Consider the following 72089-nt stretch of genomic DNA (forward strand, 5'->3'; position numbering starts at 1 on the left):
ACATCGCCGATATCTGGGGTCCTCTAAAAACTGATTTCAACAGACAGACAGACAGACGGACAGACAGACAGACGGACATGGCTTAATCGACTCCGCTATCTATAAGGATCAAGAATATATATACTTTATAGGGTCGGAAAATTATATTATAGAAATTACAAACGGAATGACAAACTTATATATACCCTTCTCACGAAAGTGAAGGGTATAATAATCGATATTATGTTGCTTTCCAACGGTCTAATTCTTTTATAGTTCTTGGCTTTCTATTAAATTCACGTGGTATATGGGATTTAATATTTAATAATTCCGAATTTAAAATTGAAAGGTTCCCTGAAGATAACGAATAATTTTGTTTTCTGTCTTTACACCGCGCTCTTAATAGAGATCTCATTACTCCTAGACATGTTACATGCATGTAATCAAATGGAAATTTCCTTACAATGTCTATTGGGAGTGTTTCGAGAGCATTTGGACTTAATATTGTGTGGTGTTCTGGGAATGTTATATTTCGGAAATCAACATTACTTCTTTCTGGATACTTTTCGTTATCAAATATCATTTTATGGTTAACAACGTCACCTTTAATTTGACATTTGTGGCAGCAATAACATCCTGAATGCGATTTTATGTTCAGCACAAATGCCCTTGCAGGTGCGTCACAAACAAAATACCCCACAGAAATTTTGTAAACTATGTTTTCATAAGTGAATCCCCAATACACTAGGACTTTCATCTCCTCCACAAAAGGTTTGAGATATTCATCAGAATTTTTTTGGTTTGGAATAACCCTCGAAACATCCTACAATAAAAATAACTATTCTTATGCTGCCTAAATTTGGCCACACCTGTAAGCCCGAACTTTTGGAAACTGGAAGACCATCAATATTAAAATTGATAGTTATTTCCTCTTCACGACGTTTACTGTGAGAAAGATACTAATTCAAGAAATTACCTATTCCATAATGGATATATATTCCGCCTTCAATATTTTCTTTGTTGCAGGTTCTTGGAGTTTCTTTTAATGTTCTGCAGTCTTTTGGCGAATTAGGTATACTATCTCTAATTATTTTTATATAAGATGACTTACCGTTTATTTGTTATTCACCGTTGTTTAATCACAATTAATAATTGGTATTTATTGTTAAATGATGTGGTTTTTAAATTATCTTTTTTTAGTTCGAAAATTTTATGTTTTAAGCTTGAAGTTTTTTTCAAATATATTTGTATTTTCTTTATTTTATTGGAAACGAACAATTTTAAAACGATATTATAATAATATCGTTTTCAATAATAAAATATAATATCATAGTCGCATTAAAAAGTTTTTGCTATCATATCGTTCTTTGGTTTATTGGGATAGGAAAAAATCAAAATAAAGTGTTCGCTGATGTTCTTCATCAGCGAACACTTTATTTGATTCCAAAATTTGATTTCAAAATTTTACGTTCAAAATTCAATTTTTCTAGTTACTAATATAGGTCAAATAATATGATTTGTACAAAAGTTAATGAATAACTTTTATATATTAACGTTATAGCGTCGTTATGACATTGTCTTGATAATAAATGTCATTGTATTGTAAAATTTGTATAGAATTTTGTTTTTGTGCAATTAAAATTGATTTTTAGCATAAGTTTTATTAAAATTAGTGTTTATTTAGAAATGTTGCGTTTGATTTCAATTGTTTTTATAAAATATAGCATTATTTCAGTAAAATTATCTGTGAATTGTCGTGATAAAATTAGCATTTTCTTATCCCTATGCATTAACATAAATGAAAAACTGACAATTTTATATTTGTCTAATATAGACGTGAAAGTAATCAAAAACATAATTGTGAATGGAATGCATTTTTTGAAATTGGTCCGATGTTGTCGTCAGACTATCAATATAAAGTGCATTTACATGTATTTCAAAAGCTAACCTAAGATAACCTTAAATATTATTTCAATTTTAAAGATATTATCATAAATGTCATGCACATATTTGGCATAAACACAGATACAATCCTACCAAGAATGTGGGCGGTAAGATCATTGTCTGGCCCACTATATTTGCTAATTTTGATTTACATGGTTTGAGAATTACCTTTTGATTATTGTTTAAAGAAAACCCTTACTAAAATCAGCATTTTAATTAAAAATTATAACGTTATATTGACTATTAGGAAACAAAAATTAAAATTTCGACAAAATTTTAATAAATTAAAAAACATGAATGATGTTAATGTTATATTTTAATATCTAATTTTTCATTATAATAAAAACTTTACAAGAAATGTTTAGAAAAAATTAAATCTTCATAAATGAAAAAAAGTAAGTGTAAACGGTCTAGATTTTAAATGAAATCTACTAGAGTTCGTGTATTTGTAAATGGGGTATTACATGCATACCTTTTCTATAAAAAAGTAGGCGTGTCCTACTTATTTAAAGCATTCTAATCTTATAAAGGTTTATTTAGTTTTTCTGATTTGAAGTTAGTGATTTTTATTGTACTCAAGAATACTAAAATTGGCACTAACATAAGAAGTATCATGGACATGATACAACCGCCTGGTGAAATTGTTCAAATTCTTATTGTGAACTTATAAACATAATAAAATTAGGCTTTTGCCGTACCAGAATATACTAAAAGGGCATTCAGACGATCACACTTTACGTACGACAAGTCTAATGAAAAAGTAAAATGAAATTCCATCCGTATATCAAAAAAGAGAATAAAAGTCGTATGATTTATATATTTTGTGTTTACACGATTGGTATAAAACAATAAAAAAGTTAGATGGAAACAGCTGTTTCACTTCTTTTATATGTGTTTACATAAAAATACATCCCTGATCTAATGCGACCTGCTTGTTTTTTTAATCATTTCAAAAACTGAAGAGAGCCATACGACTGTCAAATCTGTATTCTTTCTCAATGTGTGATGGTTTCATTACATATTGTGTTTAGACGATCCCATCCGTACTCTTCTACACAAAATATTGACAGATCATATTACTTGTGTGATCGTGTAAAGCCGGCTTAAATGTGGTACTGTGCAGCGTATGAATTTGTAGGTTGTGATATGGCTGTAAATTAATCGGTTATTTTATTGTCAATTTTCGTTTTTATTCTTTTGCCAATAATTCCAATTTCTAATCGAAAATTTTCGGGATTTAGCGCTTTAATCACACATAATTTAACATCAGGATACAAAACTGAGGCTGTGATAGCAATACGTGTAAACGTTTTATTAAACTTTTCTCCACTGCATTTACAATTCTTTCATTACATTATTCATTAAAAAACATATAATATATTTGTTTGCTGTTGCGAAAAGTCTATTTGTTTCATCAATGGATTAATGTAAAGAAATATATTTTGAAATATAAAGCAAATCGCTTTAAGTAAAATGTGCAAAATTACTAAAATATTTTTAAGTTTCTTTTTTATTTCTAAAACTTGTACAAAAGCATTGAAAGGGGAACTCCATCAGATTATTGCAGTGCATTTTAAAATGACCCTGAACACATTTTATGACTTTCGCAGGCTTTGGACATATTACATTGTTTTACAACAATAACATTTCCTTCTCTTTACAGACCTGTTGTGTGTAAATTCGACACATTTGTGAGAACTTATTTCTCTCACATTACTTCACAACTTTTTCGCGAAAATACCTGGACAATAGGACTTGCATGATATTTTTTCACAGACACGAACATTTTGAATTTTTGTACACACTTTTACTGTATTTTACAACTCGAAATCTTTTTTTTACAAACGAAAAAATTTTCTATACAATTTTTATTACAATTATTTTGTCATAATAAGTTGAAATTAAAACTGAAAAAAATGTTGTAAATTTTAGTATTAAAAAATAATTTTTTTATCAACAACAAGAAATCAATGCAATTAACACTTAGTTTCTGAAACAAAGGTTTCTATGTGTGGACATTAAGGAAACTTTAATAGAGAATTTAGAAAAAGTTTCCCAGTGTGGACCGGGTCTAAGGAAACTTCAAATGAGAATTAAGAAAAAGTTTCTCAACAAAAGTTTCCTAGCGTCAACCAGATCTAACAAAACAAGTTTCCGAGTATGAGAAACTCCGTACGGATTGAAAGATGAATGATATTCATTCTCTCTCACGCAAAGTCTCCCAAAAAAATTTTCCTAGTATGGACCGGGACTTAGTTTATAAAAGCTTTTCACTACACATTAAATACCCACAAAAAAAAATTGGTCGAAATAATAGTTCCATGTTTTTATTCAATAATTTTCTAAAGTTAACACATTTAAAATTGTAAATAGCATTTATAAAAACATGTTAATATTTCTCATGCACCTTCAATACGAAATTAGAAAAAGACCGGACGTATACAAAGCAGGAACCATAGATAAAACACATAGATGTCCATCTCAAGCTTTACAACGTAAAAAGACCTTTCTATCTTCACAGTTAAATATTCTGTGTGATTTTAACACAAAACTACAACAAAATTCGCACACACCTAATATCTAAGTTTGAATCAGTACTATACAAATTTTCAATATCCTTCCAACTTGTAGTCTTCAAAATATATATTTTTAGGATTTACTAAACAATTCCTAGTACTCTTCATTAATTGGGAAACTAACAAAGTTCCTTCCTTGATCACTTACAAAATTAACATATAGTAGTACATATAGGCGAAACTGAAGCGGTTGTCAAACAAAAAATTTTATTCTTTTCACACAGACGATCCAATATTATTTTAATGTTTATTATTTTTTGTGACACTTTTAAACTATTTGAAAATCCGAAAATAATTTATATTTTACAAGCAAAAAATATATTTTTTTATTTTTTGACATTTCATTTCAATTAAAATTAAAAAAAAAATGTACATTTTCGTATTGAAAATTAAAAAAATATTTTACATACTTTTTTCATCTTGCATTAGTGCAGCAAAAAATAACAAAAAGACGTGTTTATAACATGACACTGTCATGTATTCTTGTTCGTCAGTTAAATAATCTGTAATAACTGAAGATGGGATTATTTCGGTCCAAGGAATTTTGGCCATTAAGACGTAAAACAATGTACTAATGTCCGGCCAGTCCAAGTCCGATTTTAAATATCGGTATGTCATTTGGGATAAGAAATAAGTCCCTAAAGCTATTATTTCCTCGCATGTGCACTTTTCCCAGCATTTATAATAATTTGTAAATTATTACTACAACTTTTTAATTTTTCTTCAAAAGTAGTTTAATTTTTTTCACTTGTTCAATTTTTAGTATGTTTCTTTTAATATTTATTTCCTCATCTTTTTCTACTAGCAAATTTGATTTTTAACAATCTTACATATACGAAAGATCTACAATTACATTCTACATTATTATTAATTATATTATTATTTGTATTTTTTAAACTAAAACATATTTTGATGATGATGCAATATTTAAAGTTTGATCTCTGGTACAGCTGGTTTTGACAAATATTTATTAAAAACATTAATCCAAAGAAATGGTTTAAACAAACATAAAATGTTGCATTTAAATTTGTAATATATAAAATTTCAATCCATTGAACAATTACCTATTTTTTTAAATTTTGAAGTTAGTCCTTTAGGTACCAACTGAAAAGTTCTAATTTCTTATTATTCTGTGGTTTATAGCATCTATTAGAAAGTCTCAATTCCATACTTATGAAATTCGAGGCATTGTCTGTCACTGTAACAACTATTTTTCTGTTATTGAGGTCATAAGCATTGTGTATCTTTTTAATAATTTAATTTTTCATAGATATGGGAACCTGTAAATCTTATATGGGTTAATGCTACAGATATTCAGACAGAGATTCTTTTATAAAATGGCACGTATAACCAAAGATTGACCGCGAGTTGGTTGATCAAGTGTCTGCTGTTGTACATACATTACCCGCTTTTGCTGTTGGGTAGCTGGGCAATGTGTAATTTAAATTTAATAACGCCAAAAAATGCTTAAAATTTTAGCTTTCTTCTAAGGAAACTAATATCTTGCAATTTGCAATTGTTGCTATTAATGGCTTGTCTAATTTAGTAATTTCACCTTCCTTTCACCTTAAATTCGTTTTTTTTCTTTTTTATCTTCGTGTTTCATTAAATGCTTGGTTTTTTATTTCTTTGGCCAAATTTCATAACTTTGATCTTAAATTTAATCATCGGATGAAAATCACATTCACTCAATTTTAGAAGAAGAAAATAAATTCCGGTTAAATTTTTAATTAAATATGAATTTTTGAACAGTAATTATTATTTTGTAGTTTTTTTTATTGACATTACTTATTTATGCAAAATATACACTGAAAATAATCCATGCTCAACTTTACGAAAAAAAAATTTCGTAACTTCTATTTTCGTAATATTTACAAAAATTTCGTGTATAATACGAAATATTATTTAATAAAACCCTTTTGTATTTTTACGAAAGTATGAAAAACTTACGTAATATTTTTTTCTTAGATTTTAGCGAAATTATACATAATGATAATAATTATATTATGGTTAAATAAAACTACAACATTTTTATAAAATTTAAGAAAAAGTATAATATTATTCTCGAATTATTTTCATAAAAAAATTGAAAATTCGTGTGGAGAATAATTTTGAACTAAAATTAGAAAATTTATTTTAAAATGAACAAAAATGTTTGAATAAATTAATATTTCGTAAATTTTATCATATTTATTCAAAATTCCCTTTTTTCAATTTATGTAAATTAATAATATACTCATTTATACTATGAACATAATCCGCTCGTTTCTGTTTGTTTTCGACGGTATTCATCGTTACAGGTTGGCAATGTAGAGATTTTACAGAAAAAAGTTTCATATCCAAAAAATTTTAAGCTGTTTTTGTACACACATTTTTATTAAAGGTACTAAAAACTTTTTGTTTAATTTCCTTTAAAGAAATTGTAGAGTTGGCTTCTATCCAGCTTAAAATAGATTAACTATCTTCCTCTGTTAGGATTTTAGGCCACCTTTCTTAAAAAGTCCCCTTTTACATCACTTTCTTCGGGCTCAACATGCATAAAGAAAATTAAAAAAGTAACTTTCAAGAACGAAAAAAGTACCAAAAAGTTCACTTTTTCCGGTTCTCAACTAATTCCGACTCTACATACTTAATTTCATGTTTCTACATTCAATATTATAGAAAATTCAAAAAGTACCTTTTGTAGAACGAAAAAGTACAAAAAATCCCCTTCAATGTGTCTTGTATAATCCGGGCTCTACATACTTAATTTAATGGTTCTCAGTTCATTGTTATATAAAACTCAAAAAGAACCTTTTGAAAGAAGAAAAAGTACCAAAAATTTCCCTTTTATGGGTTCTCATAGCGATCTTCTCGTAAGCATGTCTAACAGAATTATTGAAGATTCTTAATATACTCCGCTACCTATAAGGATCCAGAATATATGTACTTTATGGGGTCGGAAAATTATATTATAGAAATTACAAACGGAATGAAATACATATAAAAAAATAACACATTTAACTATCAAATTTTTAGATAACTTGCCTTATATGAGGGCTATGGCCAATAATGGAACGATCCGAAAAAATTTGATAGAATGATTTGTATTTACACAATTTGCTCGAATTTTATCACAATACCTTTATTTATGAATGTAATATGTTTGTTAAGGTCGTTATATGGAAGCTATGGCCAATTGTGGATCGACCGAAATTTACGTTGGTGGTATGATTTCTGTTTGTATTGTATTTGCATGTACAAAATTTTGTGTTGATACAGATATATTTGAGGGAGTTATTAACGATAAACTAATTTCCGGGAATATACACTATTATTTGAGGGCATTGGGAAGTATTAGATCAATTGTCATGAGTTTGAACATACTTGATCTCTGATGGCACTGGATAAAAAATCAAAAGGTTTAAATGAATTTTCAAACAGCCAAAAATGCAACATACTGTTAGGCATACTAAAAATAAAAAAAAAAACTAAAAGATGGTTGACTGTTTTTGTCATGCGTTTTAATGGAAGTATTTTGTAATTTTGTTTTGAGAATATTCATATAAATATTCACTATACTTTCTGTTATTTAATACAAAATTACAATATTACCGGTTGTCTGCATTGCCATTATATTAGAACTACCTTGCCGACAAAACACCGCATTATCTACATAAGAGAAGTATTTTTTATCAAATAAGTAAAAATCACACCACTCGTGAGTTGAGATACAAGCGACGGCGCTGGTAATATTTAGCAGGCCGCGGCAACGCTGACTTATTTCGGCTAAAAGCCTAATACCCCGTTCACACTATGCAATTATTCAATATTCACGATCTAATACGTTATTCAACACCCAATTACACAAATTTATAATAATCAGCTGTTTTTTTATTTTTTTGAGATAAAAAACAGTGAGCAGAACACTTATCTAAATTGAGATATAAAAATATAATAACAAATAAATAGAAAATAAATGTTCTTAGAAACCGGTTAGACCTGGTCCACACTAGGAAACTTTTGTTAAGAAACTTTTTCTTAATTCTCTTTTGAAGTTTCCTTAATGTCCACACATAGAAACGTTTGTTTCAGAAACTACGTATTAATTGCATTGATTTGTTGTTGTACGAATGAAAAGAATAACAAAACAAAACAAGTTTCCTAGTACGAGAAACCCCGTACCGCGAGAGAGATGAATGATATTCTTTCTCTCTCATGCAAAATCAAAAGATTCCCAAAAAAAGTTTCCTAGTGTGGACCGGCAGTTAGCTTTTGTAGTCCGAAGCCAAATGATAATAAAATTCAACTTGGCGATGAACTGTCAAAAGGAATTACGAATGTTCTTAGAAACCGGTTAGACCTGGTCCACACTAGGAAACTTTTGTTAAGAAACTTTTTCTTAATTCTCTTTTGAAGTTTCCTTAATGTCCACACATAGAAACTTTTGTTTCAGAAACTACGTATTAATTGCATTGATTTGTTGTTGTACGAATGAAAAGAATAACAAAACAAAACAAGTTTCCTAGTACGAGAAACCCCGTACCGAGAGAGATGAATGATATTCTTTCTCTCTCATGCAAAATCAAAAGATTCCCAAAAAAAAATTTCCTAGTGTGGACCGGCAGTTAGCTTTTGTAGTCCGAAGCCGAATAAAACAATCTGTCCATGTGATGCTAAGTCATCCAGAAATTTCATAATTTGTTTTTGAAACAGTTTTTAGCATATAAAGAGTTTTACGACTTTTTTATTTAAAATGCAATATTTAGCTTCAATTTGTTTCATTTTAATCTTTTCAACCAAAAATTTTCACTAACAAATTAAAAATTATTATAGATTAAAATTTTCATAATTATATAACAGACAATTATACAAATATTAAAGTTCCTGCCTGAATAAAGCTAAAATAATTATAAATATGCACATATATAAATATAAATATTATTATTCAGCTAATTTATGATTTAAAAATTTGAAACCTTATCAAAGGCAATTGTTGGAAAGCCTCTGAATAAAGATAAAAATTTGTTAAAATAATGTAACAAACACACACAAATATTGTAAAAAATTACAAAATAATAAATGAAAAACAACATGGTGATGAACTGTCAAAACGAATGTGTCTTAAAAACGGGAAATTGGCTTTTACGATGGCTTTATACGATGTTTTATTATTATAATTATATATATTATTGTATCTTATGAAAAAATACCAAACAAATTTAGTTCCAAATACAGAGTCACGTGTCTTTATTCATAAATTTGAATGTGATACGATATATAGATCTCGAGATATATCACTTCAAAAATGAAAAACATACGCGGGTATTGACATAACGGTTAAAAATAAAAATTTTTATAGAATTTTTTTCGTGCATATACAATTAAATGTTTAACAAAAGTTATAGTGAAATTAGTGTTTATTTACAAAATTTGCACAAAATTTTAGTTGTTTTTATAAAATATAGATCTATTTCAGTAAAATTATCTGTGAGTTGTCGTGATAAATCAACACTTTGTTACCCCAAAAAACTGACAATTTTTCTGCGTACGTTTTATCAAGAGCCGTGATAAATATTTGTCTAATATAGACATGGGGTTAAATTCCAAACACATACAATACTTTACATGACATAATATGCCATATGCATATGATGTACTTACCCGGCCGGCAGCAGGTGTGTTATGGTAATATTTTAAAAATTACTCCGACGGAATAGAATTATTCATTCGCAACAAAGATTCATTTGTAATATAATTTTTCAAAAAAATTGTACTTCTTTATGTTTGTTTTTCACAAAAAAATTAAGTATTGCAAATAAATCTGCCGGAATAGTATTTTTCGTTTGAAATAGCCCGATTTGAATTCAATTTCTTTCGAAATTTTAATGTTATAATCGAAAAAAAAAATAATTTTAAATATATATGTATGTACAGCCTGTGGTTTTTGAAAAATTGTTTGTGAATTTGAAAATAATTAAAATTGCGAGATATTAAAATTTAAAAACAAATTGGTAAAATTTAAATTTGTTTGAATTTTCTTGGTTTGTGTTCAAACTAAAATGAAATAGTTAACAAATTATTTCATGCTTGAAAGGTTTTTAAAAAGTCTCTTTTTTTAATAATCTTGTGAAACAAATGTAAAAAAAAACATAAAAAATGTTGTTGTTACCAAACTAACACCACCTTATGTGAATTCGCCTTCGTCTAAAACTGAACATTTTCACCGTCAGCGTCTTTAAAATGTTTTCGGCGGCTAGGCTTCGTCGCTTTAGGCCGAACCGGCGCAGGTTTTTGCTGATTGCGATTATTCATTCTGCTGCATTCGTGAACGACTGACTTTCTGGGAAGTTTGGAAAATAAATAAGTGTTTTTATAAAGAAAATTAATTTCCTATAATTTTTTCAAGTGTTTGTTAATTAAGGATATTTTAAGGAAGGAATTAAGCAAATAATTAAAAAAAATGAAACAATTTAATAATGGCCTTTGTGCCATCGTAGCTGCATTTGCAGTTATTGGTAAGTAAGAAGATAATATGAATTTGTAATAAAAGAAAGAAGCCAACAATAAAATAATTATAATTATAAAATAGGAAAGAAATATAAATGTTTGTGTGTGTGTGTTTGTTTTTGCAATTTATTGTGTGTTAACAGAAAAATAATACAAATGGCAATTTGCGTTTTAACAAAAAAAAAAAAAACGAAAAACAGAAAAATATAAATTTAAAATTTAATAAAGAAAGTAAATAAGATTTCTTTTGTTAAAATTGTTTCTTTTAGGTTTGGGTATTGTTGATTCATCACCCCTTAACCAAAATCGTATGCTAGGTGCTGAAAAATGCACTTGGGGTCCCTCCTATTGGTGCAGCAATATAACGTAAGTAACAACTACATCTTGGATTAATTTGCACTTATTTGTAGTCTATTAAGGAATATAAACAAACTAATATAAGTAATTTAAAACAAACTTATTAAATTTATTTTCTTTTAAATTATTTGTTAAAATATTTAATAGCCTCCTAAAAAAACAAAAAGAAAAGTAAAAAAATGCTTTGTCATTTTTGCAGTTAGTAGTGTAGTGCCCCCGACCGTTTCGTATGGTCAGTGGCTACAATTTCTATATTTCTTGTGCAACAGCATTTTTCTTGGTCGTTTCTTGTGTGTGGCTAAAAAAAAGTTTCAATGATTTTCCAGAAAATGTTCGTTGCACTAAGAACCAACAAACACAAATAATTGTAAGTCAGACTGCAAACACTTGTTGAAAATTTTGCGAGTTATTGCCACAAATTATAAAAACTTAAGTAAAACAGATTTTATGTTTGCACATAACGTACAGTTGTTTTGTTAAAAACATTTTATTATTTGTGTTGTTAAAAAGTCGTATTTTCTTTGTTTGGACTTAACTATTAAGTAAAAACAGCAACAATAGTATGAATTTGTTGATAAGCAGCAGCGGCTCGTCATCGATTCATAATCGTTCAATTTGTTTTTGTTTCCATTTCTACAAATACAAACCGAAAACAATAATATTCAAATAGGCACATACTCTCGGAAAAATTTTATAAACAAAAAACGAACACATAAACAATCTAGTGGTGCCAGATGTGTGTTCGCTGCTTGTGTTAACGGTTTTACGCGACTGCATTTTATATTTGAATAAGTGTTTTGGATAAAAATATCAAAAAAGTTAAATATGTACTACAAATATTTATACCTATTCGAACTTAGAAAAGCTAATAAAGTTAGTGACCAATTAGAAGATTTAAAAGGGGAACATGTTTAAGGATTCAACTTATAAAAATATTGTCAATAACATGTTGTAGGCACTACTCAGATTTGTCAATTTTACTGCACTGATTGGTGGCACTTCAATTCTTTTTTATTTTAAAATTTGTCATATTATTAAACCTTTTTGATTGCGACAAAAATAATATTTTATAAATTTATCTGGTGGTGCGTGAACTAATCTCTTCATTATGTTGCATCGTTTTACAATCTATCTACTGTCCATTTTCAGTATTTTAGACAATTTAAAAATTAAAATTGTCAAATTAAAAAACAAAAATATTCTGTCCATTTTATTCCCCCGGGGGCATGATACCTTGGTGAAGCCTTCAACTTGGTGTTATTGTTATCTGGGTGAAGCCTTCAACTTGGTGTTATTGGTTACAGTCTACTGACTGGCTTAGTCCTTTCATAGATTGAAAAGAGCTCAAACCTGTTCGTATCAGAATTGCCACAGTGTGTCCCTGTGAGTAAGAACAAAGTCCTCGGCTTATTCGATAGATTCGTACTTCGGTTCACCGGTTACCTCTCTAGGTGCTGTTGCCGAATCAACAGAAGCCATGCCTTCTGCGTTGTTGTAAACGGAAGTGATGTCTTACATCTCGTAAATTATGCAATGGTCAGAGATTAGACAGCTCAAGTACTTCAGCAAAATTCTGTACATGGAACGGCCCAATCCATGTACAAAAATTGAAGGATTCAGGGGCGATGGTAGACTGTTCAAGTCAATCCCATCAATTAACTTTCACTACAAAAACTATACCTCCAATTAAAAAAATTCATTCTTTACGCTTCTTTGGAAGTCAATAAACATTACTTCCACAGAAGGTAAAGAAAAAATTCACTTAGTGCTGGGAGACTGACTACCTGGGAATAATATTACCCTTGAACACTAACATCTTAAAAACGTTTTTTTTTTTTGAGCAAATGGGATTGTTGGTAGCTTTCTACTAGTTATTATTGAAAATACCAGGTTTTAGCAATGATTGATAAATATTGTGTTTTTTGGACCTCTTGTCGATTTGTGCTTCTACCATTAATTTGTCTCTAAGAACTGTGTCCTTTTTTTCGACACCTGAAACGTATAAGGGCATAATAACCAAACAAAATTTAAATCGCCTTTCTGATTGGAAATGGTCCACTGCATCAAAATACATGTTGTCGCAAAGTTATATCTATTCTATTAAGTTTACTACTCTCCAGTAATGTTTTTTAAAGTGTTATGCCTTTTAGCAATTCAGGCGACGATGAACAATTGTTATGAATTTTTTTCTAAATTCAAATGCTCATGTATTTGAATCGAACCGGTTGGTTCAACTCTGGAAGTAGTGAAATATAGGAAAATACTCCTATGACCAATAGGGCATCACAACGGGACTGAAATAAGACGGTCCCGTCTTAGCCACTTAAACATGTTTGAGTGGCTACCCTTTCTACAAAACCTAAATGATCTAGTTAGGCTGATGATTACAAATTTGTGGGTTCCATATTATTTTATTGTAATTATTTTACAAATAAATTGATAATTATAATTTTTGCGTAAACATAAATATCTCATTAATTACATCTCATACGTGACCAAAAACTAATTCCCTTATCAAATAGTGATTACATTTTAAAATCTAAAACTATTTATATATACTTACATAGTTATTTTTTACCTTCTTCTACCATATTTAACTGCTTGGAACTTCTTTAAAATAGATTTGTGTCTCGCATACATAATTGATTTCTTTTAATCTTTGTAGCCAGACAGATTATGTTGGAAGTAATTTTTGTAAATATTGTAACCGTTTAAATCTAAACTATAAACGCATTATATGTTACTACTTAGCATATTTTTGTTTTTGCAAAAAAAAAAAACTAAAAAATAATAGACATGGTTCTTTTTAATACCTGATCAAGCAGATTATTGTTGATGTTTAATATTTAACCAACAAAACAATAGCAACAAAAATTAGCACAATTGGGATTAATGGCTTTTCTGATAACCTCCATAATGATTTAACTATAATAGTGTTTATATTTTTATATATATGTTGTTTTTTGTATTAGAAAAATACCATTATTCTTCTTAAGCCGCTATATAAAAATATTGTTGATGTAAAACCATTTTTAGAATAATATGAAATAATATAAGTTGGACCATGGTTAGTCTGTCGGTTCATTGTTTTTTAGTTTATTTAATTTAATAATATAATAAATTTAATAATTTTTTTGCTTTATTTTAATGTTTAAAGTTAGTTTGTACTTTACTCATGCTCATGACTAATAAAGTTCAAATTAAATTGTCGAGACAAAAGGGGGTGATTTGTTTTGTTTGTTTTTTTAATTTTATGATAATTTTTCCTAAAACAAATGCAATTTTTGGTTGCTGCGGGTGCATTTTATCGTTTGTTTTAAATCATTAGTGTTTTTTATTTATTTTTCATTAGTTTTGCTTTGTTTTTTATTTTTTTTTTTTGAGTCACAAAGAAAACTACGAATTGTAATTGTGTTGTGTGTTTAATAATATACCCGGCTTAATTCTGAGAAGGGTGTAACCCACACCAGGCTTATTGCTAAATACATATTTTGTGATAGCAACAATACTTAACATGTTTGTGGCTTTTAAATGTATTTGTTAAACATTTTAAAATATTTCGTATTCGTGTATGTTTATTTACATGACCTTTGTGTGTTTGAAACCCAATTCTAAACAGATTTTAAATATTTCTATTTCTTTGTGGGAATATTTTTCTAATACAAAGTGTGAATATAAATGCAAATTTTGTTTTTAGTTATTATATATAAGGGAATTTGCTTTAATATGGCTTTAGAGCCCTGGTCGTCAAAGAGCTTTGTTTAGAGTTTTCTTGCACTCTTAATTTCAGACGCATGTTTGCTTACACATTTATAACAAACGGTAAAACCAGTAAGAGAACTTATTTTTTAGTATCTGCCAATGTAGGCTTTAGAGAATAAAAAAAAAAAAACATAATTAATAGGTATAATAATTAAATTACAATTTTCACAACTTTTTATTATGAACTATTTAATTTAATAAAGAATAGAGGGACTATTTTTTTAAGATGTGGGACTTATTTTTAGTTGTTTATATAAATATAAAATTATTCCTAAAAATGTCTTCTGAAATCTTTAATGATTCTTAAATCATCACAAAGATTTTGTATGCAAATTTATAACGACTTAATAAAAAGTTTCCGTTAAGTTAATATAAAAAAATGTCTGATTAAAAACAAGTTTAGGTCAAAGTTTTATGAATAATGTACAAATTATGTATGTTTATTGATAAAATTTAACAATTAAATCCAAATTAAAACTGTACAAAAGTTGAAGGCGTGGGCAATGCATGTCTTTGATAAAAATAATTTACAAAGAATTTAACTTTAAACTGATAACATTTTGCAATAATGAGAAAACTTAAAAAGTCGTACAGTTTAACTCAACTTAAAACTTAGACACAATTTTATTTTATCATTAATATTTCAAGAAATTTGTATATTACTATATTATCATGGGACGGCAGTATTTTTCAACATTAAAGTCAAAAGTTTTCTTTGCTTTTAAAGAAATAAATAAAAAAGAAACTTAAATAATGCTTTCATATGCATAATTGTTTGAACAAATCAAAGTCCACAGAGGATTTAATTACAAGGCAATTAAATGTTAAGAAGAATGCACTAAATTAATGGCATGAACAAAATAACTACATAGTTTTTTAAATATTGATGACTAAATATTTTATTATTATTTGTTCATATTTTCTTTAAAGTTTTCAAGTTTAAAGTAATTGTAGTATTTGCTGATTAATTATTTTGAAAAAATATGCATGTTAAATAGATTGTTTGTTGACATTTAATAGTTTAATTTTTTTTCAGAAAAAATGATCATTTTCATTCATATTTAAAAAAAAAAAAATACTTGACAACATTTCTAAGGAATTAATGTATTGTCTGTCAGTCTGTTCAAATGCGGGTCATTTGAGCTTTGTTTTATTTTGATTAAACATAAAACAATATTATTCACTATTTTGTTTATCATAAAAGCATTTTGTACTTTGATTTGTTTTTATATTAAATAGACTTTCTATAATTGTAATATTATGCCTTATTAACACTTATGAGTGTATTGAAGTTGAGATATTCAATTTGTTTGTTTAGAACTTTGATTTTAAAAGAAATTTAATGCTATAAAATACTATAATAAACTTAAAATTTATACATACACAGAACAAAATAATTCATATCTGAAATGAATTTGGTAAAAATATTATGAAATGTGTGAACATAACGAAATTTTTTTGGAATTTATACATTTTTTCTACGATATTTATGAAAAAATTCCATAATTTACTAAACAATTTTCATATTCAATAGATAGTAATCCTTTATTAGTGATTTTTGTATAATTAAGAACAGAAATTGAAATGTTGAAAAACAAATTCTAAAATATCAGCAAACATAGTAAAACTTCATAAAATCCGTTTCGCGACCATTTCATTGATTTTAATCTAAAAATAAAAGAAAAATTCTAAAGAAAATTTCAAACAAAAAGAAAAATATAAATTAAATTAATTTTGAAATATTTTAAGTCAAGTCTTCTAGATTTTGTTTAAAAAAATTAATATGAAAAAATTCATATTATTTAGGAACTAATTGTATGTTAGGAAAACTCTAAAACCTGATCCCAGATAGATGGTTAAGCGGAACATTAGAGCGAATACCAGTAGGAATCCGGATGGCTCAAAATTGTGGGATAAAGTGGGGCTGTGAAGATCCAGAAGCAGAAATAGACCACCGTTTACTAAATCATAACATCAGCTTCTAGGCAGAAGTACGAGCAATAACGACATACGTAAATTGGATTAGAATAAATGTGGCGCCCACAGCGCGAACTAAATCTAAGACCGTATTGGATTGTAAAAAAGCTTTAACTAAATACTCTCCCAGAGCTAATGTTCACATCATAAGGGTACCAGCCCACTCGGGAGTAGTCGGTAATGAAGCGAAGAGCATTTAACATGAAAAACGCAAAACCATTCGAAGTTAGATCTAAGCAGCTTGGAAGTGATGTTATTCCTGAAATAACTAACGCCGATTGGAAGATTCTTAGAAATTACGTTAAGGAAACTGAGTTTCTGTACACTGAAAAATCATTTATTCAGTTCCCTTTTTTTTCTCATGATAAGGAACGGACAACTGGCCCGATTGCAGCCTTGGTTTATTTCTTCGGATTAGATGTAGTATACATTCTCCTATCAACCTAACTTAACCTAGAAACTTATTTTTAAATATTTTTAATTTTTATCAGTGAATGTAGTTCATATGATGAACATTTTTTTTATGTAGTTAAAAATAATTGTTCTTCGAATTAAAATAACATTTTGTTATGTATACATAATTTTACACAACAAACTTCTCTATTACAAATCCAAAACCTTAGATTTATATGTAAAATACTTTTGAATGATAAAAAAATATACTTTGTATAAAACATTCTAGGAATTTAATAAAGAACATCAAATAACTTGATACAAATTTTAACAATTTGTGACAAAAAAAAATATTCAATAGATAAAGTTTTTGATACAAATTTATACATAACTAAACTATGTACTTAATAATTATCACTGAGCAAAATGTTAAATCTCTCTGTATATTAAAGATTTAAGAAGTTTAGGTTATAAATTAATATGTATACAAAAAACCCTGATATTTCAAGATTTGGGTGAAGATATCTTGAAGAGTAAAGAAGATGTGTCAGATGTTAGACTTTGTTTTAAATTTGACAGAATAGACTTTAGGATGGCATACAACATTTTATAAATACGTCACAAAACTGTCCAAAAATGGCTCTTTTTAAAAAGCCATACGATGTCTCAAATACCAGATATGATGGAGAAAATCATATTCTTATTAAGCACGGCACAATTTTTCAAAAACATATAACATGCTTTTTGTTTTTCCAAATTTATTCAGTCTTTGTCATTCATAGCATCGCCTTAAAAAATATTGACATTTCATTATATCTTTGCAAAACATAACGATGTATGGCCACAATTTATTAAAATTTTCAACTGCGTATAACTCCTAAGCTACGAAAGATACACAATTAATAGCTACTACGAGTTTTTTAAAGTGCTCTATAAGGGGATACGTTTAATTGGTGTTAATACACTTGTAACTACTCAACAATTTTTTTTCAGAATTCTTCTTTGTTATTAAAACAATTAATTGTTAAAGTTTACTTTTATTACTCGATTTTTATAAATTACAAATAATTTTTGTTTCTAGAGATAAAAAATACGCATTATTACAGTGTTAATATTGCAAATTCTTATCAATTTATCAAATCAATTTTGTATTTTTTAAATGTTTTCTTTCTAAAGTAACAAAATACTTTCTTTGTTATTTTCTTTTAAAATAAAAACAAATATTTATCTAATCATCATTTGTGTTTTTACTTGTTTTATTTTTTATTAATCTTATCATCCATGTTTACCTTCTTTGTAATATATATTTTTATAAATCTAATTTTAGTTTTAATAACAAAAACTTATTTTAAAATATTTTTAATTTTTCTTTATTTTTTTTGCAGCAATGCTAAAGGTTGTAATGCTGTACGTCATTGCATACAAACCGTTTGGGAAAATCATCAAGTGCCCGTTGATAATGATTCGATTTGTCAAATTTGCAAAGATATGGTCACACAGGCTCGCGATCAATTGCGCAGCAATGAAACTATGGAAGAATTAAGAGAAGTATTTGAGGGTTCCTGCAATCTAATTCCAATTAAGGTTGTAAAAAAGGAATGCTGCAAATTGGCTGATAATTTTATACCTGAATTAGTGGAGGCTTTGTCATCACAAATGAATCCAGATGTAAGTGTTAATAGATTTTATAATTTATAAAAATTAAAAAAACTGAAAATATTGCGCTTTAAGTTAATTTTTAATCACAAAATTATTTTAATTTTTTAACAAATTTTAGCAAGTTTGTTCCGTTGCTGGTCTTTGTAACAATGCTGAAATCGATAGATTACTATCCAAACATTATGCTTCCGCCTTGGCTGGTACCCTTAAGGAGGAAGATGATGTTAGTGATGAGGAAATTATTGTACCCACACATGAAAAACAAGTGGCAGTTGAAGATCCCAAAAAGCCTCTCCTAAGCTGTGGCAATTGTTTCAACATGGCCACCTTAATGACCAACAAATTCCAGTCAACCAATCGTGATGATGTTCTAGAGAATATTCTTCATATTTGCGGTGAAATGTCTTCATTTTCGGATGCTTGTGCTAATATTGCTCTCACCTATTTCAATGATATTTACGATCACATTAAAGAAAATCTACAGCCAGCTGGTGTGTGTCATATTTCTGGTGTATGTGCAGCTAAATATCATCAACATCCCGAAGATCCTAAAGAGGAAGAACCTGTTGATTTAATGGCAGCCGGTAATGATGATATACCTTGCGAGTTGTGTCAACAATTGGTGCGTCATTTGCGTGATGTTTTAGTTGCCAATACCACAGAGGCCGAATTCAAACAAGTAATGGAAGGTTTGTGCAACCAAACTAAAGGCTTCCGTACCGAATGTTTGAGTATTGTTGATCAATACTATGACTTGATTTATCAAAGTTTGGTCAACAATTTGGATGCCAATGGCGCTTGTTTCCTAATTGGTGTGTGTCCCAAGGGTTCTGATACCATGTTCAAAGGTGATATTATGCCACTTTTGTCTGTACTTCCACCAGCTGAAATCAAAGTAACCATACGCAAGAAGTTGGGTGCAAGTGAACCTAAATTTACCCAAGAAGATCTTAAAGCCATGACTTTACCCATTGACCATTTAATGGGTGCTGCTAATCCTGGTCAGCTTGTAGAGGGTGGCGAACTTTGCACTATCTGTGAATATTTGTTGCATTTCATTCAAGAATCCTTGGCTACTCCTTCAACTGAAGATGAAATCAAACGTGCTGTCAATAATATTTGCGATAAATTCCCCAACAGTGTTAAGGGTCAATGTCACAATTTCATTGATATGTATGGTGATGCGGTCATTGCTCTTTTGATCCAAGGTTTAGATCCTCGTGAAGTTTGCCCCAAAATGCAAATGTGTCCTCCTAACCATGAAAATCATAACGATATGGAAGTATTTGATCCTCAACCATCTGATGAACAAGATAAACCCACATGTCCCTTATGTTTATTTGCCGTCGAACAGGCCCAGGAGAAAATCAAAAATGATAAATCAAAGGTATTTATTAATAATAATTAAAAATTTATATTTTGTGGTTTTTAAATTTTTTTATATTCCAGAAAAATATTGAGAACGTCTTGAGTCACTTATGCAATCATTTACCACAAAAACTACAAACCGAATGTGTGGACTTTGTCCAAACCTATTCATCCGAATTAATCGATATGTTAATAACCGACTTCAAAGCCCAAGAAATTTGTGTTGCTTTGAAATTGTGCCCCAAGTCTAAAAACTATTTAGATGATATGGGCATTAGTTTGGAAAATGAAAGCGATGAAGTTGAAGATTTAGGTTTGTTTTATTTTTTTGTGTATTACTTTTCTTGATATATTTTAATTGTTGTTGTTGTTCTCTTTAGCTTTTAACGAAATCGGCGATAGCGAAGAAGAAATGCCTGTTGAAATTGTATTCCAACAACATAACGAGGGCAGTTCACCAAATTGTATTTTGTGCATCGAAATTGTCAAGTTGGCAGAGAAACGTTTAAACAAACATACCACCAAAGTGAGTATTATTGTTTTGTATGTAGACATTTGTTAATAATTTTAAAATTGAAAAAAGTTTAATTGAAATAAATAAAAGGCAGAGTTTTAGGTTAAACAAATTTTTCTAAAGACGGGCGAAGCCATAGGTTGGAATTAATATGCTGAAAGACCTAGACATTTTATTTAGTATACTTGCACCATCAAAATGGGCTTGTAAATAACCCTCTCAATACATAGTAATAATAGGTTATCGGATTGTATGACGTGTAGATATTAAGGTCATTTATAGATATCTTCAATAGTCTTTTTCTGTATAATTCATGTGGTGTTAGCTAGAGTTTTAAGGAACTTATTCCATAAACAGAAAGGTTATGGTTTATGTAGTTTGCGCGAACTGAGAAACGAGGTGTATTAGATTTTCGTAAAAATTGCACCGTCGAAATAATGCAAACTATGATTGTTATGATAAAACAAAACAATACCATAGAGTGTTCAGGAAAATTAGCAAGATATAGGTATCGATTCGATTCCACTCCTCCTTGTTACACGTAACATTTTTTATTCATTTTAAAAACTGGGTAATTTAATATTCTAATATTTTATTACTATTTTTCCTACGAATTTTGCAGGACGACATCAAGAAAGCTTTAGAACAATCATGCCTTAAGTTACGCAAAAATTTGCAGCCAAAATGTCATCAATATGTTGATAAATACGGTGATAAAATTGCCGAATTACTATTGAAAGAAATGGAACCAAAATTGATTTGTGCTGAACTAGGCTTGTGTCTATTTAGCGAACAAGAAGATTGTAAGTAGTAGAAACATTGACCAATGATTACAAAGTGAATACATTTTCAAATATTTTTACAATTGCAGTGGAAATTGATGAAGCTTTGAAATACGATGTTATAGCCATGCCAAACGATAATGCTGTATGGATTAAAAAAGATCGTTTTGTGGGCATGGATGAAGCCATGACCCTACAGGAACCACCCACTTGTGTTTTGTGCGAATTTGTAATGACTAAAATGGAAATGGAATTGAAAAATAAAACCGAACAAGAAGAAATTAAACGTACCATAAAGAATATTTGTAATCACATGCCCAAGACAGTGGCTAAAAGTTGTGACAAATTTGTGGAACAATATGCCAATGCCATTATCACTTTAGTCGGCAGTGTACCACCCAAGGAAATTTGCCAGAAATTGCAATTGTGCTTTTCTGGTTTAAGTGAAGTGATTAATGGTGAGTAAAATGTCAACTAAAAAAATATATAAAAGGAATATTTAATTAATTACTTTGTCACTTTAGATGAAGTAATCGAATGTGGTGTTTGCCATGGAGCTACAATGGCCTTGTTGCCTTATTTAAGAAAACACACCGAACACGATACAATTGGTGCCATTGATATGATTGATGTGGGTTGTGATAATTTGCCTGCTAAATATTATCAAATTGTAAGTTATTTTTTATTCAGTAATCATATGCACATTTAAATTATTTTAATTTTTCTCTTTGTTCTAGTGCTCTGAAATGATACGCATTTATGGCAAGAGTATTATGCATTTGTCTGAACGCATTGTTGTAGACGAGTCTCACATTTGCAGCGATATTGGCAAATGTTTTGAAAATGAAAAATCTAATTTGGCTTTTGCCAGAATTTCAGGTATTTATTTTTTTTAACAATTACCTAATATGTTAATATTAATAATGCTTTCGTTTTTTTAATTGCAGTTTAATTTCAAACTTAAATTTTAAACATCGAAGGAGTAGAGTGATTGTGAAGTGAGTTTTAATAGGAGATATAAGAAAAGGCGGGTGAATTCTCTTAATTTTATTGTGATGCGTATTGATAAATATTAATTTCTTTTTTATACACTTTCATCTATTTGAAAGAAAAAAAAAAATATACTTAAAACACGAAAAAAGCCTTTGAAGTATGTAATTACAAACATTACCAAATACAAACAAAAAAATATATCAAAATATCACAAGATTTAAATTAATAAACAAAATACAAGTTGATAATGGGAATAAATGAATTTTGATGTAATAATACAAATTATAATCTTTATATTCTAAATAATATTTTTATAAAATTGTTTGTTAGTTGATCTTCAATCACATAAAATGCGTTTCTTTTATTTTTCTTCTTCTTTTTTTTAAATCCTTATAGTTTTAGTTCTGCAAACACTTGTATTTTATTTTTTTCTAGTTAACTAAGATACTGTGTGAAAAATATTTTAAATAAATAAAAAAAAAATATTAAAAAAAATCATGTTCCAGGATACATTGTTAATTATTAAACCTGATTATTTGGCAAAACGTAAAGCTCTTCTATTACATTTGTTGCAACAAGGATTCTTTATAAAGGGTCAGCGTAAAGTATGTTTCTCTCCGGAATTGGCTGCAGAGTTTTATCAAGATCTGGCTGAAGGTTGTGGTTTTATGATTCAAGTGATTTTATTGTCCAAGGGAAAAGCGGAAGCGTTTATTTTAGCTAAAGAATGTGCGGTAGAGGATTTGATCAATGATATGGTGTGTTATTTGTAAGTAAGATTTTCATTATACTTTAAAAATTGTTTTAAAGAATAGAATCAAAACACAAAAGAAATTTTGACTCTGACATAAAAATATATTCCCGGAGAAAGTGAAACTTTTCAGATTAAGAGCAAAGCGATATTTTTTGGAATAAAAATTCTTTTGGTTTTTGAAGATTTCACGGTCAAATTTCTTGTCCTTTTCTTTTTTGTTCGGCTTCTATTATTAAATGGCCCTATTCTGCATTTCATTTCAATTCGAATCGAAACTTTCTCCGTTTGGAAACATTGGTATTCTGCAATGCGATTCGACTCAACGCCACTTAGGGCGGGTTTCTTACTCATCAGTTAAACTAGGCTTAACTTGCTGTTAGATTAAACCCGGAACAAATTTAGGTGGACTTTAACCGATAATTGTGTTTTTCAGTTTTAGATTTAAGCTCAGTTAACTTTGTTAGTATTGCCAAGTTTCCTCTCAAAAACATAAACAATGAACAGCTGTTTTTTGCAAACAACACTTTTTTAATGAAACTAAACAAATCAGAAAATTGCAATTTACTTAAAATATTATGTTTCTGTTCTTCCGAAATCATTGTTTTATTGTTTTATTGTTTTTGTTAATTGTGTTTTCTCACTTATAACTTGATTGGCCAATTACACACAGTTAAACTAAGATAATATGTAACTTTACTGATAACTGAAAAACACGAAACATATATTAAACCTGGTTTAACCAAAGAATGAAGATTATCTTTATCAGAGACACTCACCCTTAAACAACAACTTACTCAAAGCATTGAAACGAAACGGAATTGTTTATACTTTTTCTTACGATTCAGTTTTTTGTTGGAATACCTTTTTTCGAACGTTGAGTAACAGAATGCGTAAACGTAATCGAAATTCAGAATAGGGGTAAAATAAATGATGTCTAAGCAGAGAGGTAGAGTTGTGATACATCAGAATGCTGAGCCATATTCTGATTAGTGTTAGAGGATAGTTTCAGAAGACCATCTACGTCCAGTTTTTCATGTTGCATAAGACCGAAATGAATGATAAATACACCCGTCTTGTCCATCGTCTCTGAAAGCAAAAGAGCCAACCGTTACTTTTACTGCTACAACAACCCTTTCTTTAAGCTTCCATTAATAATCCTGTCAGTTCTGTCTCTCCCTGGTTCAGTCTATGTTCTTAATTTACGCTAAATCTTTTATCCAAGGAGTGTGTTCTGTTATTTGCGTCGAAACTCATAAGCAAAAAACAGATCACAGAGTGTATTTAAGAAAATTTACAACAAATATTTCATCTTTTTTTGACCAATTTTTAATTGGAGAAATAAACAGATATATTTACCTTTCAAATTGTTAATATGTTGATTTTTCCAGTAATACTTCAACAGAAATGGAACAAAACATCCATGTTACCAAATGTCTTGCCAACGTCCAGAGAGAAATTAGTTTTATTTTTCCCAATTGTAAGTTTTATAATTGAAGGTGTCGTATTCATAAGTAACTTTTTAATATCTCAGACATTCACGAACCAATTTACTGTCCAGAACAAATTAAATTCTGCGCTAATAATCCTCTTGTTGAGTCCACAATAAATACACTATATGATATTGTAGTTAATCCCGCAAAAGATCCACACAAAAGTTGGAAAGAGAAATTAGCGGAATCTTTAATTTCAACAAATACAACTATACCACATATTTCCAATCAATGTTGCCACAATTTAAACCTAAATGCACAAGATACAGCACAACAAACTAAAATCACTTGCTTTAAACATGAAAAGGTCCAGTTAAGAGGGTCTCTGTCATCTGATTTGGACATGAGTAGAGATTGTAGCTCACTTACAACAAGTTCTTGCGTTTCATGTTCGGCATTTGATAGTGATGCAGATTGTATACAACAGACTTTTGAACAGCCATTTACAGAAATTATTAAGGCTCGAACAGCACCCTTGGAAGTGCAAGAAACGTCTAGCAGTTCTACATTAAAGTCGGAACAAGAAGGTGCTTTAGAAGATTGGTTAACGGAAGAACATGCAGTTGGTTTAAGTGCTAATGACATAGGCGAAGATAAAATTGTAGATGAAGATTTTAAGGATGGAGCTGACAAAGATAAATTTGTTGCATTAGATTTTCCAACAATTGAACATATGAAGGTTAATGAATTGCCTGAAATGGAATCACTTCAATCAACTACAACTAAGACTGTTATTGATGATATTCCAGCCAAATCTGAAGAAAACGCAATTCATATTGCAAATAAAGATAAAAACAAGCAGACTGAAGAAGACAACTTGCAATCGCCCAAGGGAAACATTGTGTCTGCTGCAGAAGAAAAACAATCTAGTGAAGTTATCTCCAAGTTAGTTCCAATTAAGGGAAATAATAATGATGTTGCAGAAGATATTATTCCATCAACTGCATAAAATATTATGCTCTGGACTCGGGAATATTTAATCATATACATAATATATTTTGGAAGTTTTTTGTTTTCATAAAAATCAAAAACAATACCATACTTTTTTAAAAATGTATTTCTCTTAAATGATGATGTGAAATATTTTTTAGTTGGTAAGGTGAAGTAAGGTAAGAACTGTATTCTAATGCTCTTCCAGGGGTGTTTTATAGGCACAATTTTACAAAAATCTACTAACGGATTCAGACAAATGTAGTGCATATTGAGAGGAGTGTGAAGCGCAGAAACATTTTCTTCCTCATTGTTAAGTTTATGAATATCTGACTATTATAATTACTTTCATAGGTCCACTTTTCTATCTATCTATCTATCTATCTATCTATCTATCTATCTATCTATCTATCTATCTATCTATCTATCTATCTATCTATCTATCTATCTATCTATCTATCTATCTATCTATCTATCTATCTATCTATCTATCTATCTATCTATCTATCTATCTATCTATCTATCTATCTATCTATCTATCTATCTATCTATCTATCTATCTATCTATCTATCTATCTATATCTATCTATCTATCTATCTATCTATCTATCTATCTATCTATCTATCTATCTATCTATCTATCTATCTATCTATCTATCTATCTATCTATCTATCTATCTATCTATCTATCTATCTATCTATCTATCTATCTATCTATCTATCTATCTATCTATCTATCTATCTATCTATCTATCTATCTATCTATCTATCTATCTATCTATTATTGGTTCATTATATTCTTGTTATTTTCATTATTGAATTTGGGTATCTCTTGCTTGCTTGCTACTTAAAACGACAACCTGTTGGTTCGTTAATTAACATTAACTGCAGAGTGCAACTTTTAAAAAAATTGCGTTAATCTATCTAAATACATATAAATCTAAAATTTATATTTTAAGATTAATAGTTTATGATACTAATGTTGTTGTTGTAATTATTATTTAATATAATATTTTGGAGGTATTTGAAATCAAAAACAAAAACTTCCTGTATTTTTGGGAAAGCGCATATGCGGAAATCAAGAGAATTGAAAATAGATGCACACACAAGAAAGAGACTCTACCGGAAAAATGTATGAAAACTGACGAACGTGTATGGGATCGTGTGTTTGTGTGGTCATTAGAGGTTTGCAACATGTGTAAAGCTGCATGAGGTGTAAAAGAACAACACCAACAACAAGCGCATGGGATATGACGAAGAAAAAATGCAATACCAACAGTTATAGTTGTTGTTGCATAGTTGCAATGCCAGTAGTGACAGCAGCAGTAGCTGTGGTAGTAGTAGTTGTGGTAGTGTTGCATGGTGTAACGCAGTCAAGTATTGGCCAATAACGGTAGTAGTGAACTTCGGTCGTGCTGTATGGGTCATACAGTTTTTATTTTCGTTTTATTCCGATACAGAAAAAATCACAAATTGAAAATTGAAATAAAAATTAATGTGTGGTGGGCATTATAGAAAAAATATGTGCCATCAAAATAGACAAATTCCCATACACAATCGGGCACACAAACAAATACTTAGACACACACACAGATACACACATTTTGGTGCATATAATTGCGGTTAAATGTGAAGTGAATAATTGCAATGTAATTTATTATTAATCGAATGGAAAAAAATGAAGATTATTTTATTGTCACAATTGCAAGTACTTTTTTCTAAGAAAAAAAAAATACATTTTAGTTTTTTGAGTGTTTTTAATCTAGTTTTAATTTAATTATAAAAGGAAAATTCTATAGAAAGAAGAAGGGAGAATAACATTTGTCTTATATAGTTTTTATATAACAGAGATTAATAGTTTTTGTAAATATTCAATTGTTTAAACAATTATTAAAAATTTATTTAATTTTATTAATTCTTGTTGGTATTGGTTGCAGTATCGATTTTTCCCAAGGTTAGTGGGTGGTCAGTTTAATGCAAACAGTCTTCGCTTGTTTTGCTATTATTTTCCGCGAAAATACAGATTTTCCATTTTCCGGAAAACTGTTGTTTTCCTTTTTGCATTCGACTTTATTTTTCTCTTCGTTACGACTAACACACTCTCATAGTCATTTAAATGCAAATTGCTTTTTGAGTTGCCATTCATACACTTTAAATAATTTTAATCGGATAAGACTTTCTGAGAAAATTTTTAAGATAATACGATAAAATGTGTTATATTGAAAAAATCAGTTATTATTACTCTTGGCAAACATAGTTTTAGCTAACACATGGAGTATGATTAGTTTTAAATTTTAAACAAGTAGGATAATAAAGTCAAACAGGCCGTCATGATGCTTTACACCGGATTAACCCGCAAAATATGAGTAATTATTTCAGCCATCAAAACGTTATTAGCCGTCTCGCTCCGAACTCTCATTTAGCCGTCTCATTTAAATGTCTTGCAGCGAGTTGGTGATCACTTCGCACTTTGGATTTAACTCCTCCGGGAAACCTGAAGTGACTATTGATGCAGTGGGTATTATTGATGGCATTGCGGTGTCCTTTTTTAATCGACAACTTCTCAATTTTTGGAAAGCATTGCTATTCTGTCTTCTGGCGAGTGCCTAATTCTTTCTCACTTTTAGGATTTGATTCCTCAGCTTTACAAGTACTGACTAATGATGCTTTGGGTACTGTCTTAGCGTGTATGTGCCATTGTTTTAGCCTGTTTTGACAGCCCTTTCCCTCCTCGTTTTTAGCTAACACATTAGAGATAAAAATCACGAGATACCATTACTTCAAGGTTGATTTCGCCGGCTTGACGTTGTCACCCTTACCCGCAGGATTTAGACTTGGGGATCTTTTGAGCTTCGACTGTATATTAGAAGACGGGAGCTCTTTTTCTTTTTAGGTTTCTTCTTTATCCTCTATACCTTAGATATTGTGAGAGAGTCCGATTTATCCTTTTTGACTACTTTAATTTCCTGAAGCATATTTTTCAACTTCCTCCTCCACTATGATGGTCTAGAATATAAAATCCATTTTTCAGATTTTAAAATGTATTTATTATACCGAAAATGAACTTTATCCTTATTATACAAATTATAGACTATATCCCTCCCAGCAAATTTTAGTTTAATTTTGGATACATGAACTAAATAGTCACTATAAAGGCTCAATATTATGTTTTCCAGTGCTAAGTTAAAAAATTTACAAAAACAAAATACACAACTTTCTAATATTGATCATAATTTTGTTAAATTTTAGTGCGTTTAAATATACCAAACGGAAAATTAAATGATAATAAGTAGCAATTTCATGTAATAAAAAAGTGACTTGAAACTAAAACGAAATCGTCACATCAAGTATTAAAAAGGCGGAATAGTTTCTTCCGAACGGGGTCACTTTTTATTCACTAAGATTATATCAAATTAGATTGTTTTAAACAAAGAATAAATAAGAAGTGAAACGCTGTCAAAAAGTACCTAAGTCTACTGTCAGTCGCTACCTAACTCAACTTTAAGCTGTAACGTTATGGTTACAATTTGGATAGACATTGTTGGCAGGGATTTTATTAATAAAGTTAGAAGACAGTCAAAACACAATTACACATCAAATCAAAGTTCACGTTACGAAAATTCTATCGACTAGTGTAATTACTTATAATTTTTTTTTCACCAAACATCGGGACAAAATATGATAGTTATTATGGCAACACCGTTGGTAATATGTATTCCAAAATTTATTTCCTCTCTCACCCCGAATATTGCAATTTTTACGATGTCGTTGTTATTATTTTGACGAATGTTTATTATTTACACTTGTTCTTTCTCTCTTCAAGTGTGAGAAAATTTGAATGCACAATTGTTAACTCATTATTTGTCTATTTACTATTTATATGAGTGCTTATTTGTTTGACAATTGAATTTAAAATGTTAACGAACTTTTAATTAAAATATATTTTAAAGTTTATTGAAATAATAAGTATCACGATAATATGATTTGTATAATTTTTCGTTTCCTCTGTAAGGTGTTTTGCTTTATTTCGTTTTCCAAGAAATGTTATTATATTAAAAACGGTAGGAAATTAGATGAATATGATTCTATTTTGGACACAAATATGATATACCTGATCAAATTAATTTTTTTTCAATTTGACCACAGGATATAGACACTTGTTTATTACTTAAATTGAACATTAAACGATTGCATGCATAAAATATTTATCTTTACATAAATAATAATTCCATTTCCTGTTGAATGTAGCATTAAATTTTCTTATTAATTTGAAACTTTCTACTATTTATTCAAAATTTTAGTTAAACAATTATGTGGTATAATTCAATTTATTATAGGACTAAATCAATGAAAGTCCATGTAATAATTTATAAAAAAAAGTTTGTAAATCTTAAATTAAATAAATTAAAAACCGATACAAAACAAAATCAAAAAGACTGTGATTCAAAACTAGTTAAATTTTTTATAACAATTAAACAACAAGTTTTAAACGTTAGTTAATGCCGGAAAAATAGTGTAATAAATTTTGAAATCAAAATTAAAGAAACGAATTAGTTATGTTGAATACCGGTAATCAACAGCATCAACAACAACAACAGCAGCAGCATCATACACAACAACAACAGCAACATCAGACACAACAGCAGCAGCAACATCAAACTCAACAGCAACAACACCATCATCAACAGCAGCAGCAGCAACAGTCACAACAACAGACCAACAACACACAATCTTTAACACACCTTCTCAATCTCAATACTAATCATTGTGATGCAAATTTAAATTTCACTTCATTTGCCGAATTATGCCGTCTTTGTTCGATACGTAATGGTCCCACCAAAATTCATTTGTTCGAAAAGGAAGCTGAACAACGTAATCTTATCTACAAATTACGTTCTCTAATGCCGGTTAATGTAAGTGCAGAAGATTGTCAATATATATTATTTACATATGATAACAATTACACTGTATTACAAAATATAACGTAATAATATTAATAATATATATCTATAACAAAATACTAACAAATCCAATAATAACATAGGCCAACAAAAAAAGTTTGTAAAAGCTTCTGCGACCAATTCGACTGATTATAGTGTGTTTTTATCTGTTGAAGCCGAATCTGATATCTGTTTCTTTCTATCGCGCACAATTTTCTCGCAATATAGCTTTGTATATTTTTACTTTTAAGGGTTAATTCAAATTTTTCGACAAGATTATGTTTCAATATGGTTTAAAGAAAATTATCCAATATTGTATGGAATGAGTTTAATGATATAAGCAAAATTGGGGCGAATGATGAATTTCGTATAGCACGACGAAATAGTCGATAACAATTCGTTGCGTAAATTCGTCGAATGAAACACAATAAAATTATTCGTACTGCGAAATCGTTTCAAAATTTGTTTGTTAGAAATTGGAAAAAGTAAGAAAAAGGAACAAAAATTATATTTTTTTGAATCTTCACGATTTTTAGATTATTTTAACAGCTTCATTTTTCCAACATTACTTCGAATTTTCGAACTTAATTTTTAATATTTCAACATAGCATTGTAGTGTCATCAAGTGTACTCCAAACTGCCAAATTTGGCTTTCAAAATTTTTTGAACTTAAGTTTGAAATTTCGAATATTCGAATATAATATTGTATTGTCATACGCTGTACTCACAACCGCCAAATTTTAAAAAATTCGGGCTACCGGAATTGGTATTAAAACAATTTTCCCCAATTAATTCGTCGTTCGTCTGCGTAAAAAATAGATTTTTTTTTGAAAACGCAATAAATTCTTTACAGTTTTCGATATTTACTCCATATTTTTAATATACCCAGCAAAAACTTGGTAATGGGTTGTTCATCCATAACCACTTACTTTTCAATGATTATTTACTTACCGTCTGTATTGCTTTGAAGTACTCGAGTAATGACCATCTTTTAATCTGATATAGAAGTACTATATTTTCGGCTTTGTCATTTTGTTTGCACATTATATTTATTTGCATGTTAAGAATTGTGTTTTATAAAAAAGAACATTTTTAACTTTGTATCTGAAAACCATTATTTGACGCGCAGTAAAATAGCTAGGCAGTGGTGCAGTGAGTAAACATTTAACTAACAAACCGAAGTCCCTCGTTTGTATTCTTACTTGCTCCTTTTTATAATGATAACAAAACAACTTCTTTGTAAGCAAAATATACTTCGTTAACTCCCTTTTTGTAAACGAGCGTAGAAGTACTTGCCTCCGATGACATCAATGTGTTAATAAGTTAAAATGCTAATCAAGAAGTAGAGAAAAGGGGTTTAATTAGCATTTTAACTCATTACTTTTCAATGTAAGTTTTTCCTACAAAATTGGAAATTTCATCCTCCAAATTTAATACCCAAATATGAAGATTAAATAATAAAATTATATTCCGCGGAAGATTTTTGCATCAAATCGTCTTAAAAAAATAGCTACCACGTAGTTTTAGGGCTAATTTTTTCTTATAAATCATATTTACCTTAAATTTTATTGTGATATTAGCACCATTAAGCCAGTTATTAACGTTAATTGAATTTTCTGACAGGGAGATTATAAGGGACCGATCCTCATACAATTCGTCAGATTTATAAAGCATATTTAATTGGATAATAATCGCTCTACTCGTTTTATAGAGCAGTAATGAGCATTAAAGTAATTTTCGGAAAGGGAAATTATATGAGGGTTAAGAACTATCCCCATACAATATTGTCGTGAAAAAATATAATGTCGACTTTTATTGCTGTTATAGGCAATTATGGACCTATTGTTATAAATTTTGAACATTGTATTTTTAATGTAAATGTAATGAGCGTTTAAATAATTTTCTAAAGAGTACCTTTTATAGTGTGTAGGGTCAGTTATGGTCCGATCCTTTTAATAAATTGTTATTAGTGTTTAAAAGTGAATTTTGACCTTCAAGTCATTTTCTGAAGGGGAGTTTGTATGAAGGCGATGGTCAGAAGAGGACCGATCATTACAAAAATCGGTAGTGTCATTTAAAGTTCTTTTAAATTAAGTATTAAGTTGAGAACATTTAAGGTAATTATGAGCCCAAAAGCCCTATTCGGGAGGTACGGTTGTAGAAAAGCTAGACGAAATTAAGGTCCGATTTCAAATATTTTCAATAGCGTTTGTTCTTGGAACAAAATAAGAGTATGTGTCAAATGTCTGAGGAATATGTGCTAATCTCTGTATGCCCATGTGTCCTGTAGCGTGCAAAAATGATTCTGAGCCGGTTGGAATACTTTAAGCTGTGTGTAGGAACAATATGTTTGAGTGTTAAAAACATTGGGAAAAACCCATAATACCCTCCCCACTATAATGGTGTAGGGTAAAATATAGTTTATAAAAGGAAATGTAATGACATTTAATATAAATTGAAATATCTTCTGAATGTCTTGATATGGTCCCAGATTTTCGAAGTTGAAGCTAAAAGTAATATACTATGTGTTTTTGTTTACAGATTGCTAAAGAGGATTTTTTGCCTAAAAATATTTGCGAAAATTGTGTCCAAAAGGTTGAGGGTTTATACGAGTGGCGTCAGTCGAGCTTACAAAACGAACATATTCTACGAAATTATGCCGAATCAATGAGAGCCGTTACAGCAACTATAAATTTTGAGGTAAGTAAGTTACTATTTAAAATAAATTAATGAAACTGTTTTAACAACAAACAAACAAAAAAAAAGAAATATATATAATGATTTAGATATTTAAAATAATAACGTCAATTAATGATTAATAGTTTTAATTAATTTTGAACCAAAGAACATTATGACATTTTCATATTAATCATGACATTTTCATATAGTGTTTGATCTCAAGTGCCAGTTGTTTACTTAATGACATGAATATAAATTTTTGACATTCAACTATTTACCTTTTAATGTTTCCTTTTCACATTGTTCCTCTTTATTTGCTTTGTTTACAAACATTGTACTTTGACATCTAAAAATGAAAGACAATCCATTTGATAAAAAACAGTATATACTCAAAGTGAGAATGTTTAATTCTGCTACAAATGCTAAAACCAACAATGAAGAAAACTACTCCAAAGTAAAATGACTTAACTTTTAGTACACAAATGACAACAAAATTGAAAGGACTTTCTAGCGTAATGTTCTCTCTAGTTTTTCGTTTTTGCTAACCATTTTTTACTTCCGATTTAATTTGTTGTGCTCACGCATATGTGGGTACATCAAGTAGACATGAGTGTGTGAGAATAAACAGTGGGATAGCGTTTGTGTGATTTACTTTAAATCGATTGTCATATGAATTAAAAATTAATTGAAAAATTTTAAAATGTGTAATAATACCAAATGTGCTTTTACTTTAATTAAATCTTTTTAAAATTCGTGAAGTGTAGGAATAATGGAACACCTTGTAAGTATGTACCTAATGCAAACGTATTTTCATATAAGGCAATGTTATGGAAATATGAAAATTATATGATAATAAAAACATTTTTATAAAGTTTCACTGTGTAAAACTACTTAGTATCTGTGTGTCTGAATGCCGAATTTACACAAAGTACTACCACACTACGATTTATGTTTGGCATCCAGCAAGGGTATGGGCACGAGTGTTCTGTAATGTTTAATTCTAATTTGTTCCATCCTTTTTAAAATTCCAATGCCAACAAGTTATATTAGTTTGGGTGAGTGTTTGTGTGAGAGAAAGTGTATGAATAGAATTGGAACACCCCCATCAACAAATCAAATATAAATTCAATACAATTGTGTTCGCAGTCCATCATAACAACAACAACAGCAAATACAGTTTGTCGACGCCGTTTAGTCGTTTTTTACTTGGGGACTCGGGCAACAACAAAAAAAGAACCCCCTGTTATACAATTACAGACATTCAAACAAACTAACTGATATTAATTTCTCAAATGTAAAATAAAAATCAAGCGCAGTTGAAATTAAAACACATACAATTCATACCAGGAATGGCAGAAATGTACTTTTTTTGGCACTATTTAAATTTATTAACTAGTCTAATTTTCGTTTTGGATTTGACTTTATGACATTGATGACAAAATTCTTGGAGTACTTACCTTGTCGTTCTAAGCTGACGATGGTCTTGTTCTACCATAGGATGAGTTCTGTAACTCGCAAAATTACAGATCAAAAAAAAAATATTGAAAATTGTTTTGTGAAGAAATTAAAATTTTATAATTTGAATAAAAAAAGATTGCAAAACCAATAAATATAAAGAACAGGATCCAGAAGTGCAGAATGCTGTTTGCGAGTGTCGTTCAAGAATCATTTCATGTTATTTTTCGTGCTTTTTCATTTAAAGATTTTGAAGTTTTATTCTTTTTAGTTCCTTTTTATTTGACTTTACAAGGGCAGATGATTGACAACTCTCCCTACTTATTCTTCCTTTCTATGGTTGTACCATGGAAAAATGTAAGTTCAGACGATTGTCTACTGACAACGTTGTAAGATCTGATAACCGTGTATCGCGGCTTTATGCTTTTACTATTGCAGTCCAGTTGTGCGATATCTCTATCTAGTAATGTTCACACCATATATAAAGACTTCATCGTAAACATACTTAGAGACATAGTTCATAGTATGGTAAGTCAAAGATTCCAATATATCGCTTTCTTACACTAGGGAAATCACTGCGATAGGTCAGGTTTTCACAAAGGTAAACCATCTATATATCCGAACACAAAATTTTACCTCGAGAAATAATAATGTCAAAGGAAGACAGTATAACAGGGTATTTAGTAGGGTTGTCAATTGTTCATGTTTAAAATTATTCAAATATAAACTTACATTTTTTTATTCGTGTAGTCGTCTCAATTTTAAAAATTATTAAATTATTCGAACGAATAACGAATAAATATTTTTATTCGAATAATTTAATAATATATAAATAAAAAATGACAACTTCAAAATCTTGGGTTACGAATAAAAAACGGGCTTGCGCATGCACTTAGACGTCAGTAACATAGTTCAATCTCAACATATTTTAAATTTATCTGTAGATTTTAATTTAGAAACTGAGTCTTTTATAATGATATATGTAATAGGATGTTAAACTTAAGTATTTCATCAGCAATCATATGCACCATCAAACAAGATGAGGGGTGTATTGTATTTGTCATTCCGTTTGTAATACATCGAAATATTGGGTCCTTATAAGATTCTAAAACGATCAGAAAATTACTATAACGCAGATAACTAACTGGCTTATATTATAAAAGCGCGGATGGTAATGAAATTTAAAAAGCACAAATTTTTAAGGAACCAATTATTATTTTTGTAAAATATTATGAGGATTGGTTAATAATCGATCCTACCTCCCATATAAAGATCTCATCAGAAAATTATTTTACTCTTTATTCAATATTATAATAATTATGAGTAAATAGTAACATTAAAATTTTATTTGAATATTCGATTATTCGACAATTTTTGAATTATTCTTTATTCTAAATTGGAAATTTTTTATTCGTTCGAAGAAAAACAAAACACTTTCCTCAGTTAATCGAATAATTTTTACTCGAATGACAACCCTAGCATTTACATACATATATTATCGTAGGTTTGGTATGTACAATTATATACAATTTCAACGCATACATCGGAGCAATATTACCTTAGAATTTCATTTATGATGGGAAATCAAAAAACTTTTGTCTGCTAAGTTAAGGACAGCTGGATGGTGTGCTTTCGGTTTGGTATTCAAATAACTTTTATGGAGATGTTTTATAGTTTTACAGTGACCACCCCGCAAAGAGGGAACAAAAAAGACTGCAATCTAAAATCGCGACTACCTATGCCGTATTCAAGAATCAAACCTGTAAGAGATCGGCAAGGAGCCGTTCATTATTCTTACCGCTGAATATGGGAAAATCTGAGCGAGCCTTAAAAACCTATCTCCCTGAAAAGAGGGAACAAAAAAGACTAACAATCTAAAATCGCGACTACCTTCGCCGTATTCAAGAATCAAACCTGTAAGAGATTGGCAAGGAGTTGTTCATTATTCTTACCGCTGAATGTTGGAAAATCTGAGCGAGCTTTTAAAACCTATCACCCCGTGAGGAGGGAAAGAAAAAGAATGACGAACTAAAATCGTGAGATCAGATACTAATTATTTCTTCCTTGTTCGGATATGTTAAGCGTTTATACCGTTTTAACCAGATTAAAAACAGTGTGTTATCTATGTGTAAGATCAAGTCCTTGGACTATTTTATGGGTCGAATTTCTCTAGGCACTTCTGCCGAATCAACAGACGCCATTCGAACCTATGCTTTAGCATATCGAAAGTTAAGCAAAGGCAAAAGTCTCATATTAAATAGCTCGTGTATTAGAGCAAAGTGCTTTAACATGTATAGGAATGATCGTTTATAGAAATTTCAACCGGCAATTTTCGTTAAAGAAAATGTAGTAGTCTGTTCCTCTGGACCAGATCCCATGACCTTTGACCTGCACACAGGATAAATAATAACACAAGCCGATATGATTCAGATTTTTTCCATCACATCGGGAATTTGATTTTTGTCCCTTTTTTGAGACATAATAATAACGCCAAGAACATCTTCGAGATATCTTCTGAGTTAAAAATATGTCGTCCTATGTAATTAATACCTTTAAAAAAGCGACAAAAAAGGTAAAAAATGTTTGTGAGATTTTGGACTGTTAATGTTAATAAAGTACATAAATTGATACATTAGGAGTCAAAAAAGGACGTTTTATAAGTGTACTTTTATAAGCTTAATTTCGTGTAACGTCCCAGATTTATTAAAATATTATTTGTTTTTGTTGCTGTTGTTATTTGCGATTATTGTTGTGCTGGTAATGTTGCTGTTGTTGTAATACAATAAAAACGAAATACAACAAAAGCAACAACAGAACGATAGAATAGAAAAAAGCAACATCGTCGTCTGACTAACGACAGACAGACGAAACGATATGAGTAGCAAATCAGTTTCGCAATACATACACAAACAAAAGGTGCTGAAAATTTTCAAACGTAGCATACTTTGCGGTGCATTTAAAGAGTAAAAATAAAGTCTAACAATAAAAAATTAATTAAAAAAAAATAATTTATTTTCAAACACAAATTATTATTTAATAACTCCAACTAAAATAATATAATTAAAAATGTCATGAATTTATCGATGACTTAAATCGTTCTTTAACAACATCAAGTATATATAATATATATTGGATTATATCATATAGAAATCGTTCCTAGATTACACCATTAAATTTTTTTCATACAGTAAATGTCTGTGGACGTGCGTGTGCTTGTAAGTGTTTGTGTGTGAGTGTATTCGAATGTTTAATATAAAATGTTTAATACAGCGCGAAAAATCGATTAAAAGTGTGTGTAAATTGAATATAAAGAAAGCGAAAAAAATATTACAAATATTATCGAAAGACTTTTAAAGGACTGTTGTATAAACGGAAAATATTTAATAAAATAAATAGTATTAAAAAGTTTGTATTCAAATGAAATGAAAAATACCAAAATTGGTTTAAAGTGTCCATTTTCAAATGTGTATTAAATGTTAAACAATGTCTCTTTAAATGTCTACAGTGGATTATTACTTTAAGGATATTGTGGTAAAAATAAATTATTTAAAAGATATTGCTGAACCTTCTTTATTAAAAAAAATATTTTTAACTGGAAATTGTTTAAAGTTATATCTAGAAATAATATGACAATCACGCAACAATAAATTAGAAAAAATATAAAGTTTTTTTTATTTTAAACCATGTATAAATTGAAACAAATGACGATTTTTTTGTCATAAATTTTTATAATAATGCACAGTAGAACATGCATTAAGGAATTGGATATGCTGATTAAAACTTATTTTTAACAAACTTAATCGTTATATCTACAGCATCGAAAAATTAATGAGGATCAATTATTTGTCCATTTAAATTTCTAAAATGAATCCTGAAGGATATAATACGATTCTATAACCGATGTTCTAAAAGGTATTTGGTCTAGAGATAGGAAGTTTACATTTAGGTTGGGTCAAAGTTTCGTTCTTGAAGTCTTTGTTGTCATATCAAATGAAATCTTAGTAAGGTCGACTGGGACCTTATCCAGCTTCAAGGGCTAAACACACGATATACTTATCATATTAATAGGATAGTCCGAAACGTATGTAAGATATAAAGTTGTGCAGTCAATCGACTACTTGAAAAAAATTGTGCAATTTAATGTGTTGTTTTAAGACTGAATTAGACTGTAAGAAAATACTAACCGAACTTTCTTCTAGTTTATTTATTTAAAGACAAACTGTAACACTAAGGTTTTTAAAATTAGGAGTTTAAATGGTTTGTAGGATATATTCTGTATTTCACATACAGAAATACAATCATAAGTACACTGGTTTGGCTGGACGGGATTGCAGATCATGCGCCATATTCGATTACTTTTTCAGCCATTGCCAAACAATTGCCTTATATAACATGTCTTAAAGATATTGGTTTTAAAATTTTACGAAATTGCTTTATTTTCTGGATCATGAGGCGATAACTCCACTTCTAGCGATAAGTACACCATAGAAAAGTACCGAAATTGAGACAATCCGTTGTTATAAGTGGGCTTAAAACGTTTATTTACGTATAGATAACGGATTTGTATACAATTTAAATAACACCCAGTTATCATTTTGAAACCACCGTTGTATTTTGACAACGTGTCGTTGACATTGCAACAAAACACTGTTGTCATTTTGATTATGTTTAGGTTATTTCGGCTATGCATCGTTTTTGTTTCAACAATGCAACATTGTAATTTCGACAACAAAACATTGTCACTTCGATAACACATCGTTTTCATCGAATGTTATTAAAAGTTATAAATACTTAGGTGTCAATTTTGTTTTTTTAGCTCTTTGTTGCTGCCTATGCATTCATGATGTCTAAAGATTATATTTTGATAACATATTCAAATTATTGATTCGGTTTGAAATTTCTTGTGTTTAAAATTTCTAAATTGCAATTAAAAACATTTATATTAATAAGTGTGTATGTATTTTTGTTGTAATTTATTGTATAGATCATTCATAGTTTTCTAGATTTTATGAAATATTTTACTTTTTTTCCACTGTGACTAATTCGCCATAAAATACATACTTGAACCTCAAACCATGCACATTGAAACCGGCACATACACTTTCAAAAACACAGCACAGACACAAACGCACACATGTGTTTTTTTAATACAATATAAAAAACAAAAAGAAAAGTAAAATTTTGTATTTGCAAAAATGTTTAATGAATTTGCGCGTAAAGGACAACTTTAAATAAGAAACAACAATTTTTGCAAAAGGGACTGAAAATATTTCAAATGTGTGAGAAAGTCAATGAGATATTGAATGAAACATTTGCCGCTTAAAATTAAACAAAAGACATGTACTCTCTTGCTCTCTACAGGAATTTCAATGAAAGAGAATTGAAATTTAGCGGTAAATGTACTCATAGAAAGAATGAAACATTTAAATAAAATGGTTCTTTCATACCACAAAGTTTCACGAAAATAAACGAAAGGAAAAACGGAAATGTAGGAATGAGAGCGGAATGAAACAAACAAACAAAAAAAAAATCTTCAACATTTAATTGGGGTTGTTATGGGCCCATAACAGTAGACGTCTTGTTCTTACTTCTTTTTGGTTTTAAACGTTTGTTTACATTTTGTACAGATTTTTATTGTAATTTTCAATTATTAATTTTTTGTGTTTCATTTTTTTTTAAAGGACGGCACAGTGAATATGGATAAAATGACGGTGGCCCAAAAGAATGCATATCTCGAGGCACACATGGCAGTACAACAACAAATGGCACAGGCAGCTATACAATTTAAGCAACAACAACAGCAGCAGCAACAACAACAGCAAACGTCCAATAATAATCAAACACAACAACAGCAGCAACAACAACAAAATTCACCCAATAGCAACAATAACAATAGTAGTAATAATAACAATAACACAAATCAACAATTACAACAGCAGCAGCAACAGCAACAACAACAACAGCAGCAACATTATGCCAGCACCATAAAGGTGCCACAAATAAGTTCCTCTAGTTCAGCCGGCAACGAAAGTACTTTCACCGTTCCGGACGATGTAGGCATGGGATTTGAGGGCGGCGTTCGAGTGCTACAAAGTTTGGGCACATGGTCGTCTGATAATATAACGTACAATATACCGAAACCGAATTTGATACCATTTACCGAGCCCTATGTCGAGGGTGGTTCCATGCATCCAGCCAGTCGCCTAAAAGCTTTGCAACAAGTTCAGCAGGCTTCGTCTGGTGTACGCAAAACCAACCCTTCAAAACGTGAGTTGTTATTTAAATATTTATTAGAATTCATTGAACAAGATCTCTCATAATCTATATTTCTTAAACTTCAGCCACCAATAAAGCATTTGAGTGCAGCGTGTGCGGCAAAGGTTTGGCCCGCAAAGATAAACTAACCATTCACATGCGTATTCACACGGGAGAGAAGCCTTATATTTGTGAAGTATAATTTTATAGCAGTTTTCCATTGGGAAAGCGTCTGCATTTTATTAATTGTCTTAATTCTTTTCCAACAGGTGTGTAATAAAGCTTTCGCCCGTCGTGATAAATTAGTCATACATATGAACAAGTTTAAACATGTTACGCCCACAAACATAGCACCGCTTGGGAAACGTCTTAACAATCTGGTGAAGAAAAAAGAACCCGAACCTGAAGACAATAAACAGAATCTTGAGTTACAACTACAACAGCAAGCAGTACAAGTAGCCACTCAAAATATTATTGTTCAGACGTCGAGTGCCCAGCATACTGGTGGCCAGAGTACAGCTATACCGGGTATTATTATTCCACATCATCATGCTCAACAGCAGTTGTCGTGGACTTGTGAACTTTGTGGTCGTATGTTTTCCAACCGGGATGAATGGACATTGCATGCCAAAAGCCATTTGGAGGTGAGAAAAATGTCGGTAGTGTGTATTTTTTTGTAGTAATTTTCCATGAAACTTGCTATGACATGTTAGAGTTACAAAGATTTTCCAATTTCCATTTTGTATGATATATTTATGTACAGAATATATCATGAAAATTTTGCTTTAATAATTTCCACTAATGATGTTGTTGTTTTGATAGAAAAATTAAATTTCTTTCTATTAATAAACGACGTTCAGTGGTCAAAATATGTTCGCCATGGATCAAAATGCCAACAAAATGGCAACTTTTGAAAACTTCATCACATTTTACTTTTTGTAACAGGTGTAGGGTATTTTATGGTCCTCGCCCGATTTAATTTCTTACTTGTTTTCAATATATATTTTTCCTAAGTCATTGATCATGTTTGCCATGTCACATTTGACCCGGTGACAAAAATTACTTAGTTTGTGATTAATCTAATACTTAACAAATCTCTTGAATTTAAAATTGTTCGCTGAATTATTATTTTTCAATATTCAGAGATTCAGTTTTCTGGACGTAATTCATAAGATTTTCAAATCGATGTTAGTCAGGAATGTTATTTCCGAAATATTATATATTCCAAGATACTTGGATCCATTTTCGATGGATGCCTGGCAGTGCTCCAGTGTTGCACTGTTTTCTCTACATGCTTTACATTCGTCTGAATCCGCACGGCAAATTTTGTATAGATGTACTCATACTAATCTCAGACTTGCTCACTTTAAGGAGATTTCTCGAATTGCTCTCTTCAGAGTCACCTCATAGGATATTTGCGATTCTTTCCATCGTTTCATTATACCAATTTGTCATATAAGAATCTCTCACCCATAGTTGTAATTCAGCTTTAGTTGCGTTAAATGGTTTTGTGTTCATCAGGTTAACTACTACTACGAGCTTCCTTCCCTTTTCAAGCAATTAAATTCACACTTTCGTAAATGGTGGTTTCAATAGGTGGAATAAATAGCAACATTAGCATTGGTTGAATTTTTAAAGCCAATTTGACATCGTTGGACTTAGACTCCTATTATGTAAAGGTCACTTTCCCAGGAAGAAGAGTTCAGTATACGTAGACATTTTTGTCTTCATTGTGAAAAGACAGATTTCTGTGTTGAGCCCAGCCCTATCCACACGCAGAGATGAAAATGGTTGTGGTAACCATGTTCTAATAGAGATATTATGGTTAAAATCATATAGTAGTACATATAGGCGAAACTAAAGGGGTTTTCAAAGAAACATTTTTATCTCTTCACACAGACGAGCTCTGAGAGAATAAAACAAACTTGTGAGAACTAAACGCACTCACTAAACATCAAATTTTCTTTACAAAATTGCGAGGATATTACCACTTATTAGTTTTTCTTATCACTTAAACTTAATGTTTATTATTTTTTCAACACTTTTCATTTATTTAAAACCCCGAAAATAATTTATATTTTACAAACGAAAAAAAAATATTTTTTATTCTTAGACATTTTATTTTAATTAAAATTGAAAAATGAAAAGATGTACATTTTAGTATTGAAAATTAAAAAACTATTTTGCATACTTTTTTTAATTCAACAAAAAATAACAAAAAGACGTTTTTATAATACGTTTTGAGATAAAATATCTTTTCAAAACAATAAATAACTAATATTTTCATTCACTGCCATATAAATTTTCATTAATTACACACAAAGAATAACGTCCAAAAATACATTTTTTATTTAGTACCTTTTGAACAACTGTGTTTATTTTTGTGCTTCTACTAATACATTCTCGCCAGTTAGGTCTTTGACAGGGGACTTAGGTTCTTGACAATTAGTTTCGCCTATATGGTTAAAATCATGGTATAAAGAAAACAATGTTCTCCGTTCTCTCTCAATGAAAAGTTTTTTAACGTAAATAAGAATTATTGAAATTTATTTTTTCTAAACAAATAAAGAAAAACGTTGCCACACATGTATTAGGGGAAATCATATTTAGGAAATTAGAAATAAAAAATGTGTATAACTCATAAACGGATTTTGTTGAATTTTATCTTCATATGTTTGACAGCGCAAGATATGTTCATCCGAGAAATTTGAGAACTGTGAACAATCTTAGCGGACACATCTTGGCACTAAAACAAAATATCAGCAGAACACATCACTCATAAAAAACTTCTGCAATTGGACACAAGATGAAGTAATGAAATTATGTTTTTAGGGAGAATGGCCCGCACTACTTACAAGCAAACTTGAAACCAGCGAGGACCTTTTAACTTTTTTTTATTATTTTCTTTGCTATTAGAATTTTATTTTGATTAATATTTCAATTTAGTTTGAAAAATATTTTCCATTTTATATTTTTAAATTGGAAAAAATAAAAGGTAAACAAAAACCTCGGATTTATAAAGTAAATACGGTAGCATATGGAATATATGTAAATAAATCGGAAAAGTGAAACAGATAAATATCTGGTTTTCATTGAAAATATGTATTCTCTAAAATTAAAAATCTTTTTAAGTGTTAATATATCTATATTATTTGTTATATAATTGGAACAAATCGTATTCGAGTGTAACTCATTGTACCAAGATTCGTTCAATAATTTACACATGTAGGACCTATTTCCATTCGAATGGCAAACAAACTAACAAATGTTTCAAATATTTTAAACAAAAATGTATTATTAAAAGATAAACTATATTTGGAATGAAAATTTTTTTATCTGATGTTAATATTTTTCACTGGTATCATTTGCAGTATTGACATCAGGAACAGGAAACAACGGAAATTGTTAAAACAGCCAAAATGGTTGCAAATACAAATCAACGTAACTATCAAATGGAAACAAATACGAACATTAGCAACAACAACAACAACAACAATAATAATAACAATAATGGCAATGTCAGCATGGATGAAATGTCACAGCGTAAAGAAAAGATAATCATACAAAATCAAATGTTTATCAATGTGCAACAGCAGCAACAACAATCGCAACAGCAACATGTGGTTAAGAGAGCACCAAAAAAACTAACACAACCACCAGCCATATTTAGTACGACAACTACAACAGCTGCTGCAACAGCGACAAATGATAATAACGATGGCAACAATCACACTAATAACAGCAATAATCAAGATGTAAATATGACAAAATAAAATAAACTAAAAAAACACAAACATATAAACAAGCAAACATTAAACAATTACAGGAAAGAACACGCCAACGTAACTTTTATGTAATTTTTCCATTACACTCTTACTTGCAACACTTTTGTTTTTCGTTAATGAATTTAATTTTCAACAAGCTTATTTTTACAGTTATTTTATTTTATCAAAATACAAAGACTAATGAACATTCCCTTGTTTAGATTGCCAACTTTATTGCGAATTCTCCTACGGCTGCCAGTTATGTACAGGCCCAACTAAACAACATTAATGGCCTCAATATAACAACGACTGCAACTGCAGATCAGCAACACCATCAACAACAGCAGCAACAACAACAGCACCATCATCAGTTAACAGCAAATGTTGTGGCAGCATCTGCTGCTCCAACAGCCACGGCCACTGTGAGTGGTTTGCCAATAGTCACCTACAATGGGAATCAATATTGTGTCATAACGCATACGGGGGATATCACGTCATCGGCAACTGGCGAAAAACCTGATTTGTTGCAAGTAACCACCGATAAAGAGGGAAAAACCAATTTTATTTTAATGCAGTCTTCATCATCCATACAACCGAATGCTGGTGACATAGTGAATAATTGAAACTCATCGTTAATGTTTGGATTTTAAGTTGTGTTGCAAACAGTTTTCAATTGTGTGTTTCTCTTGAGAATCTTTTCTGTTTTAGTATTTTTTAAATTAAATAACGAGTTGCAACATGCGGTTTCTTGTTTTTTGGGTTTTTGTTGATGATTTTTTACGTTTTATTTTTTTATTTTTATGAGAGACAAGTTTTGACGTTGGCAGTAATATCCTAAGAATAAAAAATTCCATGGGAAAAGCTATTTTCTCCCTGATCAGAGTTTAAATGGGTAAGTGAAAACTGCTTAGAGTGATCTTTGATATCTTGATATTTTGTTTTCTAACAAAGAAGTCATAGATTAGTATTTGTAATAAAATCCTTCTCGATTTAATTATTAATCAATTATATTTTTTAAATCGCTTCCAAAAGAGGATTAAGGGAGCACTGTTTATCGATATTTTGATTTTATGAATTACTTAAAATGAGGTGACTTATCTCGAAATGTTTAAGAAACTATTAAAATTTCTAATATATTTGGTCTTGCCAGACTTTGAAAAATGTTAGTTAAAGAATGTTACAAGATCTTTAATAAAGGTTGTCAAAATAATGTTCGAAAACTTTATATAAAATGGATCTTTATATAAATTAATGACATTTAAGATCGATCCTTTTATATTTGAATTCCACTTATTACTTAAGACCCAAATAGACTATACAAGCGGCTTGACATACTTTTTTCATTCCAACATACACTTCACAAACATTGCCCGTACAAACACCGTTTTTTACGTTTTTGTGGACTTGAAATATATAAATTTTGTAAAAAATTGGATATTTTTGAATATAAACAATACAAAAAGTTTGACAAAAATTCAATATGTTTGTGTAAAAATCAGAATTTGTTTATTTTTGTACAAGCAAATTTGTACAAATACTACACAACAGGCTTGTACAAACGTAAAATTCTAGTATGTTTCTCAAGCCGTGTAGTCTATTTGGTTCTTTATTTATTATTTCGTGGACCAACATTTTATACAAAACAAATTTAGAATATCTACAGATCCTTCTGTTTGGGCTTAACGCTTTCAGTTAACAGTCAGATATATCAGTTTTTACACTTTTCAATTCAGGAATTTGAAGAGAGGCATTATAAGGAATAACATCAGAAGAATGAGTTAATTTACATTTGCAATAGATCACTCCACATAACTCGGGAAAATAATTACTTGCTTTGTCCGTCCAACTACAAGAAATATTTAAATTAAAATGCAACACTGTATTAATTTCCAAACAAAAAATGACTTAAATTATTTGAAATGTCACTAACAACATATAGGGCAATTTTGTAAAACATAAAAATGTCATGACAATTGTAAATAGACCATAATTATTAAATACAAAAACCAAAAACTAAAAAAAAACGGAAAAATGCAAAATACGAAACACTTAACGATTAATTCGAAATGTAATGGAATTTTAATAACAAAATATACCAAAATTAATAAAATAAAAACATAATTTTTATCAATGATTTGCTTCAAATGTAGATTTGAGTGTAACGCTTCTTTTAACAAATGAAAACTCCAACTAAGAAAACCTGTAAAATATTTAATAAAATATTAGATTAAAATCAGATTATTAAAAATAAAAATGAAACAAATTTACATATCCGGACAAAAAAGTGTTAAAACTAAAACAAAATTTAATTTCTCTTAAAAATAATAAAATACAAATAATAATGAAATAATGTGCAATTTTAATTGATTATTTTTTTATTTAAATTAATATTTTAAGTTCTATAGAAAAACACTCCAAGAAAAGCGCCAATTGTCGTTTTCTTTTAAAACAATAGAAATTGGAAAGAAAAGTAAATAAAATAAATTATGAGAAATTATATTCGAAAATTGATTTTAATCCTTTATTAATAATATTAATAATTTATTTACATAGAATGTATAACTGTATTTGTAAGATGAATTAAATGTGTATTTGGAAATTCAGAATGATAGATGAAAAGTACATTACAAAATTTAAAATTGACAAAAAATAAACCCCATGTAGTTTTAAAACGAACAAAAGAAAAATTTAAGATTAAAAATGAAAATAAATTAAAAAAGGAAAATAATCTATTTAAACGATAAATGAAAAAACCAAACAAAAATATTTCAATAAAACGTGTCCAAACTAACAGAAACCAAATATCGGTGTACAATTACTCTATGTATGTATATGTCGGTGTAGGGTTTATGTATGAACTTAAGACTTTGTGGAGTAATCCATTCACTATTTATAACTTGCTGAATTTTACTATACTATATGTGTCTATCGATAATAGCATCATAGTTATTTTCCAAAGTAAGATTATACAACCCTTGGGTTCAAACCGAACTTAACAGAATATTTTATAACTTATAATAAATCATGTTTGTCGAATATTGTTTTTGTAACTTTAAACAGGTCTATGGACATTTAGACGAATATATAGTTACACCGACTAAGAATGTAACAAGGAGCCGGGGTATGTATATAATTTCTCGGATCTATGACCGAAATTTGGTTTTATAACAAATGGATAATAACCTTCGATAGCTGTAGGTTAGTAGTTAAGTAACCAACTAACTAACTAACTAACTAACTAACTAACTAACTAACTAATTAACTAACTAACTAACTAACTAACTAACTAATTAACAAAATAACTGACTAACTAACTAACTAACTAACTAACTAACTAACTAACTAACTAATTAACTAACTAACTAACTAACTAACTAACTATATGTTTTTACCCGTTTAGTTAATCCGTTATCTTGAGTTTAATCAACACTTACAAGATCTATTTTAACTCAATTAATTTTCAACGCTTTTTGCTCAATGTAATATTTACAACAGGTTGTCTACGCGTCTTATGCACTTGGATCAGATTACATAAGACAACAACCATTATTAACTATTATTACGACTACAACAATAAGTACAATTCATAGATACTTTTGTATCTAAATAAAGGTGTATTTGTTTGAAAATTTTAACCAAGAAAATAACAAAATACTTTAAGAAAAGCAACAATTTGTTTTAAAATTTTAACGGCAAAATAAGCCGCAGCACGATCGTTAGCAGCAGCCACAACAATAATATTGTACTACTGACCATATTAAGCAACTTGAAGTTGGGAACTACGCGCTATACAAAAACCCAAACAAAATTGAAAAACTCAAATCGAAAAGTAGAAAAAAAAACGAAAATATAAAAACAAATCAAGAATAAATTATATGTTGTCTTGAATGACGCTCATAAATTTTTTTGTTGCTGACTTGTTTTAACCATTTACCATAATATTGCAAATCAAATAAAATATATATACACAGTGGGGCAATGTGTGTTAGTCATTTGGGAAAAAATAAGATATTATAATAATGTTGTAATAAAGGGTAGAGTTCTGACATGGTTTAGAACCGTGACTTTTCACGTTTCAAATTTTGCTTAACAAAGTCTGCAACTTTTCTAAGGTTAAAAAAAGAGAAAAAGTTTAATAGTAAAAATAGATTATTTTAAAATAATTTTATATAATAATTTTATAAAGTTGGTTCTTCCTGCGTAGTGTCCATTGAAAAATCCTAAATCTAATCTATGTTGAATTTACTTTAGTTGCATTTCTCGATATTGAAAGTCTTTTTAAGTGCTTTTCACACGTAAATTGAAATGAAAAAGTAAAATGTAATTCCATCCGTATAACAAAAGAAAAAGGATGATTAATATTTTTTGTGTTTACACGATTGGTATAAAACAACTACAAAGCATGATGGAAACAGCTGTTTCACTTTCTTGTAAGTGTTTACATAAAAATACATCTCTGATCTAATGTGACTTGCTTGTTTTTTGCATCATATCAAAATATGAAAAGAGCTATATCACTGTAAAAATTTCCATCCGTATTTTCCCTAAATGTGTGATGGTTTCATTTAATATTGCGTTTAGACAATACAATCCGTACTCTTTTACACAAAATTTCGACAGATCATATTACTTGTGTGCTCAGGTGAAGGCGGTATAAACCATAAACCAGTATAAACCAAGAAAGAATCAAACTTTCTTTGACAATTATAAAATTCCTCAAATCTCCTTACAGCGAAGTTCTTGGGCATTATCCTTGATAGCTAGTTATCCAGAAGTTATATATTCTTTAGATCTACTATGACCATGACGGCTTTATATTCACTGGTGAATTAACACTAGTTACGTCAAATGAGTTACGTCAAATCAATAATGATGTACGGTTTAATTGTCTGATGACATTCACTTTTCAAAATCATTAACAGAAATCCTCTAACATAAGTTATGAAATCGTTGTAGAACTTGAGGGTCAACTTACTATATTTACCACTAGAATCACTTAGGGATTTTCTATAAATTTAAAGCAAATGCACTCTAGTACCACTGTACTTGACACTGTTTGTAAACAACAAACTGTTGTTGCTGCTGTTAAGAAAAGATCGCTGCTTAAGACGCCTACAATGTCAACAACAAAACACAACGACATTTTTCTGAAATCACGATTAATGAATGAGAACTAAATTGTATTGATTTCAGTTGAGCTTGATATTTCAAACGAACCAGACTGGTTGCTAACTATAAACGGGTTGAAAAGTTATAAACGTACAGAAGAAAAATGTTAAATGGAAAATTTTTTACGGGTCTACCACCCAAAATGATTGATCGTGGTGGTACTGGTGGTCGTAATCGTATGGAATCGCATTTCTTTTGGCCCGATGACACTAAAGTGGACACGGCCGTTGAAAGTCGCATCAAACGGAGAAATAGTGTACAATTGGCAAACACTGAAAGACCTTTGTATGAAAAACAAACATCTGTGGCTGATATCGATGTGGATACTAAGAAAAGATTTAGCAAGGAATTTTCTCAATCTTCTATACAATTTTACGACAATTTGAATGACAATCGTTCAAACTCAAGACGATCAATGCTAAGAAATTCTGTGGGAAACAAGAAAATGGAAATAGCTGAAAAGCCAACTAAAACAAAACTGGAACTGCCCGAAAGTATAGTGGATGAAGCCTATACTACTGCCAAGAAGAAACAAGCCTATACATCAAAAATAGAGTTTTACGATTACGTCAACGACAGAGAGGAACCACAAAATAATCGCAATAATTTGCGAAAACCAAAAATGGATATGAACGATAAACGAGAAATGGAATTGAATTCAAAGAACAGTCCCAAATTACAAGTAAAACGTGATGTCAGAAGTTTGAGCGAAGAAAAAGAACAACGAAAAATTAATAATCGGGAGGTTAATGCTGTGGAGCGATCATCAAATGATTATTATAATCGAAGGGAAAGAGATATGATTCTCAATAATGAAGAGCGTTATTTAAAAAGCAGAAGATCGGTTGAACCCAGAACGAACGTAAGTCCTAAGAGAGGTTTGGCAAAAACCACTAATAATTATCTACAACGTTATTCTAGCGAGAGGGACATTTATAGAGAACCCTCGTTTGAGAGACGTAAGCCATCATATTACGAAAATACCAGGGAAACGAGAGACTATAGAAGAGATGCTGCAACACCAGAAAGATATGAAAATCGTAGATTTTCACAAAGAGATGAAATTTTAGAAGATAATTCGTATTACAGAAGAGAAAGAGATGAACCCATAAGAATTAATCGAAACAATAATAGACAATATTACGATCCACCCGAGGAAAAAGATGTTGAATACCAACATGAAGAGGAAATAAGAAGTAGAATGCGAAATGTACATTTAAAATCACCACCAATACGAAAACAATATTTTCCACCAGAGGAGTATTACGATGACGAACCACAGCAACATTATTATCGCCACAATGACCAAAATAAAACACCCACTACTCGCGGAAGTTCTCATCAGCGTATTGACTATAATGAACGTGAAGACAATGAAGTTGATTTGCCATATGAGAACTATAATTCCAACAAAAGACTTAACAACAACAATTCATCTATTAATAAAATAAATAATCAAATTCAACAGAGACCAGAATCAGCTCCAACATCTCCTCCGCCCAGCGATGCTGAATCAATTAATGCAACTAAGTCTCAAAAACATTTGCGCAGCAGTCTTTGTTTTAATAATGGAGAAATTATTGGAGCAAATGATGCGACCCAGTCGCCCACATCAACATCACAGTATCCAACACAAAGACGCAATGCTCGCAGTTCGGCAACTCAACGCGTCAGTGTAGGTTTACCAGATTGATCGCAAGACCGCAAACAACCACAATAAAAACCCGACTAAAAAATGTAAATATTTGTGTGTTTCTTTGTTGTTAAGAAAGCGGCTAGAACAACAACAAAAAAGAGTAACGAAACTAATTGAATTTGAAACAACTGTTTGGATCGATGGTGTCATTTGAATAACAAGTGTGTGGTGCGGCGGTTTCACTACCAACCATTTGTACGATCACTTACTGGGTCGTTTGTAAGTTGGCGTCTTCTCAGCGTGACAAGTGTTGCCAATTTTAGACATTAGAATAATTTTTATTTGTTTTTTTTTCTTCTGGTGCCTATTTTTTTCTCGATTAATGTATAAAAATAACAAATTTTTTGTTATAAAAAGAGAATAAATTCGTTTATATCAGTGTGAATTATTAATAATATATTTGTAACACCCACTCCTTAAAAATAAAACAAACTTTTAGTTTTTAAAATAATTTTGCAAATAAATTTGAAAAAATACCCATAATTGTCTAAGTATTATTGTTTGCAAAACGAAATTACAATTTTTGTAAATATTTTTTTTTCTGTACAATATAATAAAAATAAAACAATGTATTAATTAACCAAGACACGTGTTTGATTCAATTACCAACTTGGGTCATAAAAAGTTTGAATTTTGTTTGCAATTTCGTATAAATTATTATAATTCGTTGGATTTAAACAAATCAGTTTGCTATTTCCGTTCGTTGAATAAATTGTTAATTCAAATTAACATCTGTTAATTGTTTTAAGTTTATTATAGTTTTTGTTTGAACGCTTTTGTTTAGTTTCTCTAGCAAAGGTCAACGTAACTTTGATTCATTCGAATTGAAGCCTAAAAGAAAGAATGAAAGAAATCAGTTAACAGTAATACTCCAAAATTTTATTACAAATCTCATTCTTGGTCATAAAGTGATTTGAGTTATAGAACTACCAAATTAGTTTAGAAATGTCTAAGAATATACATTCACATTATTTATGTTAGAGCGCACAGTGGGATAAAATAAGAGATAAATGGAAGAAATAACAAATCCAAAAATGTTCACATATAAATGTATCAGGGTTATAACTTTTATAAAATTTTTGAAAATTTCACATCGGCCCAGCCCATTTACACACTGAGTATAAATAGGGTCTGAACGAGAACTATATAGCCATGACTATGAACTTTTTTTGGGTTCAAAGGAAAAATATCAACTTGGATACTTTCTGAACGTATTCTGTAAATACAATATAAACAGAAAACTTCTCACGATTAGTACATAATTCGAAACACAAAATCCAATAGTTCTGGGTCTTTATTACGATCTAGAACTTTGAGCGAAAAATTTCCTTCACGACGAGGACTATAGAGCCAAGACTATAAACTATTTTGGGTTGAAATGAAAGATATAAACTTTGTTCTTTCAAAAAGGCTTCTACTCCCTTTTTCATGAAGATAAATAGGCGTAATCTGATAAATACAATATAATAAGAAAAATTCTCATTATAAGACCATAATTCAGATTTAAGGCAATATATGTTTGTGAAAATTCATTTGACTTACATTACTGTATACTATAACTTACTGTATACTATAACTTTCTATGTATTACGATTACATAAACCCCGCAAACAACCAAGAGAAAGGTGAGCTACGAGTTGATGAGGTTGGCATCTCGAAGAGTCAAATCCTAAAGTAAGGAAGTTAGCACTAATTCGAAAAAAGAAAGTTCATCTGCCATTTCCAAAAACCGGACCGATACTAAAACACGAAAGACAGTATCCCAAGCATCATCATGATGAGGTTGGCATCTCGAAGAGTCAAATCCTAAAGTGAGGAAGTTAGCACTAACTCGAAAAAAGAAAGTGCATCTGCCATTTCCAAAAACCGGACCGATACTAAAACACGAAAGACAGTATCCCAAGCATCATTAACAAGTACTGGTAATTTAAAAGAGTCAAATCCTAAAAGCGAGCAGGAAATCACTTACTCACAGAACAGCAATGCTTTCCAAAATTGGAAAGGTGCCAAAAAAAGAAAATTGTAAGAGGTTGTGATCCAACTTCCACCATTTAGATTGGGGTAGTACAAACACCAATCGCAGTGGACAATCTCTTATGAATTTTCTTCGGACGAGCACTCTTTTTCTGACATTTCGGAATAAGTCTAAAACTAATCAGACAATGTTCGGCACCGTACTAAAGAACCGTGTCAATACACTTTTCAATTTTGAAATAAAGAGGTCATAGATGCCAAAGTATGAAATCCGGAACCTATTTAACTGGGTGCGGCGTAAAAGGACCGCTACGATATCGTAGTATCGTAGTAAACTTGGTAATATAAGAAAATTGGTCAAAAGGCAAAACGAGACTCCTAGAAACTTTTCTGTGAACAGGTGGATAGCGTAAATGATGTATCAAAGATACACAAATCCGGAATCTATGGTCTATAACATGGGCAGGAGACTGGAGAAGATAATGAAGCTCCTTATGGACTCTCATTTCCCACTCGATGTATCGAATAACACAGATGAACCGATATTGGAGGAAGGGGAGGCTAACACGAATGTTGTAATTACATCTGATATGGTTCAAGGGGCATTCAAAAGCTTAGCTGACTATAAAGCTGCAGGGCTGGATGGCATTTTCCCGCCACTTTTACACATAGAAGAGGGACTTGTTTTCTTACATCTATTCCAGATATTCACTTTTTGCTTGAAATTGATATATACCGTCATTAAATGGCAGGATGCAAGGGTAATATTTAAACCCAAACCAGGAAAACTTAACTATGCAACGCCTAAGTCCTATCGACCGATATGTCTTACGTCCTTCCTACTTATGTCGCAATAGGGAAAGCATACAAATTACTTGTGGAGAAGAACTGAGGAGGCTTTGAATACGACCTTGAGCAGGGCTCAACCGGGAGGCCTCAATGCTAGCTAGACGATGACGGAAATCTGTCTTTTCACAATAAAGAAAAAAATTTCTATATTCATGCTTCCTGTGCAAGAATATACCTCTGACAGACAATGTTAAGTATTTAGGTTTAATCCTCGACCGGAAATTAAAATGGAGACTCCACATAGAGGATGGGATCAACTAGACACAATGAAATGGGGTATTAGTCCTACTATGATAAATTAAGGACATACTTTATTATGCAATAACTTCTCAATGTAAAAATGAATATAAACTTCAACGAAATGAAATAACTCCCTTTATTAAAATAAAATAGCCCCCATTTTTGAAGACTTATTTCATATGAAACAAATACCTAATTTTAAATGTATAGTCAGACATGGCCGACCATATGATACCCTACTCCAGTGAGTATGTTCAAAATGTGGAGTATTTTTAATTATTGTTGTCAAAGAAAGATATTCTCTACAAGACGGCTCATAGGGGAGTAGGGGTATATATGGGCCTGTTCTTATAAATTTTAGTAGATGTAGAATTTAATCGTGTTATTTGTGTTTATAAGTTAATTTTGACTTTCAAGACATTTTCTGAAGGAGATCTTGTATGGAGGGTAGGGTCAAATGAGGCCCGATCATTACAAAAATAAACAATGTCATTTAAACTTCCATAAAATTTTTTATAGTAGTAGTGGAAATATTTTAAATATTAATCAACCTATTTTTCCAGTGATTTAATAAAAAATATTCAGTATTTTAATAACGATTATAATTAACCTTATAAAGCCTTAATAAATACAAGAAATGGCAATAAAGTTGCATTATTGTAAGTAACAAAAATTATTTAATATTAATTTATTGGTTTATTTATTATGTTAACCTTAAAATAAACAAATATACACAAATGTCTACCGACAACTAACAAGTGAGACATTGTGGGATTGTGTCTAATTAAAATAATTTGCAAATGCATCATTATATATTAAAATACATGTGTATAATAAAATTATTATAAACAATTTCCATTGTTGTTGTCTCTTATTTTGAACTTGAGCTTGACCTTGTGAAAGTTGCAAGTCGTAACTTGCAACACAACGCACGGTTGATTATGAAATGAAAATGAATGTTGCACAATCATCACACATTGAACCTCATCACATGGCAGTAAATGATTAGGAAATCTTAGACAACATAATCTACACAAATTAACTAAATACTACTATCAAACTGTGTTTTACCAATCAAACAATCAAAGAAAGCGATTATTTTTTATACACAAGAAAACAAAATTATTTAATACAATAATAAGTTTTTTTCATTGTTGTAATAGTTTTTTTTTTGAACAAATATTTCTTTACAATTTGGACAATGTTGCAAGAAAAGTTGCATGATTTATTTAAGGCCAGGCTGGAAAAAATTAACCAACCAACCAATAAGCTGGTAGCAAAAGTTGAAAAAAAAAGTTGCAGAAACAATGCAGGATGTTTCAATAAATTCATTAATAAACTAAGTATGTATGTATGCAACAATAATAAATTAAACTGCTGGATTGTTCAAGAAAAATGATTTAAATTTCAACATAGATTTATTATTTGATTTATTTATTGAGGAACCACAAATTGCGCAATATTTATAATATCGAAACACTTCCACCTTCCACGAAATTCCGAAAAATAATCAAGATAAAATTTTCAATTTCATGATACAAGTATTAATATTCACTATAGTTGACTGTGTAAATTTCTTATGGCCAGATCAGGTTTTCTTTTCGTTTTTAGTTGAAACAAGTAAATCTTCCGTATTTTGGCCGATATCCTGCTGCATCATGTGTCGCTGTAATCGTCAAACATACGTAGGTAGTGTCTAAGTCAAGTACGACTTTTTCAGCAAGTGGAACTAGTTCATGTTAACATTGACAGCAAGTGCAAATAATTTAATAAGTGTATTTTTCGTGTTACATTTATTTACTTTTTATTATAAACATGGTGGTTTACTTAAATAATAAAAAAAAGAAATACTACAACACAAACATTATTACTTTGAAAAGTATTTACGAGGAAATTAACAAAGTAAATTGATTAGGATTGATGCAAAATTCCAAAATATGTTTATTATTTTATTTACTTAATAAAACTTCATTAGTAAATATTTTTTAATAAATGTGTTGATTGAAAATTGGCAACGAAAACACGTATTTATATTTCCAATTTGAAATTAAATGAGGATCTTGAACCATCAAACATATTCAAAGTGTTTTAGGAATTTTAATATACATTTATTATAAGTCTTATTAAGGTAGGGACACATCTGCCAATGCCAAATAACATGAAAACCGAGTAATCGATTTTACCACATTATCAAGTTTTGTTTTCATTTATCGATTATGTATATTCCCCCAAAAGTTTGAAAGATTAACTTTACATATGATGGGAGGCTGATGTAATTAATTGGTTTTCAAAGGGCTGTGAAAATATTTCACTGTGTGTATTTTTTGCGCTAACTTTTTCAGTTTTTGTGATAGAAGAAATATATTGGTTGGTGATAGAATTTAAATAAATTTACCACATATTAATTTTCTAACAAACAAACTAACTAACTAACTAACTAACTAACTAACTAACTAACTAACTAACAAAGTAACTAACTTCCTAACTAACTAACTAACTAACTAACTAACTAACTAACTAACTAACTAACTAACTAACTAACTAACTAACTAACTAACTAACTAACTAACTAACTAACAAACTAACTAACTAACTAACTAACTAACTAACTAACTAACTAACTAACTAACTAACTAGCTAGCTAGCTAACTAACTAACTAACTAACTAACTAACTAACAAAGTAACTAACTTCCTAACTAACTAACTAACTAACCTGGCCTCCGGTAGGTTAGTGGTTACTGTTTTAGTCTGGTAGACCGGAGGTGGTTGGTTCGATTCGCAGCTGTGGCACTGGGAAAGGAGCGCACAAAAGGCCGATAGAGGCCTAGGTGTATTTCTTCTGATTTGATGTATATTTGTATGTATATCCTCCTTTCCTTTCATTTCTACAAAAGTTGTTAGGATCGAACCACAAACTGGTTGAATTAGTACTTTTAAGCGAGGAAATATTCTTTATAGGTAAGATTTGGTTGGTATGGACAATATCGGTCCACGTTTTCGCAAATAAGTCTTATATGAGTCAAATTCTCTCTATAAAATTTTATGAGGATCGGTCCATAACTGACCCTACCTCTCGTATAGGGCCCTCTTCAAAAAATTACTTTAACGCCCATTACTGACTTAAAAGTTTGAGTTTTGCGCTGAAATTCAATATAAGAAATTTTAATAATTTTATGAAGATCGGTCAATAACCCTACCATACAATTCGACAAAGTATGTTTTTTATGAACGCAAATATTTCTATCGGTCCATAATTGACCCTTCTAACATATAAGGCCCCCTTCAGAAAATTGATTTAACGCACATTACTGTTTATAGGGAAGCATTCAATTTACGGCATACGGTTTCATGCTGGGTATATAAGATTCGGCGTAGGCGAATATAACACTCTTACTTGTTTATGAATATTTAAACTGTATTCCGGCTAGCCACTTGTTTCGATATCCTAAATTTTCCACATATATGGAGTATTTGTAGAAAATGTCAGACATCTAGCTTTTTCTGTTCGTTCCCTATCTTGTTATCTTAGGCGTCAACGATGTGACCATTACACATACTCCTGGAGGATCTGCTTTGATCACAAATTCAAACTTACCTACACATACCTGGTATAGGGGTATAATTTAACTATCAACACTTCCTTACTTGTTTAAATGTGTATTTAATATATAATAATTTAATAAATTATTGCACATTTTTCAAAACATTGGCAACCACATCTATTCATAACCGTTAATACAATAGTTCAACTAGCTCTCAAGAAATTTTATTCCTTCTTTTTTTATAAAATTGGTTGAACATGAACTTGTTTGCAGCTGCAACTTTTCCAAAAGCAAAAACATCAAAAATAAAACACAAGAAACAACATTTTATTTCCTGATACTGAACCTGAACTTCGCCATTGAATAAAGTTATGATGACACGCGCCCCGAACCAACAACGATACAACCAGCTTCTTCAGTTTTTTCTTCTATTATGTATTTCATATTTATATCGCGGTTTGTAATAGTAACATTTTTCATGTTACAACATTAAATTGTTTTCCATTTGTTGTGATTTTTTTTGTTTGTTCGCCTTCTGGGTTCATGCAACGAGTATTTTCTGTGCTTTATGGTAGCATTCGAATGCAACGAGGAGAGACTTCAAGTGGCTGCCACATTTAATGATACGCCTTTTGTTTTTTCGACCAACATTTGTTGGCCTTCATACACTTGTGGTTTATTACATTTAAATAGATTCAAACATTTATACTTGCATAATGTTTACAATGCTTTTGAATAGAAATATGCTGTTACTACCACAAAATAATAGAGTTTGTTGTTGGAAATTGATTTTTTAACTTGTTTGTAAAGGCTTAAATGCATTTTATACTTTATAATACAGTAATTTTTGTAAATGTTGCAGCCACCGTTGCTAAAATACTTGTATAAAACAAATAACGTGTTTCCTTTGGTTTTTTTACAACTGTGGTTTTTGGTAAAAAGATACGCTACTTTATAATGGAACAAATTTTAAGTTTAAAACAAATTTGTGTATAACGGAAACCATAAAATCATTTAATAGTTATACCCTACAGGACCGTAGTGGTGAGGGTATTATGCGTTTAAGCTGATGTTTGTAACTAAAATGTCTTAGTCTTAGTTATATCAATCGACTTATAATTGGGGTTCTATAAATCGATTTTTAAATTATGGAGAAATCGACTTTTTCTCCATAAGTATCTTGTAAGAAAAGTCTAACAATTGATTTTGTAAAAAAAAGTCGAAAATAATCAAAAAATTAATTAGTCGAAAAAAAATCAAAAATTTTTAATTTTCTTTTAGGGCTTTATCATAAAAATTTATAAATTTTTTTTTAACATTATCAAACTTGCTGTCAGCAAATTTATGCTAAATCCAAAAGTTGCTTAGGATCTCTTTCTCTCGCTGTATCTCGAGTAGTGGAGATTGTAGACAGTCCTTGGATCTTGTGCCAACGGACTTCGTCATGCTCTTGACGTGGCCTTCTCCGAGAGGGTGATCGTGTTCGGTGCAGTGCTGGCATGGCGCACTTGGTTAGATGTGATCACATACATAACTCCTCTAAGAATGGTAATACTCGCAGGTTACCGATAGCCCAACACTCCAACCTATTCCATTCCTTCGGTTCCGTGTCTTGTCTTTTGTTTATCTGTTTTGGGCTCCCTATAAAATCTCCTGTTATAGGGTCATGGGCCTCCAGATTCTGTCCGTTTTCATCCGTTTTTTGCAGCTCAGGGAACACCATGTGCACGTTCTCCTTATCAGTCTCTGTAAAGTTTAAATCTTTCAGAGAGGTTGTCGTCACTCTTGTCCGAAGTTACTATTTCCTGTCTGATGAAAACCCTGTTCATTTGGTCTACTTAAGTACTACCAGACCCTGGGTACTTGTATGTTTCGTTACAGTAGCTTTAGTGACCTGTGTTTTCCTCCTGACTACTCACGTTATCCTTGAGATTTTAGCACCCTCGGCCAAGAACAAGTGTCAAGTGGCATTTCATGATGGGGTTTTGTTAGTTTATACATCTACAGGTATGAGAAAGATACTGTCGAACTGTCAGACGCACTAGGATACCGTTCAGTATGAGTCAGACGCATTCTGAATTTAGTTTCAACCAAAAAACAATTATACCGAAACCAAAACCATATTGTACCTTCCAGGCGCCCTTAACATAGGGAACAGACGCTAGAGATGTACGGTTATGTTGCCTACGTAACCCAAACCACAGTCCCAGGCCGACATCGAAAAGAAAAAGGACAGTGGAAAGGGGGTGGATTTGACAGCCTACAAAATTGAGGTCATGGTCGATAGGCGACCGAAGATGGTCATTTAACCCACAGACGCTCTTAACATAGAGGACAGGCGCTGAAAGATATGGAAGGGTAGTTCTTAGTTCACATACTTAGGATGCTTAAACCTCTGCACCGTCTCCGAAGACTCAAGGTGACTACCCTCAGCCTGAGTTCAAGATACATGCCGACATTTTTAAGAGCCTATTGAAAGTTGTTGAAAATTATATTTTATTTCGCCAAGGACCTATACAAACGTACCCTCCAATTTTTAGCTCACTACGTTATTAATTATTAATTGGGACTCTGATCTGAGTCAGAAACCTAGTGTCCTGGAAGTAATTCCTTAAAATTTACCAATGTTCAATAATACTTTAGTTACATAACTAAAACATCATAAATTAGAAACGAATTCTTCGATCAAAGCTGAGTTTTAAATCAGTTAGAGTTAGACAACATTTATGATAAAACAAAATGCACTCGGTTAGTGCATTTAGTTCAGTATACCCCAATGTCATTGCGTACATATACAATGACACAGGCGCAGATCCAAGGGGTGGGAAGAAGGGAAATTTAAACCCCCTCACCAAAATCAAAAATTTTGCATACAAAATATAAAAATGAGGAAAAAAGAAATTAATCAAAGTAAAAAAAATAAAATTTACCCCCCACCGCTTGAGCTGGATCCGCGCCTGCATATACACAAAATTCTTTAAATTATAAAAGCAGATGTGTATTTTTAAGTTTCTAACATCTACTAGTACCTAGAAGTCGGTACTTACATCTTTAATACATATTTGATTTAGTTGTTTTAATAACCATGGCTATTGATTGCCATGAGCCAAATTAATAACGAATACTTACAAATTATTTATTTCCATTTCATCATTTACTTGTTTGTTTGGCAAATGAAATTAAACAAAATTTATTTTATTGTCTAAAATGATAAAATTGAATTTATGGTTATTGGCAATAAAAAAGTCAGTTGAGTGAATTATTTACAATTTAAAATTGTAGTTACAATTAATTATTTAGAGATTAGTCTTTATTATGTAAATGTCAAATCAAATTTTGCAGGCTTAAATTATTCAATTACACATTACAAGTAATTGCAAATGATCATGTAATGAATAACTTCATGCCTGTTTCTAAGTAATTCTCTATTTTCGAATCAATAATGCACACAATTCGATTGATTAGACAAATGCTAGTTTTTGTCACATCAATAATTAATAATTTCTACAGTTACTTTTTAATATCAAATTTACACTCTATCGAAAATATGTTTGTATGTTTGTGAAATCTAAATGATTTCTATTTTCCTATCATTTTTGATTATTTTGCATAAATAGCAGTAATTTATGAATGTTTCCTTAATGAATGCATCGAATGCAAATGCAGTTTTTATGCAAATCCATAAACGAGTAAATGAAGAAGTATTTTGTAATGTTCAAAAGTATAAAGATACATTCATACATATCGCTACTGATATTTACCAAATGCTAAAAGCTAAAATAAAGTAACCTCCTGCAATCGAAAGAAGCTCTTACAAATCTATTTATATTGGAAAACGAAACTTTTGAAAACTTTTTTTCTTTCGCATTGTTTTGGAAAAACACAAATTTTTCTCATCATCATCGCCAACTTCAACATTACTACCAGTTTGAGCAACATCATTTCTATATTGTTATATACATACATAACTATCATTATCATTAACAACATCATTATTATCATTATCTTTGCTGAGCTGATCAACAACATTTTATGTTGCCACCAAGATTAGAGCAACAAACAAATACATCTTGAATCTTTTAGTAAAATTTCAATTGAAGTTGTTTTCTTTTTTTTCAGCAAAAAACCAAACACACAAACGAAGCTCAGATTAAAAATTTATTTACGTACGTCTTTTTAGCCATTAGGAAGTTGGCATAAAACCATTGCACTCATTGGAATAACTTTCAGTTTCTGTGCAGACTACGTGCGGTCAACTACAACTAAACAAAATTTAAAAATATTAAACAGATATTTTTAATAAACTTACAAAACCGTGAATCGTAATTTATAAAATCTAAATATACACAATATAAACAAAGTGGCACCTAATGTTGCAATAGTGTAAATTTATTACAAAAAAAACTTTAATTACAATCTCATGTGTTTGCCACATTAGGCGCACAGTAAAAATATTGTGATACTTAAAAAAACTTTAGTTAATTTTTTGTTTCTTCGCTAAATTAATGAAAATTTTAATAATGAATGTAAGTATTTGTGAGTAATTAGACAAAGTGTAACACGATGAAAAGAAAAACTTAAAAATTGCAAAAACCTTCAAGTACATTTTATGGCGTTCGATATTAGTAAACTAAATGATGCAATAGTATTTTACAGTATGTAATTTATTTCTAGACTGTTCTATTGATTAATATTTTGACGTATTTGTCAAGATTTGTAACAGAATTTAGATACTCTGACAAAGTACATTTTTTTTATATACATATGTTTAATAGTTTCTCAGATATTCGAATTTTTGTATTTCAATCAATCTCCACATAAAAGTCTTCCCATTTTACTCTAAATGTTCATGAATTTCAAATTTTTTCATGTAAAATTTTAAGGTTCTAGTTCTTATAGTTTCTCAGTTATACGAATTTTTCTTTTTAATTCAAAAAGAAAAATCAAAGTCCACACTTTGCCCCAATATATTCAGATGAATATTTAAGTTCATTGAATCTAGTTCTATTAGTTTCCCAGATAAACCAATTTTTATATTTAAGTACCGCTTCCCCATTAGCAGTCCTGCAATTTCCAAGATAAACGAATTTTGTATTCAATTCATATGAGAGGTACCACGCCCTGCTGCTAGTCCGCCCACTTTTTATCCTTAATCCATCATATTATTTATATTTTCTCAGATATACTGATTTAATTTTTAATTTATATTTTCTCAGATAATACTGATTTTTTTAATATGGAAAATCTGATCAAAGTACAAATTTTTCAAAATCAATGTTTCCAAATTTTGAATATAAACAGATTTTATGAAAAAGACCTCTATAGTCAAATATGATCATAAAGTGGGTGGATGAATTTATCTACATATAAAAAGAATAGAGTAAAAAAAAACAAAAAAAAATCGCAATCGCTTTATAAAGTTACACAAATATACATATGCTCCTCCTCCGACTATTACTTAAATCTTTTAATTGCGTTATGGGAATAAGGAGTTAAGATTAGTTCATTACATTCATAAAGTTTCAAAATTAGTTCAATCGACATTAATTATTGAAAATATTAATTACATCTAAAACATGGGATGCAGTTTGTTTCGATTTTACATTGACGCTATATTCGATTTTTTTTTTGTCGCTTACGTCTTTTTTGCCGAGCAAATTTTTATAATATAAACAATGTAGAGGCGATTACGTCTAAATTCTCTGTCTAAAAAAATGTATTATTTTTTGTGCATATCTTTATATAATTTGTACAAATCTGACATTTAAGAGTGTAATAAATATTTTATAAGATTTTAAAATCATTTAGTGATGTCTGTATGTCAGTCTTTTTGCTTATTGATGACAAATAATGTTTTGTGTTAATAATAGGCAAAATCGGTGCATGACTTCACTTAGCCCCCATACAAGTACCTCCCGGATTATAGTTAAATCATTAATAAATATGTTGTTTATGTAGCAATCGCTATAAAATATGTTGGGAAGTAAGACAGATGTCAGACCCTAGCCTTCATATATAAGGCCCCCTTCAGGAAATTATTTTAATGGTCAGTACTGCCTTAAAAGTACGGATACAGCGATGACGAAAATATGTTTCATAGAATCTGAAATATCTCTACCAAATTTTTTGAGGATCGGTTCATGATAGACCCTAAATCCCAAATAAGGTCCTCTGCGGAAAATTACTGTAACGGTTATTATAATTTATATAAATAAGATTGTTATAAGACAAAATCTCTCTGTTAAATTTTATGAGGATTGGTCTATTATTGACTCTACCCCCTATTTAAGGTCCCCTAAAAAAGACGATCATTATTGTATTAAAAACACGAGTATAGCTAAGAAATTCCACACTAATATGTTTCATACAAGCCAAAATCCTTTAATATTTTATGAGTATCGATACATAATTGACCATAACCCCATATAAGGTCCCTCCAGCAAGTAATTTTAACGCTCTACTTGCTTAAAAAAACAAGTATAGCGATGATATTTGACATACATATATAAGTTTCTTACAAGACATAATCTTTTTGCCAAATATTATATTTTTAAGTTGACCCTAAATAAGGTTAACTTAAAAAAAAATAACATAAACGCTAACTGTTTGGAAAATGAGAGTACAGCGAAGAAATTGGAGATAACTATGTTTATTACAAGCCAAAATCTTATGGATATCGGTATAAGTAGCAACGAAAATGTTTCTAAACGCCTTATTTTAAAAATCACTCTGATGTCTAAATTAATTTCGAATAGTTAATATATATCAAATAAATGAGAAGACCTTCTTTTACAAAATTTGATGGTATAATAACAAGTATCACTATTACTTGTTAAAATAAAGGTCAAGATATGTCCAATAAGGAATAAAATATGAAAGAGATTTGATTTTTATTGTAAAGAAGATCTCATTTAAGATATCATTATAAATATTATAAATAAAATTATTTTTGTGGTATTTAATATGGATAAAAAGATTTAAAAATTCAATTAAATTTTTTCTTATATTTAATATGAAATTAAATGAATTGAAAGAATAAGAATAAACAGATATGTGGAATTGCATGTATTTATTTCTATATATAAACATCACCCTAAGAAATAACTACTTAGTCCTATTATAATTTCCAACAGTGTATTTAATGTGTAATATACATCTTAAGTTTACTAAAAAAGCGAAAATACATACAATAAATTTTTTACAATCATTTTATTGTTAAACATATCTTTGCAAAAAAATATATTTAAATTTAAATAAATTTAACCCAAATTATGAGAAAAACAATGGTTACCAATAGTGCACTAACAAACATAGCTTGCGATTAAATAAATAAATTATCATCATAATAAATAAAAGCAAAAACTTTTTTATAGTAGACTGTGCTGAATCATATTTATATATCCACAATGTTCAAAATAATAACTGTGCTAATCTGATTTTTGTGCATATTATATAGAAACATTTTTTTGTTTCAAACAATTTTTTATTTTATAAGTAGTAAATCATCTCTATATTACAGAGCAGTAAATTAATCTTTTATTTTGAATTATTCATGAACTTATTCACTAAATTTTAATTGATTTTGTAAGTAAATCTACAGTAAGCATTATTATCGTTTTGTTATTAAACTATTTTAATAAAAAATATATTAAGCATTACTTTCTTTTGGTATGTTAATTAAACCCCGTTTCCAAGAGCCCACAAGTAATATGAGAATGAGATCGAAAAATTTTCAATCGTATGGCTTTGGAAATGATTCAAAAAACAATCATTGGTTTGGTGATGTATTTTTATGTAAACACATACAACAAAAATTAAACAGCTGATTCTATCTTACTCTGTTATTGTTTTAAACCAATCATATGCACAAAAAATATAAATCGTACGATTTTATACTCTTTTTTGAGATTTTATTTTACTATTTCATTACACAGAAAAAACTAATTCATATCTGGAATGAATTTGGTAATAAATATTATGTATTGAACATGACTTTTTTCCCAACCATTTTCATTCAGAATACTAAAAGTTCATAATGTGTATGAATTTGTACATGACTGAATTTTTTTTTAAATTTTTACTTTTTTCTACAATATTTATGAAAAAAGAAATGCAAAAAAAGTTTATTATATACCAACCATGGTATAAAGAAAACATTTTTTGTAAACAATTAAAGAAAAATGTTGCCACACATGTAGTAGGGGAAATCATATTTAGGAAATTAGAAATAAAAAATGTGTATAACTTTTAAATTAATCATTTAAAGTTGTGTGCACTAACGATATTTTTATAAAAACGGTCCAGCTCATAAACGGACCACACTAAAGCAAACAACAAGTTCTTGTTGAATTTGATCTTAATACCATGAATTATTGGCATTAAACCACAAAATAACACCTATTACAGTTGTTTACGTTGAATTTTTTTAAACAAATGACAGAGAAAAACATCTTCTTTAGAACGTTACTGCCGTTCGAAGACAGCGCAAGATATGTTCATCCGAGAAATGTGAGAACTGTGAACAATCTTACCGGACACATCTTGGCACTAAAACAAAATATCTGCAGAACACATCACTCATAAGAAACTTCTGCAATTGGACACAAGATGAAGTAATGAAATTATGTTTTTAGGGAGAATAGCCCGCACTTCATTATTTTCGTTGCTATTAGAATTGTATGCTTAATTTTTTAATTTAGTTTGAAAAATATTTTCATTTTATATTTTTAAATTGAAAAAAATAAAAAGTAAACAAAAAACTCGGATTTATAAAATAAATACGGTAGCATATAAAATAATAAATCGCTTAAACGTCAAAAGTTTAATATGGCTACGAAAAAAAAGAACGGTTATACCCATAGAAAAATAAATAGAAGTGTTACTGAGAGTAGGAAATATTACTCTCTTACATGTACAGGTTTTGTGTGAATTTAATACAATTGTATGAGTATTTTTATTTTTGTTTACATAAAATAACAAAAATATGAAAGTACAAAATGTATCCGAATACATCATACCCTACCACATTGCGAGTAAGTAGCAATAAGTTATTTAGTATTTTTTAATGTAGAAGTTATACTCATTATAACAATATGTAGTCAAAATTTCGTATATATAAAATTTGTTGAGCCTAATTTTATAAATACCCTATTCTTGTATAGCATGTACCGCTTACAAAAAAAGTTCAATAGGCTAATTTATGGACGGATTACATCATTACATCGACGCAGGTGTTACAAACTTTAAGACATAAACAAAATTCCGTTCCCATTAGTGTGGTGTAGGGTGTATTTTGACTGCATTTGGGCTGCTTTGAAATTAACAATAATCGTTCATATCAAGCGTTAATTTTAGCATTAGCACAATTCCTTTGGCAAAATAGCCCCTGCTGCTGCAATAAACACTGCTAAAAGTTATGTTTTTCCTATAAAATTATTGAAAACATTTTCAGAAAAAAACAAATTTTTCAATCGTTTTTATTTTTTTAATATAATTTTTAAGTGTCAATATTGACTCAACCCAGCAAACACAAAGAGTTTATTTAAAATTAAGAATAATTTTTAAAGAAGATGTTTCTTACATTGGTCAACTGATATTGAATAAAAATGGCTAATTCAAAACATTATTTCATAAAATATCGAAATATAATGTCAAACAAAAATATAAAAACTTTTTAAACGAAAGAGTTTGTGTTTGTTGGGTTACATATTTTTCAACTAATACATTCTCACGACTTAGGTTTTTGACAGCAGACTTAGGTTTTGTCATTCTCAGTTTCAGTTCTATGTATACCTTTTCTATGGGTTATACCTTTATTTTTTCTACTATGATACCAACCCTATATTAGCGAATTTTGTACAATAAAAATAAGTAAATTGTTGTAAAACAAAATCTTTAACAACGAAACATCAGCAAACATGGTAAAACATCTATTTTTCATAAGATCCGGCCAATTTCGCAAACATTTAATCGATTTTAATCTAAAAATCATAAAGAAATAAAAAATTCCAAAGAAAATTTCAAACATTTATAAGAAAAACAAAAATATAATTTTAATTTGAAATATTTAAAGTTAGGGTTTCTATTCTTTACAACATCCGGCCAATTTCACGAACATTTAATCGATTTTAATCTAAAAATCATAAAGTTAAGTAAAAAATTTCCAAAGAAAATTTCAGTTTTAACAAAAAGAAAAATATAATTTTAATTTGAAATATTTTTAATCAGTCTTTTCAGATTTTGTTAAAAAAATGTATTATGAACAAATTCATACAATTTAGTATCTTATTCTTAAATAAATACGGTAGCATATAAAATAATAAATCGCTTTTGTCAATGAAAGCAGTTCATAATATTTATGCTGAAACTTTTTTCTGACAAAAAATATTAGATTTGAAATTCCCATGATATAATGGAATTGTTATGTAGCAGAATAGGAATTGAATTATTGACCTAAAAGCCTACATTGTTTTCTTTTATTAAGCGCAGATCAAGGACAAGGCTTTTACAATTTTGTACCGAATATTTTCATTTTCATGCTTTTGAATTTGAAAATTTCCAATTTTCTATTGTGTCCATATTAAACACATCCACATGCAAATAAATATAACATAATTTTTATATACATTCATAGCTGAATATACATGATCTAATAACCACCCAGCAGTTCGCCGGGACAGTCCCGAACTGACCACTTAACCTACCACTTTTGGTGGCCCCTAGCCAACTGACTACCCAGGTGACCGACCATTTTAACATGGGTTTGTCCTACGAGGAAGTCAGTCGTCACTCTACACCCTACAAAGATATAGTAAAGAGACGATTGCATCCGCTCTCGCTTACAAATGGGACACTAAAGTGACGACTGTCTTCTTTCTCGATTACAAAGAGTTTATTTGTGACGAAAGACCAAAAAAAAAGAAATACGAATTGGAGTCCGCCAGGTGTAAAATATACATGGAACTAAAATTTAAAAATTTCAAGTGTCTACTCTCTAGAATACTATAGGACAATAATGAGACGATTGACCCGAATGATATAAACTTGAGTGAAGTGATGGTGGCATATTAGTAGAAAGTAATAATCATTTCGTCAAAAGATGGGTAAAATAACTACTTTCGGAAGTACAACAAAAATACTACTTTTAAGAGTATAATCTTTAGATTACTTGAGGATAGTAAAGAGACGACTGTCTCCGCTCCCGCTTACAAAGAGGACACTAAAGTGACGACTGTCTTCATTCTCGATTACAAAAGGGCACATTCGTGACGAATTACCTAAAACATACGAATTACGATCATCCAGGTGTTTAACTCTTAGTGGAAATTACTGTCTTCTTCGTATGCATTGACTCTTTGTCGAACTGCTGGGTAACCAATGAATATTTAAAAGTATCTGTAAAGTTTTAATAAACAATTTTTTTTAATAACCGATAACATAAAAGTTTGACCTACCAACCTCGAACGGTTTGGGGATTTTAATACTCTCACCTACTTTAAATTATGGGAATTTTTCACCCCCAGACCATAACCTTCTCGCATAATGTTATTGAATGCATTTAAGTAATTTTAAAATAATGATAATTTAATTAGTATAATAAGATAACAACACCTACTAACATTTATCGTATCATTGTTTGCTCTGTGTTTGTATAAATGCACAGAAAGAAATCGTAATTATTTGGCTAAAAATTATAAAAGCATTTGAAAGTCGCCTTTATAAAGCCATGGCATTGAACAGACTGACTAACCGTTTTTAAGCAATTTAAGTAATTTTTAAATAAAAATAAAAAATATAGTTTTTTTAATCAAATTAAATTTAATAATAAGTTAATTTATTTATTTCCTTTATTTAGTTTCTGAGCATATTATTGCTCATAGCAAGTGTAATTAAAATAGAATGTGGACAAAGTTCTTCCTACGGTAGAGGCTTTTATAGTTCTGTAGTAACACCAACATCACACTATACGGTTCATCATGGTAATCCTAGTGGTTTTATTCCTTTGGCGTACAAAGGTGATTTGACACCGGAAGAGAGTAAACATAGATCACCGTTTAAGCCTTCAAGAAAACGAAATTATAAAGGTTACAGTTCGGTAAGTTGATTTGAAATCAATTATCTTCTTTTTCGAGAATATACCTAAAAATTTCATTATAGGATGAAGATGATATTTCATCAGAAAGTTATACATCTGATGAATATTCAAATGAAGCCAGACATCAGCCATTAAATTCTAGGGAGAATGATAGTCGGGAATATACTATTGGCACCCATATACGTGTCCAACACCCCATTACTATACCCAAAAAGACCACCATACCATATCCCACAAAGAATACAAAATATGCCACAATATCTAATGTTAGTGGTTATGGCATAGACGCTTCACATGAAGAGCGTGGAAATGAACCCTATTTGCAATCAACATCTTCGAAAAAACAAAAATATGCCAAACTCTATGAACCTGATCCATTTCATGTAATTGCTCCACCCAACTCGAAAATACCAGGTCATCATCATCACCAAGCTGCATCGGCTTCAGCTTATGGTGGCAACTATAATGTCTTTGAGCCCGAAACAGAATCATACGAAAATCCAGATTTGGCCGTTAAACATTTAAAGGCAAATTTAAGAGATCGTTACAAGGGTGTGGCATCTAAGAAACAAATTGAAAAATATCTCGAAGATCAGGAAAAGTTATTGGATGATGCCTTAAAGCTTCAACTTCTTAATAGTTCCAAGTTTCAAAAACTTTTAAAAACGGCCGAAAAGGAACATCAATTCAAACAACCTGAATTCGAAGATGAATATATTGCCAATATACCACCGCAATTCCGTGAAAGTTTCCATAAGGGTGTGCCACCAAAATCAATTCGTACTCGTCGCCGTCCACCCAAGTCCAAGTCGAGTTTATCTAAACCAAATCGAAAATATCGTTCAGCGTTTGTTATTGAAGTTTGAAAATTTTTATAGACTTTGTTTTAATTTAAGTTAATTTTATTTCTGTTTTAATTATAAATTATTTTATCTGTATTTTAAGATCTTTAATTTTACTAATCGTAAACGTTGTGTTTTTATAATAAATAAATACTAATTAAAATTTACTATGAACCGGTAAGATTTAGAGGGGATCTGTGTGATGAAGATATTATTAATGTGCTGTGATTTTGATAAACTAAGAGTTAGAAATTGTAGTTTCTTAATGCAGCTGAACTGCAGCATACGTTTTGTTTTCTACCCACTAATGAATCATAGATATAAACGAAATATAATCATGGTAAACAAAATATTTTAATATTACAACATTCCGCAATCCTGAACATGGAGGAGGTGTAATGAATTGAGTAGAACTCAGGACACTACGAAGGGTATACCTGATTATTCATTAACCTTATAAAGTAAAAAATTTACAATCCCAGTGTACTTGGTCAGCTTTTTAATAGTTGTGTGGTCGATTTCTTGTTGTGAATGTGTACGAAAACACGAATTTTTACGAACAGTTTTTTAATTACATAGTTATACAAGAAATTTATAAGTATATTTATATCTACTCCTAAAA

General features: G+C 29.8%; 5 protein-coding genes across 15 annotated transcripts; all 5 read left to right on the forward strand.

The window, feature by feature from the left end:
• Nucleotides 1-10794: 10794 nt before the first annotated feature.
• On the forward strand, nucleotides 10795-22931 carry LOC111679862. The gene is made up of 11 exons (XM_023441463.2): nucleotides 10795-10996; nucleotides 11258-11354; nucleotides 18863-19145; nucleotides 19255-20523; nucleotides 20586-20817; nucleotides 20885-21030; nucleotides 21641-21821; nucleotides 21890-22258; nucleotides 22325-22470; nucleotides 22538-22679; nucleotides 22748-22931. The coding sequence occupies exons 1-11, from the start codon at nucleotides 10942-10944 to the stop codon at nucleotides 22750-22752; spliced, it is 2925 nt and encodes a 974-aa protein (XP_023297231.2). The 5' UTR covers nucleotides 10795-10941; the 3' UTR covers nucleotides 22753-22931.
• A 142-nt stretch (nucleotides 22932-23073) lies between these two features.
• LOC111679863 lies at nucleotides 23074-26090 on the forward strand. The gene is made up of 3 exons (XM_023441464.2): nucleotides 23074-23562; nucleotides 24936-25024; nucleotides 25079-26090. Exons 1-3 carry the CDS (start codon nucleotides 23291-23293, stop codon nucleotides 25984-25986), a joined length of 1269 nt encoding a protein of 422 aa, XP_023297232.2. The 5' UTR covers nucleotides 23074-23290; the 3' UTR covers nucleotides 25987-26090.
• Nucleotides 26091-27248: 1158 nt separating this feature from the next.
• Nucleotides 27249-44786, forward strand: LOC111679879 (transcription factor SPT20 homolog). 9 transcript variants are annotated; one of them, XM_046948212.1, is made up of 7 exons: nucleotides 27249-27360; nucleotides 30269-30880; nucleotides 33449-33607; nucleotides 40723-41308; nucleotides 41383-41492; nucleotides 41566-41940; nucleotides 44668-44786. In XM_046948212.1, exons 2-7 carry the CDS (start codon nucleotides 30524-30526, stop codon nucleotides 44671-44673), a joined length of 1593 nt encoding a protein of 530 aa, XP_046804168.1. In that variant the 5' UTR covers nucleotides 27249-27360; nucleotides 30269-30523; the 3' UTR covers nucleotides 44674-44786. The 9 variants fall into 9 exon arrangements, with proteins under 9 accessions (XP_046804168.1, XP_046804170.1, XP_046804167.1 ...); XM_046948211.1 differs by having other exon boundaries at nucleotides 27332-27675; XM_046948210.1 differs by having other exon boundaries at nucleotides 27332-27616.
• Nucleotides 44787-45679: 893 nt separating this feature from the next.
• Nucleotides 45680-52505, forward strand: LOC111679877 (GATA zinc finger domain-containing protein 14). Of its 3 annotated transcripts, XM_046948219.1 has the most exons (3): nucleotides 45680-48018; nucleotides 48121-48181; nucleotides 50254-52505. In XM_046948219.1, exon 3 carries the CDS (start codon nucleotides 50333-50335, stop codon nucleotides 51920-51922), a length of 1590 nt encoding a protein of 529 aa, XP_046804175.1. In that variant the 5' UTR covers nucleotides 45680-48018; nucleotides 48121-48181; nucleotides 50254-50332; the 3' UTR covers nucleotides 51923-52505. The 3 variants fall into 3 exon arrangements, with proteins under 3 accessions (XP_046804175.1, XP_046804174.1, XP_046804176.1); XM_046948218.1 differs by having other exon boundaries at nucleotides 45680-48181; XM_046948220.1 differs by lacking the exon at nucleotides 48121-48181 and having other exon boundaries at nucleotides 45680-45952.
• A 10237-nt stretch (nucleotides 52506-62742) lies between these two features.
• On the forward strand, nucleotides 62743-71563 carry LOC111679884. The gene is made up of 3 exons (XM_023441486.2): nucleotides 62743-63057; nucleotides 70386-70625; nucleotides 70688-71563. Exons 1-3 carry the CDS (start codon nucleotides 63037-63039, stop codon nucleotides 71489-71491), a joined length of 1065 nt encoding a protein of 354 aa, XP_023297254.2. The 5' UTR covers nucleotides 62743-63036; the 3' UTR covers nucleotides 71492-71563.
• Nucleotides 71564-72089: the final 526 nt, after the last annotated feature.

This window comes from Lucilia cuprina, chromosome 4 (genome assembly GCF_022045245.1).
Source record: "Lucilia cuprina isolate Lc7/37 chromosome 4, ASM2204524v1, whole genome shotgun sequence".
In the NCBI taxonomy this organism is placed as follows: Eukaryota; Metazoa; Arthropoda; class Insecta; order Diptera; family Calliphoridae; genus Lucilia; species Lucilia cuprina.

What these genes read in the sequence shown, in the direction of transcription:
- LOC111679862 (XM_023441463.2), top strand. Translation starts at nt 10,942, where the DNA reads ATGAAACAATTTAATAATGGCCTTTGTGCCATCGTAGCTGCATTTGCA. An exon ending in TATTGGTGCAGCAATATAAC is followed by an intron (nt 11,355 to 18,862) that starts GTAAGTAACAAC and finishes TTTTTTTTGCAG; the next exon opens with CAATGCTAAAGGTTGTAATG. An exon ending in TTTAAGTGAAGTGATTAATG is followed by an intron (nt 22,259 to 22,324) that starts GTGAGTAAAATG and finishes TTGTCACTTTAG; the next exon opens with ATGAAGTAATCGAATGTGGT.
- LOC111679879 (XM_046948212.1), top strand. Translation starts at nt 30,524, where the DNA reads ATGTTGAATACCGGTAATCAACAGCATCAACAACAACAACAGCAGCAG. An exon ending in GTTCTCTAATGCCGGTTAAT is followed by an intron (nt 30,881 to 33,448) that starts GTAAGTGCAGAA and finishes TTTTGTTTACAG; the next exon opens with ATTGCTAAAGAGGATTTTTT. An exon ending in AGAAGCCTTATATTTGTGAA is followed by an intron (nt 41,493 to 41,565) that starts GTATAATTTTAT and finishes CTTTTCCAACAG; the next exon opens with GTGTGTAATAAAGCTTTCGC.
- LOC111679877 (XM_046948218.1), top strand. Translation starts at nt 50,333, where the DNA reads ATGTTAAATGGAAAATTTTTTACGGGTCTACCACCCAAAATGATTGAT.
- LOC111679863 (XM_023441464.2), top strand. Translation starts at nt 23,291, where the DNA reads ATGTTCCAGGATACATTGTTAATTATTAAACCTGATTATTTGGCAAAA. An exon ending in AATGATATGGTGTGTTATTT is followed by an intron (nt 23,563 to 24,935) that starts GTAAGTAAGATT and finishes TGATTTTTCCAG; the next exon opens with TAATACTTCAACAGAAATGG. An exon ending in TAGTTTTATTTTTCCCAATT is followed by an intron (nt 25,025 to 25,078) that starts GTAAGTTTTATA and finishes TTAATATCTCAG; the next exon opens with ACATTCACGAACCAATTTAC.
- LOC111679884 (XM_023441486.2), top strand. Translation starts at nt 63,037, where the DNA reads ATGAAAATTTTAATAATGAAT. An exon ending in TGAAAATTTTAATAATGAAT is followed by an intron (nt 63,058 to 70,385) that starts GTAAGTATTTGT and finishes TCCTTTATTTAG; the next exon opens with TTTCTGAGCATATTATTGCT. An exon ending in ATTATAAAGGTTACAGTTCG is followed by an intron (nt 70,626 to 70,687) that starts GTAAGTTGATTT and finishes ATTTCATTATAG; the next exon opens with GATGAAGATGATATTTCATC.